Below are 61,482 nucleotides of genomic sequence, written 5' to 3' on the forward strand. Positions count from 1 at the left end.
CCTCAATTTTGCTGTGATCCTAAATCTGCTCTAAAAGGTAAAGTCTAATGTTTTGTTTTTTTTAAAGACAGCATATGGATTGGGAAGGAAAACAGATCTCTAAATACTACTGAACCACCATGAGTTCTCCATTTTTATTTCCTTTGATATTACCTGGCCTGGACTCAAAGTCAGCCTGAAACCCAGATGTATGCACTGGATGTGAATAGAAAGAGCTCTAAGAGAAACCCTTGATTCAAAGAGAGGGAAAGGGGGCTCCTACATGTAATAGAGAGTGGAGGAAATCTATTTTTTTTTTCTGTCTCTCCCACCCAACCTCCAGGCAATACTCACAGAGGGAGAGCAGCAGTGGCGTCTGGGAAATTACCTAAAACTCTGAGGTAGGAAAACCCTTTTTGACCAAAGGAACTGTGGTCCCAAGAGAGTAAGGGGAATACCCCTGGCTTTTGTTCTCTCTATCCTCTCACTGTTTGGTCCCAGAGGCAGACACAGTTGCAGGAAGTATGAGACAAAGCAGGAAAACTTAAGTGCCAATATTCTAGTTAGAAACCCAGGTAGTGTGTCTGGGGGTGGGGGAACTGGAAGCAGGAAAGTGTTGGAAAGATTACTTAGAGATAGGAGCTCAAAAAAATCCATCTGATTCCATAAAATTGTATATGAACTCCCAGATGCACCTCCAAGCTATTGCATGCATGTGCTGGTGTAAATCTGACCCTAAGCAGCAAATCTATGGCTTTGAGATCTGAACTGCAAGGTAGATCACCATTCAGGTCCCAGATTAGCCACTGGGTGGTACATACATAGGACAGATATAAATATGCTGCAAAGGCTTTGAAAACTGAACTGAGATCAGAACCACAGCTCTCAGAAGGAAGGTTGCCTGCAAAAACCTATGGACAAAAAAAATCAACATTCTCTACAGGATTTAAACAAGACTTAGTTCTCCTTCCATCACCATATATTTGATCCCTTTTACCCTCATCTACACCCCACCCCTTGGAGAACTGACTCTAGGTGGTGAACACACAATGTGATATATAGATGATGTATTACAGAACTGTACACCTGAAACCTATGTAACTGTACTAATAGTTGTCACCCCAATAAACTTTAATTTAAAAGACAAACAAGACTCAGAGTCCCATAATGTAATATTCAAAATGCCCAGGAGACAAAACAAAATTGCTTGGCATACAAAGTACTAGAAAAATACTGACATCAACTACAAGGAAAAAGACAATTACTAGATGCCAACCCAGAGGTGACACAGATGCTATTCTAAGAAGACTGTAAAGCAACTATTACGTATATTCCATGCTCTAGGAAATAAGGGCAAACAACTTTTGAAATGGATGGAAAGATAGAAAGTCTCAGTGGTTAAATAGAAGATACTGAAAAAATACTAAGTGGAAATTTTAGATATGGAAAATACAATAACCAAAATAAAGAAATTTTCTGACTGAAAAAGGAGTCTCTGAATGTAATGATGGATTAATAGAATTTATCCAAAACGAAGAACAGAGAGAAAAAAATGTAGAATAAAAATGAACAGAGCTTCTGGAACTTGTGGGGCAATACCAAAAGGTCTAATAGTCGTGTTATCAGAGTCCTAAAAGGAGAGGAGAAAGAATATAAACAATTTTGAAAAATAATGGCTGAAAACTCAAGTTTGGCAAAAACAAATAAACAAGCAAACAAACAACCCAAATTTAAACTTCAAGAAGCTAAACGAATTCCAAACACAATAAACTCAAAGACATCCACACCCAGACACATCATAATCACACTGGTGAAAACTAAAGATAAAGAAATATGTCTTAAAGACAGCCAGATAAAAATGACATACTGTATGTAGGGAAATAGCAATTCAAACGACTGCAGAGATTACATCAGAAACCATGGAACCCAGAAGATCAGGGAAGAATATTTTTAAACTGTTGAAAGAACTGTCAACACAGAATTTCAGATCCAGCAAAAATGTTCTTTAGGAATAAGTTGAAATACAGACATTCTTAGAGGAAGGAAAACTAAGATAATTTGTTGCCAGCACTAAAATAATTGCTAGAGGAATTTCTTCAGACAGAGGGAAACAATATGAAAGGGAAGCTTGGAAAATCAGGAATAAAGGAAGAGCAACAGAAATTGTAAATATCTGGGTAAATATAAAAAGCTATTCTCCTCTTAGTTTTTTTAAAACATGTTTGATGTTAAAGTAAAAACTATAGCAGTGTCTGATGGGGTTTCTAACATATGTATATGTAATACATAAGACAACTACAATGTAAAGAGAGAGGGTATGGTAAAGGTTTCTATATTTTACTTGAAGTTAAAATATTGATTCTGAGTAGACTGTGAAAAACTAATTATGCATATTATAATTCCTACAGTGACCACCAAAAATCTATACAAAGACATATACATAGATTAAATAAATAAATTGAAACGGAATAGTAAAAAAAATTTCACGTAGTCCAAAAGATGGCATCTTTGGGCCAACATCACATTATCGTAGCTCTAGCACAAATCCTGAAATCAGGTAGGGTTAGCCTTTCAACTTTCTTCTTTTCCAAAATTGTTTTGACTATTGTAGGTGCTTTGCATTTCCCTATGAATTTTAGAGTCTGCTTGTCAATTTCCACAAAAATATCTCCTAGAATTGTGACTGAAATTGCACTGAATCTTCAGACCAACATTAGAACTGACATGTTAACAATATGGAGTTTTCTAACCCATGAACAAAGTATAGCTCTCCATTAGCTTCATTTAGTTATTCTTTAATTTCTCAGGAATGTTTTGTAGTGTCAGTATATGGGCTTTTTACATCTTTTTCAGATGTCATGTTTTAATGCTATTTTAAATGCTATTTGTTCTTAATTTCAATATCTGCTTTTTGATCCTAATATCATATGTATCAATATAATTGATGTTTGTGTGTTGACTTTAAATTCTTCAACCTTGTGAAACTCAAAAGTTCTAGTAGCTGTTTTATAGATTTCATCAAGTTTTCTCCATAGGGCCTCATGTCATCTGTGAATAAAATCAGCTTTCTTCTCCTTTCTCAGTTGGGATGCTTTTATTTCATTCCACTAGAACCTCCAGTACAATCTGGAAGGGAAGCAAGCGTGAACATCCTTGTCACGTTCCTGACAGGGGGTGGGGGGCCATGTCCAATCGTTCACTGTTAGCATGGTATTAGCTGGAGGTCTTCCATCATACTTTTTGTGGGGTTGAGGAAATTCCCTTCTATTCCTAGATTGCTGAGATAGTTCTTATTGGGAATGAATGTTGGATTTTGTCAAATACTTTTTCTCCATTTATTGAGATGATCATATGGGTTTTGTTTCGTTTTTCAGTTTCTTAATATGGTGCACTTTTTCCCTAGGGTTTCTGTAACAAATTACCACAAACTTGGTGGCTTAAAAACACAGAAATGTATTCTCTCACAGTTATGGAGTTTAGAAGTCTGAAATCAGGGTATCGGCAGGGCCATGTTCCCTCTGAGGGCTCTAGGGAAGAATGCTACCTTGCTCTTCCAGCTTCTGGTGGACCCAGGCATTCCCTGAGTAGTTGCTACATCTCTCCAATCTCTGCCTACTCCATCTTCACATAGCCTCATCTCCACCTGTGTCCCTGGGAATCTCTCCTCTCCTCTCCTTATGAGGACACCAGTCATTGGATTTATGGCTTACCCTGAAAGCAGGATGACTTTATCCACCTCTCACCCCCAACCTGCCGCTGCCCAAGCTCTCTGGGTGGCTGCCCACACACATCCCGAGAGGCCTCACTCAGGTCCAGAGCCCTTGCTGCCCTCTGGCCTGCAGTGCTAGACCGGGCCTTGGAGGACTCCCAGGGCCCAGGCTCACCTGGGAAGCAAGGCCAGGTGCCCTCTGTTCTGTGTCCTTTGAGCCCCTCTGGCTCTCTCAGCATCATGCCAAACAAGGGTTCACACTCTCTGCTTTGAAAGGCAACATATTTTGTATCCAAAGGCCTTGCTCTAAGAGCCATGGATGATCCAAGCCATGGATTTTAAAAGTCCCCTAGCAAACACCTGGCTGAGCCCTGTGCCTTCCTCTGGGCATTTCCCCAAGAGCTGTGCTCCTCAGAGGGCCCTGAGGGTAGACAGCTGCCAACACTGTCTGAACAAGAAATAGGCTGGGAGCAGGAAATACAGAGAAAATCATCCCCATTATTCTGCCAAAGTGACTGGAGATAATCAGTCAGAGATGGGTTTGCAAAATACCTTACCTACTTCCTGACCATGAGATCCCAGCAATTTCCTAACCCTGAGCCACAGTTCTCCCAGCCGTGGACCGAGAATATAGGCTGCTGAGAGGAGTCAGGGATAATGTGAGTGACACACTAGCACAGGAGTGACACAGCAGGGGTGTAGTCACAGTGGCAATCATGGTGGCCTCTCAAAGGGGGGGCACACAGCAGGGGTCTCAGACAGTCAGCAAACACCAGGGAAGTGGGGCCCATCACCAGTTCCCACCCGAGCAGCGAGCCTGAGCCCAGTCTTGAGTGGGCCTGCTTCCTGTTCTAACCCAGGAGCAGACAGAGTGGCCGGAATCTAGCTGCCACCACCACCACTGGTGGAGAGCATGGCTTTTCCCTCTGCAGCTGGCAGAGGTGGTCAGAGCTGGACACTGCGAGGGCACCTGCACCTGCATCATCTTGCCACTTCTCCTGTCTTGTGACCTTAGAAAGCCAGCATATTAACAACTGAATACCATCAGAGCCAGTCTGTAGTGAAAAGCCATGCCTTGCGACCATGTGGCATCCAGGTCACAGCAGAGAAAGACTGCCCAGGTCTACACACCATGGAGTCAGTCTCTGCCGTAAAGCCACATGACTTTGGAAAAGGCCCCATTCCTGGTGTGAGCCGCAATTTCCTAATATGTAATTCAGGATAACACTACACAGCTCCCAGGGTCACTGGACAGATCAAAACAGATGAGCTGAGCAGAGCACACCTGGCAGCATCCTCAGCATCCTCACCCCTGCCCTGGTGATGTGACATCGATGACAATGACTATCATGATGATGCTGACGACGATGATGATGGTGATGATGACATGATGATGACGATGATGACAGTGATGACGCCATGATGACTATAACGATGAAGATGACGATGATGATGGTGATGATGACATGATGATGATGACGACAGTGATGACGACATGATGACGATGATGATGATGATGACGATGATGACAGTGATGACGCCATGATGACTATAACGATGAAGATGACGATGATGATGGTGATGATGACATGATGATGATGACGACAGTGATGACGACATGATGACGATGATGATGATGATGACGATGACGATGATGATGGTGATGATGACAGCAATAATGACAACGGTGGCAAGGACGACAATGATGATGACATGATCACAATGGTGAAGGCAATGCAATGATCATGAAGATGTGAGGATGACACCAGTGACTATGGTGAAGATGATGACAATGATGATGGGATGATGACGATGGTGAAGATGACAATTTTGATGATGCTGCTGCTGCTGACCACGACGACAATGGTGAAGGTGACAGTGATGGTGACGATCACCAAAAGGGTCTGATGGGCCAGGGTGGGGGCAGCTGAAACCTACGATGCTGAGAAGAGGAGCCTAGCCTGTCCTGAGGGAGCCCCCGAGCACAGCCTTGGGGGTCTCTGGGGAAAGGATGTAAATGGTCCCCATTGCTTCTCGGAACTGAGATGTGTGACTGGCTATGGTCCCACGACCAGGGTGCCCTGGGCTCCCCACTTGGGTCTGTCTGGAATGTGATCAGTGCTGCGTCTGCCCAGTGGGCACAGCCTGGCTGAGCCCTGCTGTAGGGAGGAGGACCCAGGCAGGTCACAGGGGCCAATGGGAGGACTTCTAACTCTGGACTGGGCAGTCTGGATCACACCCCCAATGTGCCAGGGAACTACTGCAAGTACTTTTGTATGATGTGTTTTTTATGCATTATAGAAAGAGTTCTATACAGTAGTTCTAACTACCCACTTGTAGGTATAAGCAGATAGAATGGACACACGTGTGTCCTGGATCTGTCTGGATACCTCCTCCCTCACCTGCACAGCCCAGGAGGGAACCTGAAGCAGCTCCTCACCTTAACCCACGGGGCCCTTAGCACAGGACAGGACCCCCTGCACAGTTCTGGGGACTTGCTGAGCTATCGGCATCCCGCTAAAGCCTTGCTCTGGATGCCCTTTCTTCCCTCTCCTGCCTCCCTCCACCACCAGATTCCGTTTCTAACCACATGATGTATATACAATCTTCCATGCCTTTCTCTCCACATTCATATATCGGACACACACCCAGGGGGTTTTGTGGTTTATTTTTGTTTCGTTCACTTTACAAAAATGGGATGCTGCATTCAGTTCTCTGCATCCTGCTTTTCTCACTGAACAGTTGAGTGTAGAAATCCCTCCAAGTGAATTTAATTTAATTAATTTTTCTAGGCTGCTTAAACTTCCACGAAATAGTTATGCCACAAATTATCTATTCCCTATTGACAGGCAGTCTCTTCTTGAGAGCTTCTTTGGAGGTTCCAGCAGGGGAGCGCAGCTACTCGTATACCCTTGACCGAAGAACAGCCCTCCTCTCTCAGGGAAGGTCTTCCTCCTCAACCCAGCAGACCCAGCACGCAGCTTGGGGAGGGACACACATGGAACAATGATGGAGAAAGGGGACACCCGCCTTGCCAGCCAGTTCAGCCGAATCAATGCTGGCAATCAATGGGGTGACAGATGTCACAGCCAGATCACCCTCACATCCAAGACAGTCTCTTCATCCACTGTTTGTGTTGCACTAATTGGCGGATGATGGGAGGGCCCCCCATGATGGTGAAGGTGCTAGAGACAGAAGGTAGAGTCGGTGGAGACGAAGCAGTTGATGGTGACCATGTTTCCGTGTGCCAAGCACTGGTCAGTGGTACATCTGGTGAGTCATCTAGGATGAGCCCAAACTCGGATATTGCTGCCAGCCAAATTGCTGGCCAATGGCTTCGTGTACTTACTTGCATGGGTTGCTGTCTTATTTGCCTTTTTTATACTTGCTAGGGTTGCAGAGGCTTGGAGCAAGAGCAGGTAGAGATGAAGGCAGTGGCGGATGCAGGGTGTCCCACTGAGGATTGGTTTCTGCGTCCCTATGGGGAGAGGCAGAGGCCGAGTCTTCAAGAGGCATTTTGTGAAAACTAAAGTGCATGCTTTTCAGGCTACAGGTGCCCCATCAGGCAGGACAGGAATTGAAATAGGGGGTCACAAACACAGCAGTGACAGAAGACAGAGTCCCAAAGCACCAGTGGGGACTGCTAGCCAGAGCTTGAGAGGGAGTCACTCAGAAGGCACAGTCCAGCTCAGGCATGGAAGATGCTCCATCAGACGCCTCAGGGTTGACTCCGTACATGGAGCCTGGCTCGTTTGGAGAGGGGATGGGAAGGCTAAGGGGCAGCCTGTAGAGTTGTTGGCGGACCAAACATTTAGTGTTTTGTGTAAGGTGTCTAATTACCAGCAGCCTCTCTATTTGTCTATTGTATAAGAATATTTTCACAAGCAATTTTTACTTCTAAAAATAGAAGAATAAAGCTATTTGCAAAATTTCTGAAAAGTCAATGATAAGAATCAAATCCTAGTAGCACTGTAGTGAAATCAGAACATTTATTTATTGATAGTGAGAGTATACGCTCACTGGGAACATAATTTGGCGATTAGCAGCAAGAACCACAATATGTTCTTATTCTCTAGCCCAAGAAACTCACTGCTGGGAATTTACTCGGATGAAATAATCCAAAATGTGGCGGGGGACCTCCGGCTGCAAGGGCGCGGCTCTTTTACTTACATACTTTGGCGCTGGGAAGCAAAATGCTGAGAGCTGTGTCGCAACTTGGAGGCCTGAGCAGCACACTGGGAAGTGCAGTGATCACAGCGATGGGAAGGCATGTGCGCCTGGGCCTGGGCCTGGGCCAGCAGGGGGCCTATAGAGGTGAGCAGCCACAAGCTGGTACCTTGCTGTCTTGGCTGTAAGTACAACTTCCTTGGAAATGAATTGTGAGCCTGGAGTGGCCTGTGATCACTCACTTGGTGAGAACCCACCACACTGGCTTCCCACAGGTCAAAGCTGGGCTTTCAGGGGTCCTGGGAAGGCTCTAACCTCACCCTGTTTCTCCCATATGAATGAAAAAGGGGCTACATAGCAAACCTGACAAGCTCAAGGGGCTACAAGGCATGTCTGACAAGATCAGTAACCAAAAGTAACCACATGGGGTTATCGGTAGGGGAGTCACACCACTATAGTCTCACTGGAGGCTGGATTCACACGACGTGCGACCTGCTGTCCGCTTTTCTGCCAACCGACCAACTCCCCATTTGCTAGCTGCAATCCGCCGTTTGCAATCCGCAATCCACACTCCGCCGCTTGCTAGCTCAGCCACCATCTTCTTGCTAGCCCCCATTTTCTGCTATCATAGTCACAGCAGTTATATTAGTGGCCAATGGCTCACTGGTTACAGCTGACGGCCAACTAGCCACAGCTGATGGCCATCCAATCGCAGTTGATGGCCATTTACTACCTGAGCCAGCACCTTTCCTCGTGAGGCCGAGAGCCTGGAAACTGCTCCCTGGAGCTCTGTCCCCACAGTTAACTATCCTATAACAACGTTGGTGCTGTACCAACGTAAAAAAAAATATGTACCTCTCCATTTTACTTTTTATCCAATTCTAGAGATTTACCTGCTTTGCTTTCTCTTACCTCCTTAATATACCAGCAATGGATTTTATGTAACCTTCCTTATATTCTATCCTTTGATTCCAAATGCTTAAAAAGAACTGCAAAACTACAATTCTCTGGAGCATTTTCCCAATTTGTTGAGATCTTGTTTCCGGGCATGTCCTCAGATTTGGCTTAAATAAACTCATATAAAAATTTTCTATGGTTACAGGAAGCGGAGTACAGCATTAGGAATAGAGACAGTGGAAATGTAATGGCTGTGTGCGATGTCAGAGGGGTAGTGGGTGGGGGAGGGGTGTTCACACAGTGTGAGGGATATAAATGATAAACATCTAAGTATTGCTTTGTCTTGTGCACCTGAAACTAATAAAATTATTTAAAAAAAATTTTTTTTCTGTAGCTCTGGATGTTCCTTCATCAACACCCAGGAGCCCCTCTCAGCCAGCTTTGAGACTCTGTTCACACACAGATAGGCTTTTGACATACGGGTGGGATTGTCAGACCCTTTCCTAAAATCTTGGGGGGAGAAGGGGTGACATCCTGAAGGCAGAGTGTCCAGGAAGGAGCGTGGGCCTGTGGAGGGGAGAGGGAACAGAGGGAAGACAACTTGCCTGTGCCAGGTCCATCGCACACATTATCTCGCTGCCTCAAGACCTTTTTAGAATGAAGCACAGTATAAGTACCTCTTCCTGGTTTCTTTACCATAGTCCGTGGAAGATATTTTTAGCCCCATTTCACAGGTGAGGAATCTGAGGCGATGGGACTGGTGATTTCAATAAGGTTACTGGCTTCAGGTGTAAAGCAGAGATACTAACCCGGACCTGTGTCTCTGGGGTCCGGCTCTCAGGAGCAGGCACTGAAGATAAACAGGTATGGAGATCCAGCCCTCGCCATGTTGTCTCTCTCTACATGTCCCCTGTGACTTCTCTGGCAGGAGATCAAGGAGGCCAAGCATGGTCACAGGATCTGATTTCAAACCCTGTCCCTTGGGGGCTGCACCCTCATGGCTGACAGCCTGCCATTCCCACCGGACCCCTCTGAGGGCCTCAGAGAGGAGACTCAGAGAAAGGAAGTGGTAGGTTCTCCCACCAGAAAGTGGAGGAACCAGGATTTGAAGCCAGGTTGTTGAGCATGGAATGCCTACATCAAACAGCAGATATTTCACTTTTTTGTGTGTGATGAAATACACATAAAATTTACCATTTAAGCAATTTTAAAGCCTACAAGTCAGTGACAGTAAGTACATTTACAATGTTGTTTTCCCATCACCACTATCTAGTTCCAGAACTTTTTCATCATCTTAATGGGAACCCCATACCCATCAGCTGTCCCTCCCCATTTCTCCTTGTCCCCAGCCCCTGGCAACCACTAATCTCTGCCAATTTTTGCCAAATTGTTTTCAGTGTTTTGAGGGAGGAATGGGCCCAAGAGTTCCCTACTCCATTATTTTCAGTGACATCACCCATATTTTACTTTTTAAGAAACCACTATTGTTTTGCAAAATTATTGTACCATTTTACATTCCTACCAACAATGTTAGGAGTTCCAGTGTCTCCATATCTTCACCAACACTTGGTATAGTCAGTCTTTTTAATTCTAGCCATTTGTTCTGATTACCTTCTATTCACTCTATTGGTGAGGGAGGGATCCCCATGTTAAATAGTATGAGATGTCTGAACACATGACTCCTGACACTGGACAAGTGAGATAGACAGCAGTGTATTAGTCACATGCACTCACAGTCCAGGGGAAGGGGACACCATATGCCCAACGTGGGGGTTGTACTAAGGAGCAGAGTGAACCAGCAGGCACTTTGGGAGGCAGGCTTTGTAGTGACAAGAGGATGGACTGACCCTTGGTTCCTGTGGGAGGATGTGATTGGCTTGTTTGAATAATTCTGTGGGCTATCAGGGAGATGAAACCCATTAGATTGAGGACTGGGTGGGCTGTACCTGGCCCAGTGGATAGGGGAGCTCGCTGGGTGGTGGCCTTTCCCTCTGGATGGGGGCACATTTGGCAAGAGCAGGGGAACAGATGGCTAGGTCTTTGGGGCCCTGTGAGGGCAGAACATGGAATCATACTCCTTACAATACACCATTCTAATATGTGAGTAGTGCCATCTCATCATGCTTATAATTTGCGTTTCCCTAATAACTAACGATGTTGAGTTCATGTGCTTATTTCACACATTTATTTTCTTTGGTTTAATGACTGATTGAATAGATGAAGTTGGGGAAAATTGACACCTTAACAATACAGAATCTTCCTGCCTGTGAACAATGTGTATCCGGTAGGAAGTGAGAGAAAGCTGTTTTGTGTCCATTTGTGTGATGGTCACTCAGGTGGGTGCAGCCACTGAGGAGACACCAGAGGGACTCAGGAAAATAAAGTGTATTATTCTCACATGTCCTAGAGACAGGAGGCAAGGCCACACGGGAAAGACACCAAAGTGGTCAGGAGGCAGAAGACAGGGCAGGAGGAAAGTCAGCTCAAGAGCGAGAGTCCTGAGACAAGGCAGGAGAGCCTGGAGCGCCAGGGGGGCAGACCATGAAGGGGCTGGAGGGCAGGTGGGACCAAACGTACACGCATGGTGTTGCTCCCAGCCTCTGTCCTATTGATTCCTGGCAGGGAGGTGGCTCTCATCCCTGCTGCTCCCATGCAGCTCCCTTCCAAACAGACCCACCCCTGGAAGGCTAGATCCTTGGGGCCAGAGACTCATCTCTTCTGGAATGGGATGGGCCCTTCATCCATATTTGTGGGCCCAGGGGGAGTGTTTGCCACTCGCTAAGCAACCAACATAAAGGGAGAGCTGAGTCTCCTTTGGGGTGGCCCCAAGGTCATAATGTGGCCACGTTTCGTCTCTACAGGAGGCCATGTAGAAGCAGCAGGCTGTCAGGGAGTGGAAAGAGACTCCTCTCCCCATGCTGACCCTGAGGGCAGGCTCGGTTCCCACTGGGCTCCAGACTCACTGCCACCCAGAGATGGGTTGGGCCTGAGTGTTTGGAACGAGCAGTCCTCAGACCTAAGAAAGCTGGTGTATTCAGGAGCACACCAGGGCCATATCCCAGTCTCATTCCGCAGTCTGCCTCCGCTCCTGCAGCCCCTTCTGCCACCTCTGACCACAGATCTGGGCACTAGCATGTGGTGGAGACCCCAGAGCTCTGACTCGGTGAGGACTACCTGCCCCCAAACATCCTCCTTAGTGTTCCTGGTCCCATCAGCAACTCTCCTTATTTCTTGGCTCTGGCCCTCGGAGTCCCTGCCCTCCACATTGTCAACACCCCACCCCCACCCCTGCACACACACTCTGAGGCCACCTTTCTGCCACCAGACCTCACCTGGAACCTCTCCTGGGGGTCCCCACAGCCACGCTCCATGTACTTGTCAGGGCGTCCAAGCTCTGGCCTCAGCCCTCTGGGCTCAGAGCCTCACTGGGCTCCTCTAGGTAGGGGTGAAAATCCAGTGCAGACTGGATCTAAGGACAGGCTTGGCTTGAGTTAGCTGAAACCCCGTGGGTAGAATGCAGGCATCGAGGGCCAGGGGCTGGCCCCATGCCCAGGCCCATGCATCTCCCCACCATCCACCTTCTGCTGGTTTCACTCTCAAGCAGGCCCCAGCAAATCAGACTTCATGTGCCCAGCTTTACAAACCCACAAGAAACAGTCCCTACGGAAGTCCCCGAATGGTGTCCTCTCATCCTGGGTTGAACTCCTGCATTCCCCAGAAGCAATGACTTTGGCAGGGGATGGAATTCCCTGAGTCAGCCTGTGGGCCTTGGTCCCATGCCCGCAGTGAAGGTGCTATGACAGGTGATCTCGCTGGAGCCCCATCTCCTGAGAGTGTGGCAGGGGCATCCTCCAAGGGAAACCTGCTAAGAGAGTGGATGCTGGGTGGGCAGAAAGGGCAGATGCTTCACCAAAAGATGCCACATCTGCTGTGTGCTCTTGTGGCAGCCCTGCCAGACACTCCCCATGTCACCACTGCCAACAAGATGCCCAGACCTGGGGATGGAATTGTGCCCATCCACTGGGTGCCATTTGGGCTGCAGGGCCTCACTGTGCCTGCCAGCGCCCGCTCCAGCCCCAGCCCTTTGTAAAAGCCAGACTGAGCCACTCAAGTCCTGCCACAGGACCATCCTCACCATCCCCAGATGAAAGACATTGAGAGGCAGCAGGACGGGGAGATATGTCTGCCATTTAACACCCTAGAGAATTGTCTCCCACTCTCTGATCTCAAAACAGGGAGGTAGTAATTTCTGCTTACCTGCTTGAGCAAGGTGAGGATAGCTTTGCAAGCTAAAGGCACTGTCAGATGTGAGCTGGCCATCAGGTCTCCCGGGAAGTCCCCTAAACTGGCACTGAGTGTAGAGAATATGCCTTGGACCAAGCTGTGGTCCCCAGATCAGCAGCTCCAAACTGCATTGGTCCACGCAAACCAGATACATGTCGGTCCACTAAAGGTCACTGTGGGGACAGAGCCCTGGAGAGTAGTTTACAGACTCTCGGCCTCACGTGGAAGGGTGCTGGCTCGGGTAGTAGATGGCCGTTGGCTGTGGCTGATTGGCCGTCGGCTGTGGCCGGTTAGCCGATTGGCCGCTGGTATAACTGCTGCGGCTACGGAGGAGAGCCGAGGACTGCCGAGGATTGCCGAGGAGCCGAGCAGAGCCGAGCAAAGCCGAGGAGAGCCGAGGAGAGCCGAGGAGAGCCGAGGAGAGTGGAAGAGAGTGGAAGAGAGGAGAGGAACAGAGCCGAGGAGTGTGGAGGAGGAGTTGTCGTCGGTCGGTCGGTCGGCGGAAAGGTGGACGGCAGGTGGCGCGTCCGGTGGGCCTAGCCTCCAGTGAGACCATAGTGGTATGACTCCCCTACCTATGGCTCCGTGGGTGTTCCTTTTTGGCCTTACCATATCCTGCGTTGTTGTGTGGGGAGCGGGAGCAGAGACCCCGCAGGCCGTTCCGCACGACAAATGGCGCAGCGAGCAGGGTCTCCCGCACGTCACTGGCAGAGGGCTCACTGGAGCCTTGCCTCTTGCCCCTGGCAGAGCTGGGAGGGACAGTGTTTGCTTTGGGTGCCTAAGCTGACTAACACTAATGTTCAAGCTTCAACATTATAAATTTCAGGCCTAGTCCCTTCCCAGGAGAACAGGACTGGAGGGTCGAGAGTTCCCCAATGGTCCCCTCAGCCACATAGGCCAACCTGTGCTCCTGCCTGTCACTGATTCTATCCCAATAGCAGAAGGGCCTGGAGCCCACTCACAGCACAAGGCCTCATGGAGGGTGCGGGGGAAGACGCGCTCTTGGTAGCCCCCAAGCACTGAGCACTTGGCCAGGCACCAAAGGGAGACCCTGTACCCCACAGAGCATAAGGCCCGATGTTTTCCACGCCAAGTGCTGTCTTAAGTGGCACAGGTAACTGGAGCGCAGTCCTCAGAGGGGGAGGGGGCGCTGGTGCTTGGAGTCATCAGGGAGGCTCTCCCCAACCCCCCAGGAGGAAGCTGGGCCTGGGCAGAGGGGATGGGGAGCAGCAGAGGGTGCTTGTGGGTAAGGCTTCGGCAAGACTGGGGAGGCAGGGCGTGGTGGCTCTGGCTGGGGCCAGTGATGATCTTGGAATTCCCCCAGGTTTCCCAGAAGCCAGAGAGCCAGGGTGGAGTGGGTTGTTCCTCCTGTCTTGTCCTTCCTCCATTGGCCACAGCTGGGAAGCCCTGGGCGGTGCCCACGGGCAGCTGATAAGCTACACTTTTGGCAGAGGTTGGAGGTAGGCTGGAAGGACTAACGGGAGGGAGGAGAGGCCCTGTCCTGCACTCAAGATAAGAAGGGGAAAGCTAAGGGGAGAGGTGACGAGGCCCCTACCCAGTCCAGCCATGCATGAGAAGAAAAGTGAATTTCAGGGCCAGTGGGGCCTATTTTCTGGTCCTGGGACAGCCGCAGCAGGTTTCCAACACACTGGCCCAGAAGATCTGAAGTGGGGAAGGCAGAGGGAGCATTTCACACTCACTGACAGAAAGGAGATGTCCTTATCCCAGTTTACAAACAAGAAAACTGGGGCTCAGTGAGAGGACAGCACACACGCAGGGCCGGGCAGGCGGGAGCAGCCTGGGAAGGGCCCAAGGTTGCTGACTGCTGACTTCAACTGGGCAGAGAAGGGTTCAGTGGGCCTGTGGTAGGAAAGGGCAAACCTGGGGCAGGTGTCATCACTGACCTGGAGAATGAAAGGTCTGAGAGTCAGGAAGGCAGGCAGGAGTCAGGGCAGAGAAGCTGAGGAGGTGAGGTCAGGTGTGAGGGGTGTGCAGGCAGGCAGGCAGGCAGAGCCAGGCTGCGGTCTGGCCCAGAGGGCAGGGTCAGGTTGGGAGGCGGGGCATTAGGGCTGGAGCAGGGTGGACCAGGAGTACTGCCTGGCCTGGACCCCAGCCCCTGCCCTCACCCCCCAGGTCTCTGGAGCTTCCTACGCCTGGCCTAGTTGCCCTGGTGTTTGAAGCCCTCTGTGTTGAGATTCCTGAGCCCCGTCCCATACTGTCATGCGGGAGACCCTGCTCGCTGCGCCATTTGTCGTGCCGGGCGACCTGCAGGGTCTCTGGTCCCGCTCCCCACATAACGCAGGATATGGTGAGGCCAAAAAGGAACACCCACGGAGCCATAGGTAGGGGAGTCATACACTATATTTTCTCTGGCGGCACTATACTCTCACTGGAGGCTGGATCCACACTGTCCGCAAACCGCCATCCACGCTTGCCAGCCCAGCCGCCATCTTCTTGCTAGCCCCCATTCTTCCTCTTCTCTCTCTCTGCTAGTGTAGCCACAGCAGTTATATTGTGGCCAATGGCTCACTGGTTACAGCTGACGGCCAACTAGCCACAGCTGATGGCCATGCAATCACAGTTGGCCATTTACTACCTGAGCCAGCACCTGTCTATGTGAGGCCGAGAGCCTGGAAACTGCTTTCTGGGGCTCTGCCCCCACACATACCCACTGTTCCCGTTAGACTGGCCAGTGTCTTCCCTGTCCATAAACACATTTTAGTCTCATTTCCCAGCTGACCCTGCCTGAGTTGACATTTATAAACTAGAGCTTACAGAAACCCTGAGCTCCTGTCCCTCCCTCCAGCTCCACCTCAGGAAGGCCCTCCAGGATGCACTTCCGGGGCCCTCCAGCCACAGGGACCTGGAATTTCTGTAGATCCTGGGACATGTTGGCCAGTCACTCGACCCGGCAGAAATACACGTGTCTGGGCACCCACAGTCCTTGCCTCGCAGAGCTGACAGTCGTGGGGGAGACAGACGAACCCCAGGGGCAGGTGCAAACACAGTGCGGTGACCTGGGCATCTGTCATGAAGTGGGTGCTGAGTGTACTGACGATGCAGACGAAGTCCAGGCCTCAGCGGGAGGCGGGAAGGAGCCACTAGGAGACCTGTGGGCATCCCCAAGCAGGTCGGGAGGCAGAGGAAGGGGGAGGCTGGCGCAGGGATGCTCAGGCGCTGAGGCCCTGCTGGCAGGCTTGGGAAGCCACTGGAAACACTTAGGTGGAAGTGTGTAGCAACCCGTTTGTGTCTGGGAAGCTTCCTCTGCTGCTGTGGGCAGAGTGGGTTGTGGAGGCCAAGCCTGGATCCTGGGCCACCACTCTGAGGCCATGGCAGTCGTCCAGTTTAAAGTGATGGACCAGGGTGACGGTGGTGGGAATGAGAAGTGGATGGACTTGGGGAGCAGAATCAACAAGACTTGGGTGGTGAGGAAGGGGAAGAAGGCCCACATGTAGCCTGCACCCACTGAGGGGAAGCTCAGGCAGCAGCAGACTCGGGGGCAGTGGGGAGCATGCCGCCAGCTCTGTCGGGGACCGCAGGTGTGACATGCCAGTCAAGAAATGGGTGGAGATGGCACGTGTGCAGTTATCACAAGGGTCTGCAACTCCGAGGAGGGCTTCCAGGCAGATGACACAAACCTGAGAATCCTTATGGCACTGAGAGTTCTTGTCGGAACCACAGGCACATCCTGGCGCTCATCACAGAATCAGAATAGCTGAATTAAAGTCCACTCCACCACACAGCAGCTGGGGGCCACCAGGATACATTCACTGCCACCCACCCACACAGAGGGATTTTATCTGCACTCAAGACTTCAGCCACCATAGGTGTGCTCCCAGCCCCCACCCCTGCACCTCCCGCCAGCCAGCCAGACCCCGCCCGCCATGCTCCCCGCCCCCCCAGCTCCAGGCAAACGCCTAGCTCCTTCTAGACACTGCACCTGGGTGTGCTCAGGATTCCCCAAGTCCTGTCCACCTAAATGGAACTCACATATTCTCCCCCATTCCTTCCTTGCTCGCTCCTGCTCCTCCTCCTGTGCCCTTTATCAGGGGTGACGTCACAACAGAAAGCTAGTTGCCACAACGAAACCTAGTTGGCATGTAGAACAGGGCTTTTCAGACTTGAAGGCACACAAAAATCACCTCGGGTCTTGCTAAAACATAGGTTCTGATCCAGCAGTCTGGGAGGCCCAGACTCTGCCTGTCCAACAAGCCGCCAGGTGCTGTGCTGGTCCTTGGAGCACAGCTGGAGGAGCATGGCTTTTCTAGACCCTTCCCTCTCTGTCACCTCCCCCTCCACAGCCTGAACACTTCCTGAATCTGCCCTACTACCCTCCTCCCTCCAGGTTCCAATGTCTCTAACCTGAATTGTTGCAGCCACCTCCTCACCCATCTTCCCCTAGTTCATGTTGCAGAGTGGTATTCCCGCGAGAAGTGGAATGATTCGTGATAGGTATTACTTACTTCTCCAGTCAGCTTCCAACATGGGAAGGGGGGTCCAGGCTTCCACCCTAGGGCCAAGGGCAGGTCTCAGGGTCCAAGATGCTCCTCAGCACAGACTCTGTACATGGGACTGTGGGGTGGGGTGGGGGGCAGGCACAGAGCCTCCCCCTGGACGGAGTATGAAGATCAAAGTTGGGAAATGGGGTCATCCCATCAACCCAAGAGGCTTGTCCCACAGTGGGCTTACAGGTCCTGGACCAAAGCAATGGAGAGCCAAGGCTCGTGACGCCCCATTCCCGAAATGAGGGAGAGTTTAGACCCTGCACTGGGTGCTGTAAACCAGTGGGTCTCAAATTGTCATAGTGTGGACTAAAATCACTTGTTAAAATACAGACTCCCTAGCCCCAACCCCAGGGACTCTGATTCTGTCTCCCTGGGAAGCCATTGGTTTAAAACAAAAACCTTCTCCGGAGATGCAGATGCCCACGTAGAGTGAGGCGGCTCGTGGTCACGCCAATGGCTCCATCTAGCGGCCTTCCGGAGAGTTACATGCACGCCCTTCCTTGACACGGGACAGGCTCTCTCAGCACAGTATCTAATTTTCCCAGCAAGCCCTTTCAGGCGACATCCTCATCCTCATTTCACTGATGAGGAAACTGCGGCTCAGAGACTGGAGGTGTGTCTCCAAAATCACATACCCGGGAGTCGGAGGCGTCAGGAGTAGGCTCCTGATGCATCTGAATCCCAGCCCTGCCATCAGTGCTGATGGTTTGTAAATATGTCTGGTAATCAGTCACCCAGGGAGCCTCTTCAACCTAGAGATGAGGCTTCAGGATCTGCTGCACTTGCCCTCCCAAGTAAGAATGACACTCAGGATACTCAAAGGCAGGAAGACCGTGGCCACCCAGGTCAGAGGCTGGCCTGGAGCTGGGGGCGTCTGGAAGCTCCTCTCTGCTAAGCCACCTCTTACCCCATGAGTTGCTGAATTGGGGGGACCTGGAGGTCTCAGGGAAGGACACTTGGGGACTCAGGGTAGTGTAGTGTCTATTTACCAACCAAAGCAGAAATATTTCAGCATTTTAACAACTAATATATACAAAAGCAATACAATTTTGGAAGCTGGAAAGCAGACCCTTGAGTGGCTACTGACCTAGCCGCGTGCAATGGCTCGGTGTTTTCCCAAGACCCTGTTAAAATGAGAGCAAAGGAATAAAAGCCCTATGAGCCCCTTACACAAAGAAAAGGGGATATCCATCAATAGATAAATGGATAAAGAAAATGTAATACACACACACACACACACACACACACACAGAAGGTGCCAAAAACATGTATACACATTTAAAGAAAGGAAAAAATGTATTAAAATTGTAATACTTATTATATACCGATAACAAAAGATGAATACAAGTCATGTGTATACATTATTTTGGTACCCCTGGATATATATATATATATATATATATATATATATATATATATGCATGCATGCGTGTGTATGTATGTATATATATAGATATATACACACACACACACACATATATATAATTCAGCCACAAAAAAAGGAAATCTTGCCACTTACAACAATATGGATGGACACTGAAGGTATTCTAAGTGAAATAAGTCGGACAGAGAAAAATACTGTATAATCTCACGTATATGTGGAATCTAAAAAACAAACAAACAAACTTGAACTCATAGATACAGAAGACAGATTAGTGGTTGCCAGAGGACTGGATGGAAGTAGGCAAAATGGGTGAAGGGAGGTCAAAAGGTACAAACTTCTAGTTATAAAATAAATAAGTCCAAGGGGTGTAATGTACAAAATGATGACTATAGTTAGTAATACTGTATTGCATATTTGAAAGTTGCTAAGAGAATAGGTCTTAAAAGTCCTCATCAGAAGAAAAAAAATGTGACTGTGTATGGTGACAGATGTTAACTAGACATACTGTGGTGATCATTTCGTAATATATACAAATATCAAATCATGTTGTATACCTGAAACCAATGTCAATTACACCTCAATAAAAAGGGGGTGTTGACAGTTAAAGGTTTCCACAGAGGAATACAGAGGGTATGAATTGCGCTGGGGTGGCACCTCAAGGCCACTCAGCCCAGTGAATTTTGGATGCTCTTCCCAGCTGTCTGGTGGGGCCTGATGGTGCCAGGCTGGCCAAGGCCAGGTACATCTGCCTTCTGCAACCCTGGTCTTGAGGGATAAAGTCAGGCCTGTGGTGATGGCTTCCAGCCAGCAAGCCCTGTCCTCAGCATCCCAGTCGTTTCTTCCCTATACATGTGAACAGAAGATCAAGAGCCACCAGACACTTAGGAAAGCCAGCTTCCTGAGGTACCTGAACCAGGACTCCCACAGACACAGGGACAATTCTAGGAATGGAAAGGAATCTCAAAGGAACACTCTAATTAGACTCCTCAGAGTGGTTACAGACAATATTGCATATTTTATCCTCACCTGAAAGATGTCCGCAGCTTGCTCTTTTCTCTGTGTTGCTTACTGAGATTTATTCATCATAAATAAATCAAGAGGTAAATTTTTTTCAAAATTCCTTTCTATGCATTTCTTTCTTTTTGCAATCACAAATAACATGCTGTGACTTTGGGAAGTTACTTTGAACTTCTCTGGGCTTCTGTTTACAGACACTTATTTGATTTACAAATACTTATCTGTAAAATGGGGTAACAGTAGACCCTACCACAAAGGTTTGTTATGAAGATTAAACAAAATCATAAATGTACAACAGCAGTGGGTCTCAATCAAGGGCAATTTTGTACCCAGAGGACATTTTGCAATATCTGAAGACATTTTGGGTTGTCACAACTTGGGGAAGGAGGTCGCAGCTGTTATTGGGATCTAGTGGGCAGAGGTCCAGGAATGCTGCTCAACATTCTACAATGCTCAGGACAGCGCCCCCCCCGCCCCCCCCCCACAAACAAGGAATTACCCCATCCAAAATGCCAGTAGTGCCAAAGTTGAGAAACCCTAGAATAGTGCATAGCACAAAATAATCACTCATTAAATATTAGTTATTTTTAAGAGCTGCAATGAAAACTATTTTTCTTGTCTTCTATATATAACCATGAGACTCTCTCACGGAAATTATCACTGCCTTCAAATACTCATGGAACATTCACCAAAATTGTTTTACTCAGCCACAAAGGATATCTCAGTAAATTCTAAAATGCAGAAATTGTACAGAGTATTTTCTTACCATGAAGCAATAATTGAGAAATTACTATTAACCAATGGTCATTGGCGTCAATTCAATAGGAAACCCCAATCTGGGGTGTGGTGAAAAAGGAAACTTTATTCAGTGCAAACAGCTCAATTGTGATACAGCAGTTGTGAGAGCAGCACAGCTGTGAGAACAGCTCAATAGTGTTACAGCTCAATTAAGAGATAGCACAGGAAGAGGTCCAAAATGGAGGATTAGGTAAATGCTATGCCTACTGCATCCCAGGATCACACCAAAATTACAGATAAATTGTAGATCAACCTCAGGAGTCATCTTGAAACTGGAGGCCAGCCGAATCCAGCAACAGACCGACACAGGAGTTGAGTCACAGAATATGCATTTATTGTCAGTGGTCTGAGAAGACAGCGGGTTAACACCTCCAAAACCTGCCTTAACATTCTCAGACTGGCTTAGGGTATTTAAGGGAAAATCTGGGCATTCCTCCAGAGGCTACGTGATGGTTCCAGGGGTCTGCATGGAGCCTTCCCTCTGGCAACGCGGTTCTCTGGTGGAGTCTGCAACCCAGGAACAATGATGGGAGTAGCCTTGAAAGAATGCCAGACCATAGAGATTGTGATCAATAAGCCTAAGGGTATTAATCATAAATTTCAGGGTAATTTTCTGAACAGGGAACTAGGTGGGACAGGGGACACTTCAAGCTCAAGCTGCAAGGGAATGATCTATTGTTAAGCTATAGGTCAAGGAAAGGTGAGGCTGGAGCTGTTGCAAGGCCTCCATTATGGGGGTCCCAACTGCGCCCTGCTTTAATTTGAACACTAGCTGAACAGAACCCCTATGACTGAGGATATAAAAAGACCACATGGAGACTGGTAGGAGGAGCAGAGACATGAAATGGGCTGACCCCAAACCCACAGATAGAGGTTGAATGCCAAAAGGGACACCTCAGGGGCAGAAGTCTCCCCCTGAAGAGGGAACGGACCTCATCCCCATGCCAGGCTCCCCAGCCCAGGGGTCCTGTGCCGGGTAAAGGAGTTCCCACAGCATCTGGCAGTGAAAATCAGCGAGGACTCTGTCTGCCCCTCCCGGTGGGGCAGAAGGTGGCTGGAAACCCAGACGCCCTCTTGTGGAGCCGGCAGATGGACTGACTCATTGGCGGGCACTCACCTAGTGTCTGGCGGAGGGGTGGCAGCTTGGGAGTCCCAGAGATGTGGAGGGACAGACTGAATTGAGTGTCTTCAGTGAGGGAGCTGAAGGGACAGGAGCCTTGTTGTCCCTGTGTGGAGCCGGCACACGTGTAGCTTACAGGAGGCGCCATCTTTTCAGTGTTAAGCCCTCCGCCAAAGGGCCAGTCTGGGCCTGCACTGGCCTGGTGGAAGCCGCACATGAGCACTGACTTGGTGACGTCCTGGGTTCCTGCCCTCAGCACAGCTGGTGCTTCGTAGCTTGGGCAACTCTTGACTACAGGACTGCTGGCCCTGTCCCACAGGCTACGGAAGCCTCTTTAAAGTGGGTGGAGGGCGTGTGGTGGTCAGGAAAACGTTTGCTGGAGGTCATTAAGCCAAGATCTGCTCTGAAGCATAGCCGGGAAGTGGCTTGGTGGGCCTGAGATGGGTGGTGGCTGGCCATAGTGCTCCCAGGGCGTTTTGGTGGGGTGGTCTTGGGTCCAGCACCGGTGTAGGAGCCAAGACTGCATTGACTTTGTAGAAACCACTGACCATACCCTTAGATATTTGGAGCCCCACCCCACCCACCTAGAGTTGCATTGCCAGGGGCATTCTGGGCGTCTGGAGGTCAGCCCTGCCCCCACTAGCTGCAGAGGTCTTTCACATCAGCAGACAATCTGCAATGGCCCAGGGGGGATTTTTGTGGTAAACAGTGACTCAAAAACTGTGCCACAGCCACTCAGCCACTTGGGGGCAGCTCTAAGGAATTTGTGAGCCAAGGTGGTGGCTGGCAGCAGTGTTCTCAGGGCACTGTGCAAGGTGGTCACAGGTCAGGCACTGGCATAAGAACTGAATCTGCATTAACATTGTAAAAACCACCAGTCACATCCCATGACTCCCTTGAACTCCACCCCATCCAGCTAGTGCTGCATCACCAAGGGCACGCTCAACACTGGGTCAACCAGCCTAGCAAGTGCCTCTTTCAATGACTTGGTCTGACAGGCAGCTGGAAGGTGGCAACAGGCCTAGGGGACCCTGGCCCTTTTGCTAAGCTGCCTCAGGCCCACTACTGGTGGCAGCAGGCCTCAGTTCACAGAGAGGCTACCCTCACATACCTCCAGTTCCAGCACAGGGACCAGTCAACCACATATAGCTTTGAGGCATCTACCAGGTAGCTGTGGACCTGTAACAGGCAAGGACAAAAAGCCCTGCATGGGAGCCCCACCCAAGAGACACCAGAAAATACATATCCAGAGGCCAGCTTCAGACCACACCAGAGCATTACCTGGTTAGCTCCACAAGTGGCACACCCAAAGGAGGGGGTCTCAATAGGCACAAGATCCCGCAGTGGTGAAGCCTCCTCTAAGGGGTCAGCCCCCACACACAGCAGCTCATACACTGTGGGTGTAGCCAAGCCCTCATAACCAGTCAGCCTGGCAGTCAATCCCCACTGATGTGCCAAAAGTAATCAGAGCTCAACTACAACAGGAGAACACACACAGCACCCAAGGGACACTCCTGGAAAACACACACTGGAGATTAGGGAGACTGTGTAATTGGACTACATAGGACACATCCTACATAAGACCACCCAGCAAAGACTGAGGACATAGGAGATCTACCTAATACCTAGAAGCAAACACAGAGCAGCAGCCAGAATAAGGAAACAAAGAAACATGTCCCAAATAAAAGAACAGAAGAAGCCTCCAGAAATGGAACTAAATGAAATGGAGGCAATCATCCTACCAGAGACAGAGTTTAAAACACTGATTACAAGAATCCTTAAGGAATTTAGCGAGAATTTCAACAGAGAGATAGCAAGCATAAAGAAGGATATAGAAACCTTTAAAAACAACCAGTCAGAAATAAACAATACAATAACTGAAATGACGAATACACTAGAAGAAATCACCAGCAGTTTAGATGAAGCAGAGGATCGAATCAGCAATTTAGAAGACAAGGTAGCAGAATACATCTAATCGAAACAACAAGAAGAAAAAAGAATTAAAAACAATGAAGATAGTTAAGGGACCTGTGGGACAACATCAAGTGTAACAACATTCGCATCATAGGAGTACCAGAAGGAGAAAAGAGGGAGCAATGGATTGAGAAATTATTTGAAGAAATAATGACCGAAAACCTCCCCAACCTAGTGAAGGAAATTGACATACAAGCCCAGGGAGCGCTGAGAGTCCCAGATAAGATAAACCCAAACAGGTCCACACCAAAACACATCATAATTAAAATGCCAAAGGTTAAAGACAAAGAGAGAATCCTAAAAGCAGCAAGTGAAAGACAACTAGTTACTCACAAGGGAGCTCCTATAAAATATCAGCTGACTTTTCTACAGAAACATTGCAGGCCAGAAGGGAGTGGCAGGAAACATTCAGTGATGAAAAGCAAGGATCTACAACCAAGATTGCTCTACCCAGCAAAGCTATCACTTAAAATTGAAGGACAGATAATGAGTTTCCCAGATAAGAAAAAGCTAAAGGAATTCATTACCACCAAGCCTGTATTGCAAGAAATGTTAAGAGGACTTTAAGCAGAAGAAAGGAGAAAACAAACTAACTAATGTAGATCAAAAATATGAATAATAAAATGGCAATAACTATGTACCTATCAATAATCATTTTAAATGTAAATGGATTAAATGCTCCAATCAAAAGACATAGGGTGGCTGAGTGGCTAAGAAAACAAGATCCATATATATGCTGTCTACAAGAGACCCACTTCAGATCGAAAGACACACACAGACTGGAAGTAAAGGGATGGAAAAAGATTTCACACAAATGGAAACAAGAAAAAAGGTGGGTAGCAGTACTTATATGGAACAAAGTAGACTTTAAAACAAAGACTGTAATAAAATACAAAGAAGGACATTACATAATAATAAAGGGGTCAATCCAACAAGAGGACATAACCCTAGTAAATCTATGCACCCAACATAGGAGCACCTAAATATATAAAACAGATATTGATTGACATAAAGACAGAGGTCAATAGTAACCAATCATAGTAGGGGACTTCAACTCCCCAGTGACACCAATGGGCAGATCCTCCAGACAGAAAACAGTGGCCTTAAATGACACACTAGACCAGGTAAATTTAATTGATATTTTTAGAGAATTTCACCCCAAAGTTGCAGAATATGCATTCTATCAACTGCACATGGAGCATTTTCCAAGATAGATCACATGTTAGGCCACAAAATAAGTCTCAATACATTTAAGAAGATTGAAATCATATCAAGCATCTTTTCTGACTACAGTGCTATGAAACTAGAAATCAATTACAAGAAAAAAACTGGAAAACACACAAACACATGGTGACTAAATAACATGCTACTAAATAATGAATGGTTCAACAATGAGATCAAGGAAGAAATCAAAAGGTACCTTGAGACAAACAAAAATGAAAGCACAATGACCCCAAATCTATGGGACACAGCAAAAACAGTCCTAAGAGGGAAATTCATAGCAATACAGGCCTACCTAAAGAAACAAGAAAAATCGCAAATCAACAGTCTATCTTTACACCTAAGGGAACTGGAAAACGAACAGCAAAATAAGCCCAAAAGGAGTACAAGGAAGGAAATAATAAAGATCAGAGCAGAAGTAAACAAAATAGAGACCAAAAAAAAAAAAAATCAATGAAACAAAGAGCTGATTTTTTTAAAAGATAAATAAAATTGATAGACCTTTAACTAGACTCATCAAGAAAAAAGAGAGGACTCAAATAAATAAAATCAGAAATAAAAGAGGAGAAGTGACAACCAACATGGCAGAAATAAAAAAAAAAATTAAGAAAATACTACAAGCAACTGTACACCAAAAAATTTGACAATCTGGAAGAAATGGATAAATTCCTAGAAGCATACAATAGTCCAAGGCTGAATCAAAAAGAAAAAGAAAATCTGAATAGACCAATCACTACAAACGAAATTGAATCAGTAATCAACAAGCTCCCAACAAACAAAAATCCTGGACCAGATGGCTTCACAGGTGAATTTTACCATTCAAAAAAGAATTGACACCTATTCTCAAACTATTCCAAAAATCCAGGAGGAGGACAGGATACCAAGCTCATTTAATGAGGCCACCATTACCCTAATCCCATACCAGACAATGACATTACAAAAAAAGAAAACTACAGGTCAATATTCCTAATAAACATAGGGGCAAATATCCTCAACAAAATGTTAGCAAACCCAATTCGGCAATACAGTAAAAAGATCATACACCACAATCAAGTGGGATTCATTCCTGGTATATAAGGTTGGTTCAATATCTGCAAATCAGTTAACATGATACACCACATACACAAAGTGAAAAATAAAAATCATATGGTCATATGAATAGATGCAGAAAAAGCATTTGACAAAATCCAGTATCCATTTACGATAAAAACTCTCAGCAAAGTTGGAATAGAGGGAACATATCTCAACAAAATAAAGCCCATATATGACAAACCCACAGCTAACATCACACTCAATAGGAAAAGCTAAAAGCATTCCCCTTAAGGAACACAACAAGGATGCCCACTTTCACCTCTTTTATTCAACATAGTACTGGAAGTTCTAGCCACAGTAATCAGATAAGAAACAGAAGTAAAAGGCATCCAAATTTGAAAGCTGGATGTAAAATTGTCATTATTTGCAGATGACATGATATTATATATAGAGAACCCCAAAGATGTCACCAAAAAACTATTAGAACTGATAAATGAGTTTAGTGAAGTAGCAGGATACAAAATTAATATTCAGAAATCAGTTGCATTTGTATACACCAATAACAAACTATCAGAAGGAGAAATTAAGAAAACAATCCCATTTACAATTGCTTCAAAAACAATAAAATACTTAGGAATAAATTTAACTAAGGAAATAAAAGACTTGTACTCAGAAAATTATAAGACATTGAAGAGAGAAACTAAGGAAGATACAAATAAATGGAAACATATACCATGCTCATGGATAGAAAAAATTAAAATAGTTAAAATGTCCATACTACCCAAAGCAATATATAGATTCAATGCAATCCCTACCAAAATACCAATGACATTTTTCACAGAACTAGAACAAATAATCCTAAAATTTATATAGAACCATAAAAGACCCTGAAAAGCCATGGCAATCCTGAGAAATAAGAACAAAGTGGGAGGTATCATGCTACGTGATATCAAATTATACTACAAGGCTATAGTAATCAAAACAGGATGGTATCAGCATAAAAACAGACACATAGATCAATGGAACAGAATAGACACCCCAGAAATAAGTCCATGCCTATATGGTCATTTAATCTATGATAAACGAAGCAAGAATTTACAATGGAGTAAAGAAAGTGTATTTAATAAATGGTGCTGGGAAAACTGGACAGATACATGCAAAAAAAAAAAAAAAAAAGAGAATGGATTACCTTCTAATGCAGTATACATGAATAAACTCAAAAAGGATCAAAGACTTCAATGTAAGACCTGAAACCATAAAATTCCTAGAAGAAAATATAGGAAGTAAACTCTCAGACATTACCCTCAGTATAATAATATTTTTTCTGATATATCTCCTCGGGCAAGGAAAACAAAATAAAAAATAAACAAATGGGACTACATCATACTAAAAAGTTTTTTTCATAGCAAAGGAAACCATCAACAACACAAAAAGACATCCTACTGAATGGGAGAAAATAATTGCCAATGATACATCTGATAAGGGGTTAATATCCAAAATTTATTTTTCAAAAAACTCATACAACTCAATACCAAAATACAAACAATCCAATTAAAAAATGGGCACAGGACATGAAGAGACATTTCTCCAAAGAGGCCATGTGGATGGCCAATAGACATACGAAAAGATGCTCAATGTCACTAATCATCAAAGAAAAGCAAATAAAAACTACAATGAGATACTACCTCACTCCTATCAGAATAGCTATCAACTATAAACCAACAAACGACAAGTGTTGGTGAGGATGTGGAGAAAAGGGAACCCTTGTGCATTGTTGGAGTGCAAATTGGTGCAGCCACTATGGAAAACAGTATGGAGGTTCCTCAAAATATTAAAACTAGAACTACTTTATGACCCAGCAATTCCACTCCTGGGTATTTATCCAAAGAAATCCAAAACATTAATTATAAAAAAATATATGCACCCCTATGTTTACTGCAGTTCTATTCACAATAGCGAAGATATGGAAACAACAGAAATGCCCATCAGTAGATGATTGAATAAAGGAACTGTGGTACATTTATACAATGGAGTGTTACTCTGCCATAAAGATGATGAAATCTTATTATTTGGAACAACATGGGTGGACCTAGAGAATATTATGCTAAGTGAAAGCAGACTGAGAAAGACAATGCCATATGATCTGACTTACAAGTGGAATCTAAAAAACAGAATAAACTAGCAAACAAAACAGAAATAGACTGATACAGAGAAAAAAACTGATGGTGGCTAGATGGGAGGGGGGTTGGGGATGGGGAGAATGTGAAGGGATTAGGAAGTACAAATTGTCACAAAATAGTCATGGGGATGTGAAATATATAATCAGTAATGTTGTAAAGACTATGTAGGGTGTCAGATGGGTACTGGACTTATGGGGGGGGGTCACTTCATAGATTATATAAATGCCTTACTGCACTTTATACCTGAAACTAATATAATATTGAATGTCTAGTTATATGTATGTGTGTGTGTGTGTGTGTGTATATATGTATATATATATACATATATATACATATACATATACATATATATATACATATATATATATAATCTCCACAGGATTTGAAGTACAGCATAGGGAATATAGTCAATGGTAATAGCTATATACGATGTCAGAGGGGTAGTAGACTTGGGGGGGATTATCACTTTGTGAGGGGTGTAAATGTCTAATCATTATGTTATTTTGTACATCTGAAACTAATAAAAAAATTATTCAGGAAAAACTTGAATTTTAAATAAAAGTAACATAATTTCACTTACCAAAAACCAAAAAAGAGAGCGAAAGACAGCACAGTTGTGGGACAGACAGCTGTGAGATGGCCCTGAGGTGAAGGTACTCTCCAGCTAGACAGCTCTGCTCTGACTGCTCTGTGTCACTCCAGTCTGCTTCACTTCGCCCTGCTCTGCTCCGCCTGCTCTGCTCCGCTCTGGTCCAGCAAGATATCTTCACTGTTTTGTCTTCAGTGTTTCAACTCCAACTATGAAACTCAGTCTTCATTCTTTGGTGGAAAGGGAAAGTGCACTCTCCAAGCCAAAGTGGAGCTGACTTATATAGACAGATGTCCTCATCCCTAGTCCCTGATTGGTCCATCCTCGTGCCAATGAAGACTCCAAATCCTTGAAGTTTGATTGGTCCAAAAAGCACTGTCCTGATTTGCCAAAATGGAGCTGCTCTGATTGGTCAATGAAGATGCTGATAGGGACACAGCTGTGCAGCTTGGACTGGACAGGGAAAGCCTCAGTCCTGTTCGTTGAAATACAATTCCAGGAACTGCTTTAGAAGGGCTGGCTCAGATGGCAGGCACACAGCGCAGGCAGTTCAGTGCAGGCTTCTCTCTGAAGTGCAGCTTGCATGAGAGACCCCTGTGCAGAAATGGCTGCTAGGCTCTGTGTTGTTGTTGTTGTTTTAATTTGATGCCAGTTAGCCACTAGTCCATTTCATTGACATTTGAAAAACAGTTATTTATTAGGGTCACTTTTGTTTCTTATTTCATTGACTTATTTTTTTTATTTTTATAAATTTCCTCCTACTACTCTCTTGGTATTTAGAGTCTTCTCTATAGTTATCTTCTTTCTCAGGGTCCACACTACAAAAGGAGAGCTTCTTCTTGCCCCACATGTACCCTCCTACACCTACCAGGATTCTAGAGCCATCCAGAATTTTTTAAATTTCACAAATAACTATTTTTTAAGAAGAAACATAAAGTAAAATATTAATTTATAAAGTAATATCAGTGATAATATGATATATTAAAAGCCACTGAATGTAGCCAAAGGAGAACTCAGGAAAAAAACCAGTCTTGTGAAAGTTTAGAAAATAAAGAAAATTTTTTAAAAATGAGCTAAGCATTCACTTCTAGAAAGAACATGAATAATAAAATAAATACCAAGAGCCTAGGAGGAAGAAATTTATAAAAATAAAAAAAATAAGTCAATGAAATAAGAAACAAAAGTAACCCTAATAAATAACTTTTGCAAATGTCAATGAAATGGACTCTGACAAGGATGTCTTTTGGTGGAGGAAGCCGGAAACAGAAATAAGCTATATTACAAACGAGGATCAAAATATAGGAAATTAAAATGGTAAGAATTCTGTTTAAGGTAGAGTACTGACTACACCCATCTGATTTCATTCTCATGAAACCCCATGAGAACTACAATAAAGGGATGAGGAGAGGTAAATAAGCCCACAAAACAAAAATGGGGAGAACAGAGAAGGTGGGGAGCAATAAAGTTTGGAAACTGGAAAGCAGGTGTTTGAGTCATAACTGACTTAAACTCCAGAGAACAGAAACTGAATCAGGAGCGGGGAAAGCTGATAAACTGGATAAAAGCCTCAAAATCTAGCCCCTATACCACAACATGGGCCATATGATCCACCAGCAGTAGAGCAGCAAAGTCCTGAAACACCCCAGCTCCCAATGCACAACCCAGGCACTACTGATGACACTATTTGCCCGCAGCAGCAGCAGTGAAGTATTGGGGTGTCCTGGACCCCACTCTCAAACCAGGCAAAGGACTAGCAAAACAGCAATGTCTTTATGACCTCCGTCCAGTGGCATAAGGAGACTCAAGTCCAGTGGCTTCTCTTCACCCACACCCCTGCAAACAGGTCACCCCAAAAGAGCAGTGAAACCCAGGAAATGTCTCCTGTCCCCAAAGATGGTACCATGTAGCCCTGAGCAGGAGTCCTGCAGCACCAGGAGAACAAAGCTGACCAGAAGAGGACAGCAAGGACTCAGAAAACTCAACTGTGGTCAGGACTAAAGTCCACAAAAGCAGACAGAACCTACATGCTAACTGAGTGACTGCCTGACATAGATGATTTAAGTGGGATTAAGAGTCCCTTCACATAATAACCAAAATGGAAGGGTGCTATAGTAAATCACTTGTAGTACCAAGAACCAGGGAAACCACAATCTGAATGAGAGAAGACAGTCAATTGAGATGAATCATATGTCGGAATTGTTGGAATTATCTGACAAGGATTTTAAACCAGCTGTATAAAAATGCTTCAACAATCAATTACAAATTCTCTACAAACAAATAATAGAAAATCTCAGCCAAGAAAAAGAAGTTATAAAAAAGAATCAAATGAAAATTATAGCACTGAAAAATACAACATCCAAAATTTAACAACTCACTGGATAGACTCAACAGCAGACTGGACATGACAGAGGATAAAATGAGTGAACTTGAAGACAGACGAATAGACTTTACTCAATCTGAACATTAGAGAAAAAATAGATTGAAAAAAGAGTGAATGGAGACTCAGGGACCTGTGGGTCTATCATAAAGGATTTGTATCACTGGAGTCCCAGGGGGAGGGAAAGGAGAAAGAGTGTGGAAATGAAAAATGTATTCACAGAAATAATGGCTGAAAATTTCGTAAATTTGATGAAAGACATAAACCTACATATTCACAAATTGGAGAGAAACCCAAAGAAATCCACACCAAGATATATCATAACTAAACTTTTGAAAACTTAAAACAAAGAAAACAATCTTAAAAACAGCTAAAGAGAAAAAAATGCACTTTCTACAAATGAACAAGTCAGATTACAGTGGATATGTCACTTGAAACCCATTGGGGGGGGTGGCGCAGATAGAAGTGGCACAACATTTTTCCAAGTGCTAAAAGAAAAACTATCAACTCTAAAGCCTAAATCTGGTGAAATTGCCCTTTAGAAATGAAGAGGAAATAAAGACATTCTCAGATGAGGAATAACTAAAACAGTGTTTTGCTAGCAGACCGACCCCTAAAGAATAGCTAAAGGAAGCTCTCCAGGAGGAAAGAAAATGATAACAGAAGGAGACTGGGGCCCTCAGAAATGAAGGAAGAACAATGGAATGGGTAAACAGAAGTAAACACAATAGATTATCCTTTACCTCATGAGTTTCCTTCATCATATTTTAAGGTTGAAGCAAAAGTTATAGCACCATCTGATGTGGTGCTCAAACCATGTAGAACAAATACTTAAGAAAAGTATATTTTTAAAGGGTGAGGGTAAAAGAACCTAAATGTAGTGTAGGTAAGTTTTCTATACTTTATTCAAAATAGTGAAACAGCCACACCAGTAGGCTATGACTAAGTTACTTACACAGATGATAATACCTAGAACAAAGAAATAAGAATACTATTAAAAGTGATACATTCTAAAACTTTATCAATGAAAATGAAACTCAAAAAAAATGTTCACGTAAATGGCAGAAAGGCAAGAAATAAGAGAGGAAACAAGTAGAAAACAAATAATAAAGTGACAGACTTAGCCCCAATATGTCAATAATTGCTTTAAATACAAATAGTCTATACACACCAACTAAAAAACAGATTTGGAAGAGTGGATTAAAAAATAATAACCCAACTATATATTGTCTACAAGAAATTCACTTCAAACATAATGACATCAGTAGATTCAAAGTAAAAGAATGGAAAAAATAGTATCTCCAAGCCCAGACAATTTCACTGGAGTATTTTACCCAACATTCAAAGAATTAACACCAATTTTACACAGTCTACTTCAGAAAATAGGAGAGGAGGGAGACATCCCAACTCACGTCATTTGCCAGTGTCACTCTGATATTGAAACCAGACAGACAGCACAATGAAGAAATCTACAGACCAATATTCCTCACGAAGTTCTATGCAAAAATCCTCAAGAAAATGTTAGCAAATCAAATCCAAGAATGCATAAAAAGAATAATAAATCACGACCACATGGGATTGATTCCAGGTATGTAAAGTTGGTTCAATATTTTAAAAGCAAGAAAGGTTATATGATTATATCAATTTATGGAGGAAAAGTATTTGACTAAATTTAACAACCAAACCATTCATGATAAAAATTCTTAGTACACCTGGAATAAAGAGGAACTTCCTTGCCCTCATAAAATCATCCACAAAGCCTACAGCTAACATATTTAATGGTGAAGACTGGATGTTTTCCTTCTAAGACTGAGAACAAGGCAAGGATGTCTGTTCTCACCACTCTTACTCAACATATGACTGGAAATTCTAACCACTGTGAAAAAGCAAAAAAAAAAAAAAAGAGCATGTAGATTGGAAAGGAAGAAATAAATCTACTTGCAGATGACATGATTGTCTACATAAAAAATCATCTAGAACTAATAAGTGAATTCAGGAAGGTGGCAGGATACACAATTACCATGCAAAACTTAATTGTATTTCTATATACAAGTGGAAATCAAAATCAAATGTGCCATTTAAAATTGCTTCAAAGAAATGAAATACTTAGGTAAAAATCTAAAAAAACATGCATAAAATTTATATGATGACGTTTATAAAATGGTGATGAAAGGAATCAGTAAAGGCCTAAATAATTGGAGAGATATACCATGTTCAAGATTTAAAAGACAGCATAGTAAAGATGTTAATTCTCCCCAAACAGATCTACAAGTGTAACAGGATTCCTATAAAAATCTCAGCAAGGTTTATTTTATAGATATAGGAAAGCTCATTCAAAAATATAGATGGAAAAAGAAAGACCCTACAATAGCCAACACAATTTTTAAAAGAAAAAAAAGGAAGGTGTAATCACTCTTCCACATGTTAAGGCATTACTATTAGCTACAGGAATCAAGAGTGTGATATCAGCAGAGGAATAGTCACATAGATCAATGAAACAGATAGAGAATGAAGAAACTATTTCTGAACAAATATGCTCAATTAATTTTTGACAAAGGAACGAAGCAATTCAATGAGGGAGGGGTAGCCTTTTCATTAAATGATGCTGGAATAATTAGGTACCTATAGCAAAAACAAAAACCAAAAAAACTGTGAAGTAAACCTCCAATTTCTACAAATTTTAACTCAAAGTGGACCATGAACATAAATGTAAACCTATAAAACTTCTAGAGGAAGGTAGGAGAGAATCTTCAGAACCTCAGATTAGGCAAAGAGTTCTCAAAAAAACCAAAAGCACAATTCATAAAAGAAAATATCAATTAATTGGACTTCATCAAATTTAAAAATGTTTACTCAACAATAGATCCTGTTAAGAATATAAAAACACAAATTACAAACTGGCAGAGAATACCTGAAAAATCACACATCTAACAAAGGACCCGTACCTGCAAAACCCAACACTGAAAAAGAAAACAAACAATCCAATTAGAAAATGGGCAAAACATGCACAAACATTTCATCAAAGATATACAAATTGCAAATAAACACATGAAAAGATGTTCAACATCATTAGCCTTTAGAAAAATGCCAATTAAAACCACAAAGAGACATCACTACATGCCTATCAGAATGACCAAAATAAAAACTAGTGATAACACAAATGCTGGTGAGGATGTGGAGAAACTGGATCATTCATACATCACTGGTGGGGAATGTAAAAAAATACCATAAAATTTTTTTAATGCTGTCTTGACCCAGTTTTGAAGCTCTGCTTAGAAGCTGGTCAGTTCCCCTTCTTGAGCAGCCAATTAAGCCCACACCCCCAACCACCTTTCTTATTGGGCTCTCACACTCCTGCCTACTGTACACCTGCACTCATCACCCCAAGGTCAAGTACCACAAACAAAGATAGTCCCTATATGCCAGAGTCCACTGAAATTATTCAAACCAGCCATTCCTACACTGCTAACCCTGCCTTGCCTTCCTTCCTGTGAAAACTACAATAACGATGCTTGCCCCCAGTTCCACCTCCCTCTGACTCCTGACCAACCCTGGTGCTTCCCTGTGTCGCCCTGTGGGGAGTGCTGTGTTCTCCACCTGAACTTTGAGTAACAAAACTATAAAACTCTTTCCAGTTTTTCTCTCTTGACCTGCGTCTGGACTCACCACACCTCACACAAGGTACGTATGGTTAAAACACACAGTCACTGTGGAAAATAGTTTGGCAGCCCCTTTTAAAACTAAAAATGGAGTTACCATATGAACCAGCAAATACAGTCTTGGGCCTTTGTCACAGAGAAAACTTATTTTCACACCCAAACTTGTACATGAATGTTCCAGCAGCTTTATTCATAGTAACTCCAAACTAGAAATGACCCAGACTGATGAAGGATTAAATAAATTGCGTTTTGTCCATACCATGGAATACTACTCAGCAATAAAAAGGATGGAACTAAAAAGGATGATACATGCAACAGCTCAGATGAACCCAAGGAAATTAGGCCGAACCAATTTCAAAAAGATACATACTGCATAATTCCATTTATATAACATTTGTAAGAGAACATAATTATAGAGGTGAAATTAGTAGTTAACCAGGGGAGGGTCTGGCTGTAAAGGGGAGCACAAGGGGGTCTTGAGGTGGCGGTACAGTTAAGTGTCTTGATTGTGGTGGTGGTTCAATGAAGCTATACGTGACAAAACTACAGAGCTACACACACACACACACACACACACACACAGAGTGCACGTATGACTGATGAAATCTGAATAAGCTCAATGTTTTGTACCTAATGTCAAGTTTCTGGTTCTGATATTGTACCGTGCTTATGCAGGATGTTAATATCGGGGGTGGTGGGGTGAAGGGTCCCAGCACATTTCTTTGCAACTTCTTGTGACTATAATTATTTCAAAATGAAAAAGGGTTTTTTCTTTTTTTTAAAGGGGAAAGGGACTCCTGAGAAGGAAAACAAACGAAACAAAACAAAATCCTCAAAAGTCTCAAAAATCGGCATCAGCTACATCTGCAACTGAAAGTGACACTTTTTTTTTTGAAAGCATGGGGAGGCTAAAACCAAGGACAGAACACACTCTGAGAAGAAATGAGACCCCAGCTCCCCTGCCCCACCCAGCTCAGCCAGATGTCTACCCCTCCTCCACCCTGGGGGTTTGTTCTCTGTTGAGAGTACAGCAGAGAGTTTCTAGATATTTCTTCCTACTCAGCTGTAAGGATGTTGGCAAATAAAGGGAAGCTGGGAAATTACATCTTTATTCTGGAAGAAGAGTTGTCCTGCCATCCTGGTACAATTTCCTCCTTCGGCCTCCTATATGAAAAGTCGGACAATTAAATTCACAAACTTTCCACCATGCACTTACACAGTGGAAAGTTTGCAATTTAATTGTCTGGCCTTCAGATCCATGTGCAGCCCTCTTGCTACAGAGAGAGAGCAGTCCCATCCTTCCCCACGGGGCCCTCGCAGCTCAGAGTAGCCAGCAGCTACCAGTATGGCTTCTTGGGGCCCAGTAACCTAGGAACTAAAAGGAACTGCCTCCAACACACAGAATATATAAATTCGCAGTAGGAATAGGACAATTGCAGCAAACCAACCAACAATCTAATTCAGAAAGTGGGGGAGGTAGATATACCCGTCTTGGGTTGTTGCCTATTTGGTTTTCCAGGAACACAACAGTCTCCCTTCTCTGGAGGCAGAGTAAGTTACTGATCAGCCCACCTGAGAGTCCTCTGTCCATTGGCCTCTATGGCTTTGTCCCTGCCTTCTGGAAGGCATCGTCCCTTTCACGGTCACAGACTTGGGAATTAGATCTTCCTGCTGGTACAGGTTTGGGAGATTGGGTGTTGCTTTAGGGATTAAATATTCACGAAATTGTAGGCCACACTGGTGGTTTCTTTGACATTTCCCTCCAAAAACTAGTAAGCTTCCAGACTTTTCTCATCCTACTTAGTTCCAGGTGGATACTAAGATCTTGCCTGGACAGTTTTTAAATTTTAATACTTGGGTCATTTGCCTTGTGGTCGGCTCACCACCCAATTTCACAACTTAATGAATCTGAGGCTATTTTTGAAACAATCAACTTAGTTTGGAAGGCAACACCCCCAATCTACTTCCTGCCAGCAAGCTTTTCGTTTCTGCATGGTAGAGCATCAATCTTATGTCCTGCCAAATATATACCTTGATTCTGGAGGTGTGTCTCTGCTCCACGAAATGCTCAGAAACCAGGTTTCATCCAGCTCTTTCTTATTCTGATATTGTGGGCCTTGTTCGCATGGTCAAAAATGGCAGCAGGGTGGAGGAAGGGCCAGGGGAAAGAGGCAGAGAAGGGTGGGGGGCCAGGAAGAGCAGCTGTCACTTATTGGACCAAGTGTTCATGAGAATATTGGGTAGTTGGGGAGGTGGACCGTGGCAGAGATGGTTATCTGTTCAACAAAATTCCTGCTGTCCCTCCACTGGATAGATTTGCTGCTGAGCAGCAGCTGCTCAGACAGAATTGAGGAAGTTATTTCCAAGCTTGTGGAACTCTTTCCCAAGTCTTCTTTGCAATCGGAAGGGATAGGTGACTAGTTCTCACCAAAGGAGTGTGAGAAGAAGCGAGAAGGGTGACTTCAGGCTGAGCTGGCTAAGATGCACTTGTGCTTTCCGCTCCATCTCCACCCTCTTCACCAGTGGGTACAGAGGGCTCCAAAGCCTAGCGCAGGGCTTCTTGACACTTTTTACTCCATGAGCCCTCTTGGCAGTCTGGTAAAGCTTATAGAGCCCTGCTCAGAGTAACGTTGTTTAAAAGCATAACATACAAATACATAGGGTTACAAAGGAAACTAGCTATATTGAAATCCAGTTACCCAAATATTTAAGTGTTACAACATAACAGTATTTATACACTTAAATACCTTATCAAATAACAAGATCTACTGGTGGGTCTAATGTCTATATGTTTTCAAAGGAGTAAATGAGTGAACGTGATATTTCAAGATATCCCCAACATTTTCTGTTAGGCTGATGAAAATGCCACGGAGGCAAAGGAGTTGCCCAGGGGGCCATCAGTCTAGGGGCAGTGTCCATGTCGCTGTCCTCGCAATGAACACTGTTCCTCAGTTTGCTGACTGTGGTTTCCCACGGGCCTGGAAGACCCACAGACAACATCCATTTTGGAAACTGTACAGGCCTCACTCATGTTACCTGTGTCAAACAAGGGTCAACTTTCCCTAAACTTTTTTTAGGCCAATCTATTTAAGAAACATCTTTCAGATTCCCCTCCTAGTTCAGCCTTCTGCCATCATTCCAACACCCCATAACCTATAAAAGTAGCAAGGTAATAAAATGGTTTTCACCAGGGCAGTAGCAGTGATGAATCTGCAGGTAGGGCTTAAATCAAACACCCCTAATGGCTGCCCTACATGTGGACTTTCAGGCATCGGAGTCCTAAGTAGCCTTATCCACTACGCATGTTTGAGGGCGTATGGTTTATTTTTGTTATTTAAAGCCAAAGCATCATAATCAATTCAAATCTTTGGTGACTGTGGCTGGGGTGGGGCCAGGGATGACGTAGCCACTTTCTTCTTCATGCCTTTCTGCTGCTTAGTCTTAATTTGTTTTTAAACCATGACCACAAATTATTTTTTTAACACTGAAAAAGATGGTTTAATCTAAGAGAAAAAATGACATATGCTTAAAAACAGAAATGGATTTGCTGCCTTTTCCCATTCCTGTTAACTTCTCTAAGGTGTCTTTGGGGAGAGCGTCTGAGCTGAAAGGGGAATACCTCCTCTGTCTCCCATGTGCTGAGGCATCGAGGCACCTTCTCCCGACAGCACACTTTGGCAGTGAAGCCACGACCAGACAGGTGCCTGGAGAAGCAGCTGGCAGGGGCTGTGTGTGTATGCCGGTGGGGGCTTAACAGAGAGTGGCCCTTGGACCTTTGCTTTTCTCTGCTCTATTTTTCTTTCTTCCAGCAACAATATCCCCAGTTCTTCTCTGGACCACCCTCCCCCGCCCCGCCAGCTCTTTCCATATGTGCTTTGAGTGAAGTTAAAGATGATCCAGCTCCAGGAGAGGGCACATGACTTCCTCATGGCCAGGGCAGGATATCACCCTAAACGTGGTGTTTGGTTCAGGGATGGAAATGAGTCAGTCCCAGGACATTTGCTCAGCTGCTGAGGGAAGCTCTCTCTTTCCTTCTGGGCTTGAATCTTGTAGGAACTGGCATCCATTCTGCTTCCATACTGCCCCTGATGATAAAGTCAACATGGAGAGGAGCAGAGTGCATTAGCCCCTAGATTAAGCTACACCTGAAGCTGATAGACTCTTTCTGGCCTTTTACAGTGATTAGACCCAGTTAACTCCTTTCTTTTCTTAAAGCTGTTTGAGATGGTTTTTCAATCAATTGCAGGCTAATATAGTGGACCCAGAGACAAAGGACACACTGGGGAGATCTGACTGGGACCTGCAACTTCATCTATTAGACTGGGGTCCTCTCTGAAGAAAACCGGAGGCCTCACCAGTGCTGGCCCCTGGTCAGCAAGTCTCAACCCTGAAAGGAAGCGTCAGACTATCAGAGCTGAGTGGCTCCACAGGGTCCACAGTTCAGGCTCACCAAGCAACCTCTGGCATGACGGCGTTTGCCATGTGCTTTCCTACTGGGAGACGTGGATCTTCCACTGTAAGCATTCGGGTCACACAGTGGTTGGGTTTGTCTTGCAAATAAACCTTGGAACCTGCTTCAGTTCGCCATCTCCTGTGTATTTTAGTTATTGCAGCCACTCTGAGCAACGCTCTCCATCTCCGGGGACCTTGGCAAGTCCAGTTGCTGGACCCACAAAGTTATGGTCCACATCCTACATCGACCTTGAGTTTGAATTCCAGTGCTCCAGACACGCCTGCAAAATAGACACCACAGCCACATCAACAGGCATGGCCACCTTTTAGTTGTCCATCTTCGTTATTTATCCACCTATCCACTATCCAATACACTTACTAAGCATCAAATGAGAAGTATTTTGATTGCAAGTGACAGAAGCCCAACTTTAACTTAAGCAAAAAATGAACTTATTGGTTCATGTACCTGGACTAGATCATAGGATAAAAGGGAAAACTATCAAAATCAGGATTTTGGCACCTGGTACCAAGGCTCTGTCACCAAGAAGATCTCTCTTCATCTCTCTCTCATCTCTCCATGTGGTGGGAAGATGCACTGGCTGCCACCAACTCGTACTGTCCCAGTTTAGGACCCCAATGGTATGAGAACTCTTCCCACATCCACATAGCAAATCCCAAGTTGGTCACATGCCCACCCCTGGGCCTGAGGGTCAATGTGTTCAGAACAGAGGAAGGAGCTGCGAAAGCCTGTGAGTGGAAAAGACTCAAAAGCAACCCCAGTTGGCGGCATGGAGGCAACATGATTTAGATTCGAGCAGCTCACAGCCTGGCTGGGAGAATGGTAACGGCTATCTTTGCTATGTGCCTTGATGGCAGGAAAGGGGTCCAGAGCCTGAGGAGACAGGAACCAACTCTGCTGGGAAGCTTTCCCAGAGATGGCCTGAGGTGGAATCTGCTCCCCTCCTTCCGTCTACCCCCAATTCCCCAAGGGATGGCCCTTCCTTGCTCTCAATACATCTGCTTCATGCAGGGCTGACCTCACACCTGGCTGCAGGGTATAAGAGCAGAGCTCTGGTCAGGCCAGTGAGAGCTGCCCTGGGTTCCTGCTAGAACGATGAGGAAAGAAATTCTCTCTACTCAAGAGGAGAAGCTGGTAGAATCTATGCCTGCCTGTAGTAGTGGCCATCTCTCCTGCCTGGCTACACAGCCTGTGTGCAGAAGCCAGTGGGGAGGAGAGCAGTGGGAAAGGTGGAGGGGTGAGATTGTTCTGGATGGCATCTTATTATGCCTGAACTTTTCAGCTATGCGACACCTGAATATGTAAATGACCTCTTTCTGCAAAACGTCTACTTGAGTTGGGGTTTTATAGCAATGCAATGGGAAGTCTTGGCTCACATGAAAGACACGATTTGGATCTGCAAAGGTGAGAGGCTTTGCTAGGGTTTTCTTCAGATATTCAGAAAGAACAGGATGTGCACAGGCAGGGCCACCACTGGTACTCTCCCTGTGGGTACCCCCAATCTATCAGATGGCCCCCCAAAACGTTGTCCCTCCCTGTACGTACATGCAGCTCCTGTGTTGCTTATATCCTCTCCTCTTGAATCTGGACTGGGCTTTGATGCTATGACTAACAGACTCCTGAAGTGACATTCTTCAGAAGGCCTGGCAGCTTCCACTTGCTCCCTCGTGGAGCCCTGGGTTGCCATTCAAGATGTCCAAGATCTCCTGCTGGAGAGAGAAACCACAAAGAAAAGCTGAGGATGAGACACGACACAGAAAAAGACCTCACTGGGGGCACCAAGGTGCCAGACATCCAACCCCAAGCCACCATCTCACTAGAGGCATGAGAGCCCAAGTGAGACCAGCAGAATGGTCCAGCTGGGCACAGCTATAATGTCTATCGTGAGCTATAATAAACTTGTTTTACGCCACTGAGTTTTTTGTTATGCAGCTGGACTTCCCCTCCACCATATATATTGTGCCAACCACAAAAAGCAGCTCCCTCTGGGCAGCTGAATTACAAAAAAGGGACCCCTCTGTCCAGGCTGGAGCACAGGTTGCCAGGGCACAGCACTCACATGGGGGCAGAGGGCCAGCTGGATGTACAGCAGGTTGCCTAACCCCAGACTCAGTCGCCTGGGTTTGGAGGATATGGAGGGATGCCCACAGGCCGCCGGTCAGTCTGCACTTGCTCTTTTCAACCCCTAACCCCTGCTGCCCTGTTTTTGTCCAGTGTCCTATGGCACTAGAGGACTGGGCTGTCATGTTGATTTCTTGGAAAACAGCAGGCAGGGACCACCCTAAGGCCATGCTGGGGAGAGACAAGCACAGAACCTCGGCAGCCTCTTGTCCCTCAATCTTTTCCTTGCTCTTCCAGCTCTACCTTTGCCCCAACAGCAGCCACCCATTTTCACATACTCTAGCCCAAGACAGCCGTTGGTGGGGGTGTCTTACTTTACCACTATTGCTACTTACCAGAATCCATTTCACTTTTATTTCTTCAGGGTTGATGTCTCAGGGAGGAGCCCATCCTAGTTTGCCATGTAGGTGAGTGGATGGCTACTCCTTTTCCCTCACACCATGTCTGTCTGCCTCTCTACTGGATTTTAAGTCTGTTGGGTGTTTCTCTTGCCTCCAGACTGTGAGCTTGCTCAGGGCAGAGTGGGGCCTGATTCATCTCGCTGTCCTGGCCCCAGCACAAGGCCTGACCATGTCAGTTAAGGTGTCCATCCCATCATCAGCCAATCCAGTCTTTACTCTGCTCGCCTTCAGTCCCCACCTGAATAGAACGCCTCCATGTCTGAACGCAGATGCTGACGATTACTCCAGCTAGACTCCCACCACAAGAACCGTCCCTCAATTTACTGGACTGAATGACCATTAATGGAGCGAAACGGGCCATTAGTAATTTTTTTCAGCATATTTGAGGGAAGAAAACTCATATGAGTGTTCACGATTGAGTGTCTCATCTTTAGGCAAATCAAGATACTGGCTAAGGTCAAAAGTCTGAGAGCTAGTCCATGTTTCCATGTGATTGACAGGCAAAACGGAGGGGAGGAAGATCAAAGAAAAAGAGGGAAGAGAGGAGACAAAAGTGAACAGCCCGAGACAAATAAAAGAGAGCTGGATGAAAAACAGAGCAGCCGTTAAAAAGAGGAAAAAAGAGAAGTGACGGGCAGGACAGGAATGAGGAGAGCGGGAAGAGGAGCGGGAGGGAGGGCTGGGAGCGCGCCGGGCCGGACCACCGTCCCCAAGGGCGGGGGTGGAGGGGCGGGGCCTGGGGCAGCGCGTGCAGGGAGCTACTCCCCCCGGCGCCGAATGGTTGCGCCTGGTGGCGGCGGCCAATGGGCGGCCGGGATGTTGGAGAGGCGGCGGCGGTCGGGGCGCTCGCTGGCTGGGGGACGGCGGCCGCCGCCATGATGCTTGTTTGCTTTCAATGAAAGCGAGGGGGGCGCGGAGGAGGAGGCGGCGGCGTCGGTGGCGGCGGCGTCGGCGGCGCGGAGGCGAAGGCGGCGGCGGGCACAGCGAGGAGGGCGAGGCCGGGGCCCGAGAGGGCGGGAGGGCATAGTGGCGGCCGGTCGGGGCAGCTGAGACGGGCGGCTGAGGCGGTGGCGCTCGGAGGGGGAACAAAGAGCGGCGGCCGAGGCGGCGGCGGCGCTGCGGCAGCGGGCGGGACTGGTATGGTGGTTCCACAGGTCAGACCCCGCTGCACTCACAGGGAGGAGGCGGCAGCGGCGGCGGAGGTCGGCGCACCCCGAGAGGTGAGCGAGATGGCCCGAGCCCGCCGGGCAGCTCCCGCGCTGGCTGTTCACGGGTCCCGCTCGGTCGTGCCCCTGGGGCACGCGGGGAGCGGGTAACTTGAGCTTGGCGAGCGGCGGGCCCGCAGCTGGGCTGAATTGGCGGCTGTTGAGGCCCCCAAGATACGTTGCGATCACGCCGCGCCGGGAGTCGCTCCCCCACGCCCAAGCCGGGGGTGGGGGGCGTTGATTGACGGCGGGCGCGGCGGCGCGCAGGGGCGGGGCGGGGGCGTGCTGGCCCTCGGACCCCGGCTCGTATTCCCGGGAGGTGGCGAGTCGGTGTCCGAGACTCCCGGCCGGGATGGGTGGCAACTTTGGAAGAGTGGCTGTGGGATTGCGCGCTGCGGAGTGTGGAACCTCGCAAAGCGGGAAACCGACTGTTTACCCCCTCCCCCCAAAGTGTTTGCAATTCAGTTTAACGCAGATTTTGGGGGAGTGGGTGGGAATGACATGGTTAAAGAATCACTTAGCACCGAATGAAAAGATTTATGGTATTGCTAAGGTAAGGACTCGGAGTAGTTCTAGAGACTTGAAGCAGTTTTCTCCAGTAACCGGAATTCGTTCTCTCTGTCTCTTTCCCTCTCTCCCTCTCTCCTCACAATACGAAAACTTTTTTCTTTAACTGTTTTCCTCCACCTTCCCCAAAGAGCCTGCTAACTAATGCTGCTAACCTTTTTATTTAACTGTTACTGCAAATGACAACATTGTGAATGGTCATCTTGCTGGACCGTCCTGGATTTGTTATTGTGTTAAGCTGACATTGTTTCAATAATCTGCTTGAATTTGAGTTCCCATATTTACCTGTTTTCCAGGTGGATTGTCCTATTAGTGCTACTGCGGAATCTTCTTGCTTCCTTGTTTCTGGGAATTTAATTTTGGAGAGAAGAGAATTTTGGAGAGGAAGTGAAAAATAAAATGGCATGTAATAACACTTTGTGTTTTTCACGATATACTGACTGGGATTTACCATTTCCAAACCAGTTTTGTAGGCTGTAGGAGCTGATACAGCTGTTGGTCAAGGTTTTGAAGACTTTTTTTTTTGGTAATTGCTGTCAGCAGTTGTCATTGTCTTTAGAATGTTATGACTTTTAGAATAAAAATTGCTTAATATTTTTAGACCAGTGATCTAGTCCAGTCGACTTGCTTTAAACAAAATATTTGAGTAGGTGCTGATGAGGAAAGACCTAGGAGGTTAAAGTGACTGGACTAAACACACTACAATTAAGAGGGACCAGGTTGTGTATGAATGTGAGAGCAAATGAGAATGTGATGTAATTGCTGGAGAGTATAGTTCTTTGGGGAGGGCAGAGGGTGTTTTAATGGATTGAAGTTATTTGAGGTAGTTGAGTCTGGTCAGTTCTCAGTAGGTGAACATGACAGTGAAATGGTCAAAAACGATGTGACAAAAGTGTCTTGATCAGTGGTGTGGTGTAAATGAAGAAGCCCTTTTAAATGTCTGTTTGATTTTGTAGGTATCTTCAGGTTTCTTAAATCTTGGGGGCAGAGTAATGTTATTGGGAAATTTCAGACTAGTTTCTTTTAAAGAGATGAGGGTGGTTATAGAACTCGATCCTGACAACAAATAAAGGTGTTGTAGAAATCTGCCTCCTCTACCTGTAGTTTATAAATATGCGCTTTGGTTAATACTTAGGCATCGTGCTATACCCATATTAGCCTTATTATATTCTTTAAAGCACACACCTTTTTCATATAATGCAACAGGAAGGGTTAAGACATGTAACGCAAACTGAAATAAAGCCCAAGGACTGCTCACAGCTGAGCGTGAGGGCGCCGACATCTTCAGCACACTTGTACTTTTTCCATGTGCAAGGCACACTGGGGAAAGCTCTGCTTTTAAAGTGTTTATCACTTTGGAAAAGTCTAAATAGGCTCAGCTAAGAACATACTCTAATGGAGAAAAGAAAGACTTGGATTTGTGGGTATGTAATGCTATTAATTACACTTTGGTTGTGGTTGGAACTTAATGTTATCATCTTGGGAAAGTTCCAATTTTAATTTTCAAATCCTTAGCTTCCACAAAATCTTTTATCCATGTACTTTTTTCTTTCATCTTAACTGCTGCTCATTTTAGGAAGGTAGCCATTTTACGACAGTGTGATTAACAAAACACTATGTATGTGAAATTAAGAAATGCTGAATAAATTAAACTAAAACTTACTGTGTGCATAGCCTGTGTGTATTAGAGTACAAAGAAATGCACTATATTTTGGTATTTGAAGTAGTGATTAAGGAGAAGGTCGTTTGCATCTAAGACAGAGACTCATTTAGGCTGCCTTAATCTTACTCCCTCATCTCTTTATATTTTCTTGATAACTTAAGTTACATATCGAGGAATAGTTATGCTGGACCCTGAGAATTCAAAAATGAATAATACTCAAGTTTCTCCCTTGGTGTAGTTTATAGGCTTAGTAGGTGTACCAAGTTCTGTGGGAGACTAGAAGAGAAAATGGTTGAATTTGTGGAAGGTGTGGAAGCAGTTTACAGAAAGTAACAGAGAAAAGGTGTTTGTCCAACTGGAGAGAGGGGGTCATTTCAAACAGAAGGAACCATGGGTGCACTGAGGTGCCAAGTGTTGGGGTGAGGTCAATGGTGAGATGTTACTGGAATGGGGAGACTGACTAGAGATGAACCTGCAAAAAAGTATGTCTGGCCTAGATTTTGAAAGACTCTGCTTGTTAAGCTAAAAGTGAGGTTTATATCTTTATCTTATAGAGGAGGGAGCCAAAATATTTTTAGTGGGGGCATAAGGTGATTTAAAGATCACTGTCATCAGTGTGGAGGATTGAGCAGAGGCCCTACGTATAAAAGTCACATTTGAGATAGTGTGGAGTGAGTGGTTCTGAATCTATTTTTAACTTGGATATATCGTGTCTTGTGTCTGATCCCTTTTATATTGGGCTTGAGTGCTCTGCCCAATTGCTTTGTAATACGGAGTAATTTAAAATAGAAATGCCAGGATGTTTTGGAAGAAGTTAAAGGAGTCAAAACAATGAAACCCATGAAATCGTACATGTGAAAGTTTCTTTGTGTTAAGCTTAGGCAGACTGTGGAACTTAAAGTGGAAAAATCAACCCTCTGCTCACCAGAAGCAAGAGCCACCAAGCTGAAAGGTTATGATGACCCTGATGGTCTGTTGAGATACGGGTTATAAACATTTCATGAACTTTGGGGGGAAGGCAGTTTTCTCTCCAGTAGCGTACTGGTTACAATACTGAAATTTTCTTAAAGGCTAAGCACTCGGTAGTCAGTTCTGCTGTAAGGCAGCATGTGGGTTCCTAAAAATCATGGTCTGTAAAATTGCAGTAAAAAGTCAGTGACTTATTTGTAAAAAAGGAACCTGACAAAAATGGCAGCACAGTTTTACACGTTAAATGGTTAAACAATATGTAAATGCTACAATGTGTAGAATTTTCCTTGAAAAAGACCTGGTTTGCTTGTGGAAATGGGCATAAGAAGGGTTGCTCCTTGTGAGTTAAATTGTGAAGTGGTGGAAGATTTACCTGAACTCAGAGGGAATGTTATAATAACACCAGATGTGGGTGAATGTGTCTCATAACATGCAGAACTGATGTAGCCTGCTAGGTGTTTGAGGGGAGTGTGTGTGTGTGTGTGTGTGTGTGTGGTATGTTTCCACACAGCTCCATTCATTGGGGTACAGTGTTTTACCTTCATCCAGTGTTTTTCACAGATAATTACACATAAGCAATTGGGAATTTTGAGTTATGCTCAAATCCCCAAATTTGTCAATCACATTGGAACAAATCCACATTTTCAGCACAACTGATAAAGCAGACCTGATTGTACTTGAATACAGCACTTTGAAATAGTGCTGTAAACCTCACTTCCAAAAGTCCTCGCACACCCATGTGTCAGGCACCATGTATAGATTTGCTGTCCTTATGGGGCTCGTGGTCTTTGTCCCATGTGGGTTTAGAGTGGTGTAGAGCAAGTCCAATGAAGCAGTAAAGCCCTCGTCAGGTTATGTAGTGATGAGGAATATATGGAGCATTTGGGGCATGCTAAGGAAAGGGCAGCTAACTGCTTGGGAAACGAGGGAGTCGTCTCAGAGGTCCTTGAGCTGACTTTTGAAGGGTGAGCAGGTTGTCAGGCTGAGTAGGGCATTACGAGGAGAAGGAACAGCATGTGCAAAGTCATGTTACGTACAACTTGGGGTATAAAACAGGACGCAAGGATGTGAGGAACAGAGGGGTGGCCAGAAACAGTTTGTGAATAGTCTTAGGCTTGCTCTTAAAATGTTGGGACTTCCATCTACATATAATGGGGATCCGTTGAGTGTTTAGGAGACACGCAGGGGTCAGGAAACGGGTCAGAATTCACTCGAGTCCTTGTGAGAGGTCAAGGACATCAGCATAAGCGCTGGAAAAGCATAGGATAAATATGAAAGATACCACCAGCTCTAAAAATAAGAAGGAGCTGAGTATGATTCAGAAGTTCTTTAGCTTGGGGAACTATTGGTATGATTTAACCTGGATAAAAGAGGATCAAGAGCAGATTTGGACAAGGAAAGTGGAAAACTGATTTTGATTCTAAGTTTGACATATCTGTCGGATATTTTGGTGGGTGTGTCTGATGAGTGTCGACCAGAGAGTGGTTGGGGGAGTTATACATTTGGTCATTACGTAGTTGGCTTTGGATTTAGGAGATCACTCGGGAAGAGTGTGAACAAATGCTTTTTTACCATTTTGGGGGAGATGGATCCCCACTTGAGAATCACTTGAGAATTCTGGATCCAGTTGAAGAGAAGTATGCACACAAGTGTGAAACTTACTCATGGACCACAGGTTAATTTAAGAAGCAGAGAGGACTGAGGGGGCACCCGTAGGAACAGCCAGCCTTTAGTTTCAGACAGGATGGCAGTAAAGAGGTGGGAGAAAGGGAGAGAGCAACGTGGCGAAGGTGCTAAGGGAGGGAGGTAAGAGCGCTCAGAAGGAGGGAGTTTTCAGTGGTGACAGAGTTTTCAGGTGCTCAGGTTTAGGGGAGGATGAGCTGGGAGAATGGATTGAGAGGGCAGTTAGGTGAATATGAGCATAGCACATTTTTCTGGGACGAGAGAAGTAGACGTCAGGTTGTAGTTTGGGCTGGGAGCAATGGGGAGGTTAAAATGAAAAAGGTGGTAGACTGCTGTTTGGAAATGTTTAAAGGGGAAGAGAAGGAAAAGGGGTAATAGTTTAAAGAGGAGACAACAGGGTCCAGAGAAGGTAGGCACCTACTATGTTAGTTTTCAGCCCTTCTGTTTGCTGTAAGTCCAAAACTTAGGAATAAATTCCTAATATATATTATATGTATACTTTATACTTTTCCCTGATATGTTGGTTGAAATTATTCACTTTTTATTTGGTCACGTAAAATTATTTGTGGAATTTCATGTGACTTCAAAAACAGTAAATTCTTCATTGCTGGAGGTAGAGATTATCTCATGTAAAATCACCTTGTTAGAACTTTGCCTTTAGTTACTAGAAGACTAAAATCTACTTTTTCATGTTCCCTGTGCTAGGTTTTACTTGCATTGTTCTCAACAGCCCAAAGTTCAGTTAAATATTTGATACAGTTTAAATGTAGAACACAGCAGCAAAGACAGAATGTCAGGCATAGTAATTTCCAGAGTATTTGCTACAAATATATATGCAAAAAGTAAACATGTGGTGATGTAACAAAACAAAAATTAAGCAATGGTCTTTGTATCCAGAAAAAGTATTACTGGTGAATCTCTAGATACATCGAGAGGCTACATATAGATTATTTTACACTAGGCAGATTTTGTGTGAGGGGTGTGGGGAGATAGACTAAAGAAGATAGTAGGAGTCCCTGCTAATTAAAGACGAAACAGAAATGAATGATTTATTAAAATTAAGTCAGAATACTTGCACTCAGCTCTTTGGAGAACAAAATCTTTTCTTCCCTAAGGATTGTGTGTAGTTGTATGTAAACATTGCAGGATCATAAGCAGTATCTGATGAAGCTCACTGCCATGTTTTAGATTAATAGCTTCCTTTACACATTTGCACCTAAAATTGTTGAAAGTAAAATTATAGTTTTTTGGGGACATCTAAAGAATTGTCATTTGGTTTCTAATTTTAGGGAAACTTACAGAAACTCAGACTTAGTCACAGATAGTCACAGAAAAAAAAATAACTTTGTAGAATGCTAATGATGTGATAGGCACTACATTACATCATTATTTCATTTAATCCTGACCCCAAAATTGTAAGGTAAATATCATTTTATAACTGAGGAAACTTTAGCCTTTTTTTGACTCTGGTTTGTGTTCTTAATGACACTGTACTCCCTCCTCTTCCCTCCCGACACACACACATCGTGCTGTGACTTGGAATGGACCTCGATAGAGATTTGATGATACAGGGAGACCCAGTTGTTGCCACACATTTATAACCACTTGCAATAGTCTCTGACCATGTCGACATAATAGAGGTAGAATCTTAATACTTCTGATTCTCTTTTTGGTTATGGATCAAAAGCCATAAGTCCATGTAGGAATACTGCTCTTGCTGGTCCAAAATCCAGTGTTAAAGCATCTCACTACTTTAGGAAAAGGCAGTCACTTGCACACCTGCCGTCAGAAAGCCTTGCAAAGCAAAGCTCTTGAATACATTTGCTGTCGATGTCTTTCCAAATCTGAAACCTCACTCAGTAGCTTTCAAGCAGTATTCTAGTGTTTTTAAAGGCTTCTCGGTCATTTGTAAGCTCAGCATTTCATGAATTTCTTGGTTTTAGGGGGAAAAGGGACTAATGCATCAAAACTAGTATGTACCAATCTCCCAAGTGATTGCACACATGAATTAGCAACGAGAATAAATGTTGAATCCCTCAAAAGGCCAAAATTCCCACTAGATAGTGGTAGCAAGAATATGATTCATTGTGAGATGGAGGAGCAAATAGATTATGGAAAATCTGGCCAAACAAAAAGAAATGAAAAGCTTTCTGTTGGCCGTCATTTGGTGTTGAAGCTGCAAATAATGTGGTTGTTGCTTGTGTCCTGCGAAGGAGCAGGTTTAGGACCCATGGCCTCCCTGACCGTTCTGATCTTGGGAGGTTTCACCACACAAATCACGGTTTTGACTTCATACCCTGCATGTTAGTGGGCGCTCAGCTTTGCTGATTCGATCACAAATCTTGTTTGTGTGTGTGTGTGTGTGTGTGTGTGGTTTTCTCTCTGCTTTATATTTGACCTAAAATATAGAAATTAAAATTTCTAAGCTAATATTCGTATTTACTTTGAGGTGGAATTTGTGGATGACCTATACTTGGTGTACCTTTATGGTTGTCTTGAGTTACTGGGTTGAATGAAATTTGAGCATTTTGGAACTTCAGAATTGTGGTTGTTGCAGTATACCATGTGCTTTCTTCCGACTGTTTTATATTCATTCATGTCATTGGGTGCAGACACATGGTAGGGACTGCACTGAATAGCAGTCTAATAATAAACAGTTAGGGGTTGTCCGTTATGGGCTGGGCATGGTGGGTGCAGATGGGTGTGCCAGTCTTTCCTTTTTAGCACTTGTGTTGACTGCTACATCTGCTATTCAGCTTTGTTTGGAGGAATATTTTACTATAATCTAAAAATCTGTTTTTGCAGTGGTCTTATTGATTGGAAATTTTAGTTAAACCAATTTGGACTGAAACTTATTTTTGTACTACTTGAAAAAAGGATTTAAGGAAATTGTGTATGAGATTTTTTGGGGGAGGGGCAAGTGGCTACCTTAAGAAACCTTAAGTTGTTAGAAATATTACTAAGATGTTATTTGCCTTTTTCATTCTTATTCTCTTATTAGTGTATAGTAGTTTTCCAGAGGCTAACAATGTGTAATATCTGATCAGAATGAATTCAGAGCAGATATGCAAATACAGTTGTCTTCTAGTCTGTCAGACATTAAAGAGATTTGCAAAAATGTAAGACTATGTCACTGCGCTCATGAAATTTTACTTTGTTTTTCAAAATAGTTACTTTTCATAAAAATGTTTAACATGCGATAGATTTATTTAATGGGTTAACAAATATTTTTAAATTTCTTATTTCTAATTTCTACTATGATATCGATAGACATACCCCCAGAAGTGAAAGCTCTTTGAGGTGCTCGTTAATTTTTGAGTGTATAAGGGCCCTGAGATGATAGTTTGAAGTCTGGCTGTCTTAGAATGTTAGGCAGAGTTGGGGAGAGTACAGGTGGAGAATAGCTTGGAAAAGATGATACATCTCAGGAGGAGACGAGGGCTCGTGGCCTCAGCCGCTTAATTTTGGGAGAATGAACATGAAATCTTGGTTTTATCAATAACAGGATCCTAGAGGGTTGTGTAGTAGACTACAGCTTTGCAGCGAGATTGTCCCACATTCAAATCCCAGCTCTACTACTTCCTAGGTCTCAGTTTCCCCACCTGAAATAAAATGAGGATAGCATCTACCTCATGGCTTGCTATGAGAATTAAATTGAGCTAATCAGGTAAATTATTACGTAGTGGTTGAAAGCACAGACTTTTGGATCAGACTTGGATTCAAATCACAGTTCTGGCGCTAGTATCTCTGTGACCTCGGGCAAGTTACTCATTACTCAATCTCTGGACCTCTCTTTCTTTCTATAAGGCGAATAATAGCATTTACTTGCGGGAGTCCTGTGGGTTCAAATGAGGTTAAGGCCTGTAAAGGGCCCCATAGGCCTGCCAGGTGGTGGGTGCTCCCCTGTCACAGGCTAGGCAGGGAGGGACACAGGCTAGCGGTTCCCTTATGTCTTTGAGGGTTGTCACTACGATGGTGTTTATACAGTTTAACCTTTAAGTTTGTCCCTTGTTTTGTATCCCAGGCTATCCTGGGACCCGTATTCTCAGTCTTTCGTCACTAAGGTCCTTTCTGTCTGGTTTCTCTAGATCAGGGGTGTCCAAACTTTTTTCAACGTTTTTCACCAAGGGCCATATGCAGTAAAATACACAAACAGCTGGGCCACTCACTCCAGGTGAAGTACGTATCGCCTCACCTGGTTTATTTAAGTAAATAAATATATTTTTGGAATTTGCTGCAGGCCAATTAAAAATGGATTGCGGGCCGCAGTTGGCCTGCGGGCAGCAGTTTGGACACCCCTGCTCTAGATTTTGCCTTCAAGATTAGACGCCTAGTTATTAGTTTTTATTTCTGGTACGACCAGCACTGCTTTTGTTAGTACCGTGTTTCTCTGAGAATAAGACTGGGTCTTATATTAATTTTTGCTCCAAAAGACGCATTAGGGCATATTTTCATGGGATGTCTTATGTTTTCATGTACAACAATCTACATTTATTCAAATACAGTCATGTCATCTTCTGGAACATCGTCATCACGTACTAAATGCGTCCGTCTGGCTGATGATCTTAACTGGGGCTGATTTTCAGGGTAGGTCCTATTTTGGGGGGAAACATGGTACACTTGTTTCTTACAAAATGTTTACTTTTTTTTACTATCACAGCTTCTCCCCTTGAGTTGTTATAACTATTCACTGAATACCAAGCTCTGAAGATGTAAAAATATGTAAAATAAAAGTGCAAGGCGCCTATGTTAGAGTAGGTGAGATATGTATAAAAAATTAAGGTGGGGTTAAAGAATGTAACAGAGGAAATTATCTTCAAGGTTCAGAATAACTCAAAGCAGGGAAAGATAAACTCTGTTGGGTGGGATAGGGAAGCAAAGACCTTTTTGATTAAGTTGGATATTTGAGTTGGCATTTGAAGGATGACCAGAGTCTCTAAGGTTTGGGGGGAGGGCAAAGTCAGACATTTCAGGCAGAAGCCGTGGCTGAGGGTGAGTGGGAACCTAGGGAGCAGATGTGGGGACTGGAGAGGCACCAAGGGCAGGTTATAAATACACCTTATTTGTTTTGTAAAAGAGCCCAGGTTTCCTCTGTTCAGTTAGTTCCCATATCTGAGCTGCTTTTGTGTCAGCTGCAGTGTTAGATTTCAGGGGTACACAGGTGAAGGGGATGTGGGATTTTTAGTTCCATGAGGTAAGGAGCTGTGTTTTTAGGAGATCACTGTGGACAGAATCTGGGATGCTTCAGAGTGGGGAAGAGTAGAAAAGAGAACATGGGTCTGAGGCTGTGGGCGTGGGTCAGGTGAGAGCTCAGGGAACGAAGGCAGAGTCGGGGAGAGAGATCTGGAAGGTAAAGTGGCAGAGTCTGCCCTGGGAAGTGGAGTGGAGATCATAGGAGAGGCAGGTTTGAAGACCAAGATGAGTTTCACTGTTTAGTAAGATGTTTCTAATACCTTGTTTCTTTTACTTTACTAGCTTTTTATTCTATCCCTCCTGAGCAGTTCAAATACCTTGCTTTGAGAGATTGTAATGAGTTGTAGGATATCTGCCATTGTATCATTATCTATTGTAATAGGAGCCTTGAAATCCCCAAATCCACAGTTAGGATTCAAGTTTGCAGAGGTTTTTATTCTTGTTTGTTTTGCCACAAGGGCACTAGTGATAGACATTTTGCCACTAAGGACAGCTCCTAAGTGACGTTTATCATCCATATAAACTTTTTAACTGGCCAATTGTGGGGATAGAGAGAAGAAAACAAATGTGATGATATTGAGAGTCAGGATGATTTGAGTTTTAAGTGAGATGTAGAAGTATCTTAACTGCATTGAGGCTATAAAAAATACTTAGGGACTGTAGTGCAAGCGAGCCAAGGAAGCATGTTTCAGATGTATTGAATTGCTTTAGGATTTTTCTTGCTTTTTCTTCTATGAAAACCTGGTTCTGGGTCATGAAGGAAAAGAGTGTTTAGACCCGTTCATTACTGTAATGTGCAAGGACTGGCACAAGACACTGGGAGATACAGACTTGGGGGGTGGAGGGGTGGATAGGTGCTGTAGTAAGTGTCTGATGTGCAGGGGGCCGGGGGTGTGAGCTTGGGGCTTTGGAGGGCTGTAGAGGCTCTTGGGGGACGTGAGTTAACTTGAAGGGCCAGGAGGAATTTAGGGTGCAGGTTGTCTTTGGTGAAGGCATTAGCACATATTGAAAGACTATGTCTTAGAAGTAGGTTTGCACTAATTAATTTAGGACTTTATAGGGTGGCTGGAGCCATCTTAGGTTTTTAAGCAGGAGAGTGACACGAGCAGGCATTGATCAGGAAGATAGATGTAGAGGAAATCGTTTAATAGTTAAACCTGGAAATGAGGAGGGTCTACATTAATTTAAGTCACTTTGAAAATGGCGAAGACGGGTTAGAAATCCTGAAGATGTAAAAAATCAGTCAGATTTAGTGAAAAATTGGATAACACCTAGTGAAAAATTGGATTTGGGAGAAGTAAATTGGCACCAAGGTTAGTGTCACTGCGTTTTCATATATGCCCTGACTTGCCAGTCTGAGAGGAGCCTGGCCAGTCCAATGAAAGCGTCTTTCTTTTTTTTTTTTTTTTTAAGATTTTATTGGGGAAGGGGAACAGGACTTTATTGGGGAACAGTGTGTACTTCCAGGACTTCTTTTTTCCAAGTCAAGTTGTTGTCCTTTCAATCTTAGTTGTGGAGGGCGCAGCTCAGCTCCAGGTCCAGTTGCCCTTGCTAGTTTCAGGGGGCACAGCCCACCATCCCTTGCGGGAGTCAAACCGGCAACCTTGTGGTTGAGAGGACGCACTCCAACCAACTGAGCCATCTGGGAGCTCAGCGGCAGCTCAGCTCAAGGTGCTGTGTTCAACCTTAGTTGCAGGGGGTGGAGCCCACCATCCCTTGCGGGACTCGAGGAGTTGAACTGGCAACCTTGTGGTTGAGAGCCCACTGGCCCATGTGAGAATTGAACTGGCAGCCTTCGGAGTTAGGAGCATGGAGCTCTAACCGCCTGAGCCACCGGGCCAGCCCGAAAGTGTCTTTCTGCACACAGCTTTTGCGTCCCTCCCTCCCGCCATCCTTCCTTCCCTCTGCCCCACTTCTTTTTGTCTCTTTAATGTTTTTGAAAGAAGTAAAGCACAAAGAATGGAGGAGAAAATGTGAAAAGCATGTCAAGGAAGAGAGATGTTTAATTTAGCATTTTATCTTGTCAGTTGAGATTGGCTGTGACTCATCCTTATTTCCCTTGAAAAAAATCTGGCCGATAGAATTAAATTATTTAGCTTCAGAGTGCCTTTTAACAAGAAACATTTTTGTACATGACCAAAATAGCATGATTGCATAATTTTTCATTAATATTGTAAATATGAGCTAAATATGAAATGTTTCTCAAGCTGTCCACAAAATGTCCTTTATTGCTGATTTTTGGATCCTATGTAGGGACCGTTCGTTGCATCTGATTCTATCCCTTAGTTCTCTTCCATGTAGACTAGTCCTGACACCAGCTGGTTGAAGGCAGACCAGTTCCCTGCAGAGCCCCGCGCTTTCCTTCTGTCTGCTTGCTTCTTTGTTGTCATCAGGCCCGTTCCTCTAGTTCTTATTTCAAGTTACGTGTTTATGGGTACTTCATACTCCCGCGCATCAGGAGACCCTCTGCCTGGACCTGCCCCAGGTAGCAGTTGGAAAGATGGATGAAGAAGGGAACAATTTATTTCTCCCTTAAACACTTTCCACCTTATGGTCAGAAACCCATCTGGGTGGTGGTGGTACCTTAGCATTAGCCAGTGCCAGTGATTCATCTAATGGTTGGAACCCAGTTTGTAACCTTTACTTAAAAGGGAATCAGTGGGAATTACAAAATGCTGTTACTTTTGTTGTTTTTAATTCTATCATTCTTCATTTGTTAGCTGTCACTCTTTTGTAAGGCAGCACTTTTCCTTCACCTGGGGCTGTTTGATTGCTCTGAAATATAGTGCCTGCTGAAAGGATAAATCCTTAAAGTTTTCTCTATAGTTACCAGTTTCCTTAGTTTAATAGCTGCCACAATTGTGGCTGATTTGTGCCCATGGCCTTCCCTTCCCCGCCCCTCTCTTTTCCTCCCTCCCCCTCAGCTCTCCCTTTCCCCACTCTGGCTTTCTTCTTCCCTTGATTATTGTGATCTTTTCCTCGGCTGCCAATCCATCTTTTTAGATCACTGCCAGCTCTGTTTTCTGCAGCACTAGATAATGGTCATGTTATCCATAAATTTTTACTGATTCATTGTATTTCATTTCCATTATAATTGATGCTTTTTGTTGAAATTGTCACAACTTTGGCCAGTGAGGACCCCTTCTAGTTGGCTCCTGTATCGTGTCACATCATGATGACCCCATTAGACTTAGCTTTTTGTCATTAAAGGATGTCCTAGGCTCATTTTATACAATTCCTGCCCCAGGCTTGTAATTGGCCGTTTTGCAAAGAACTTTATCCAAGTCAAGGATTAGGAGGTATTATTCCAGAGGTAACATTGCTTCTAGAACACTTCAGTGACTACTTAGAAACAAAAGTCTTGAGTTTATATTAATATTCTCAAGTCAGTTCTAGTGTTGGTGTTTTCATTTAATTTCCTTGATTTAGAAATGTTTTCTTACCCTGAAAATCTTAGTTCCTAACATCAACATAAGTATTTATTTGCTTAATTCCACAATGTGAATTAACTCAATATAGTACCAAGTAATTTATTTAACATTCTTTTCACAAGTGCATGATTTTCCATAGTATGGCTGTACAGTAACTGATGTAACGCTATGTTCCTATTGATGGTTGTTTAGTTGTTTGTATTTTTGGTCATAAATAATGCTAAATGAGTAATTATATAGAAAAAGTACATGGGTCGTATGTTTCCTTAGTAATTGCTTGTCTGAAAATGCCCTTTTGTTAGTCTTCACACTTGACCAGTTGTGTGAGTATAGAATATTTTTTAGTTGAGGTAAAATTTACATAAAATAGAATGTATAGACCTTAAATGTACAGTTTGAGTTTTGATGACTATATATCACTATAAACCACATCCCATTTAAGATATCAGATATGTTCATCACTCCCCATAAGGTGAATTACCACTACAGATCATATAAATGGAATCTCTTTGGGATCTTTTTCATTCAGGATAATTTGAGATAATGTGTATATGTGTACGTATATCAATAGTTCATTCATATTGCTAAGCAGTAGTCAGTTATGTGGTTATATCATAGCTTGATTATCCTTTCACTGTTGATGGACATTTGTTTTATATAAATGCCTTGTTGTGGACATACATTGTTATTTCTCTTGGGTAAATACCGAATGGTAGATTTGCTGAGATACAGGTTAGGTAATTACTGGCTGAGATATTATGCTAGTTATTTCTTTTCTTTTCTTTTTTCTTTCCTTAAAAACATGTTTGTTTAATTTTGCCTGTTTTTGTCTTTTGTGTTAGTAGGAATTACGTGTATACGTTCTTCTGTGACTTGCCTTTTTTGCCTCAACCTTGTTTTAGAGATTCTAATTTCAAATAATCATTTTCTTCCTATTAGGTCTACAGTCTACCTTTTTATCTCAGTTTGTCTTGTCCCATACTTCTTTATTTGTAGTTTTTATGAGTTTCATTTTAACTTCTTTAAGCATGAGAAGCCTTTTTGTGTAATTTTTTTCTTTTTTGTATAGTCGTGCTGTGTGTGTTGTGTTCAACATTGGGTGCTCTTTGTTGACTTGCTTTTTGTTCAGTTATGGTTTGGATGAGTTCTTAGGCAGCTCTGGGTTTCCTCAGAGACATTTTAAAGGTTAAGTACAGGTGGGCTGGGGAAGAAGCAGGCATACCTGTTGGCTGTGGCAATTATGGTTGGTAATTTCAGCACTGGTGTTTGAGATTACATATCCTTTTCCCATGGAGTGGATTCAGATATTTTTCCCCAATTTTGATTGAGCATAAATTTTATTTCCTGACAGAAAAAATAGACCAGAGGCTGTCATCCCCTTTCCTTATGCTCCTGTCTCCAGCTGCTCTTTTTTTCTACTTGTAGCCAGAGGATGGTTAAAATACATTTAATTTAAGGTCTGTAACTAGGGAACTATTACTCTATTTGGGGTTATGGGAGCGGGCGGTGTAACTTTTTTCACTGGGCCTTTGTGGATGTGTTCATTCCAGTCTGCTTCCTTAGTTCTCGTCTTACTTCTTTTCTCTTTACTGTAGATTCTGATAAATCCCTGTGAATCCTGTCACTGTCCTTTCACTGTGTTATATCCGTGTGTGTACACACACACACACACACACACACAGCGGTTCTGAAATTGTGGGATACAGACTATTGATTCCTACAGTTTTTCCCTGATCTAGACAGCAGTTTTTCGAAGTGTATGGTATGTAGTTAGGTCACCCTTAGTTTAAATGTTCCAGGATAGTCTTTTTATTCCTTGTGTTATGGTTTGTAATTCTGCTTTGCAACACTAACTTTCCCAGGATAATCATAGTTCCGTATTTTTAAGCCATTTCATAAAATGTTTAATTATAAAAGCATATCTCAATGCTGGTAAGTAATGTCCTATGTTTCTTTGAGGTAAGTAATTACTCTAAAGTAATGAAAACGGTTTCTCTGACATGTACATAGAACAAGGATGGAGTTTATGCTGCCAGCACCAGTAGTGATGTGTGGCACTGGAGTGAAGGAGCAGGAGATGGACTAGAGAGATACCTGCTGACTCTGGCCTAGCTATTTTAAAAAAGTTTCTTGTAATTCTCCTTGACAGTTTTCAAGTCTGTTTTGGAAACCCTTTATTCCTTTTTTGATAATCTGCAGTAACAAACTGTATTTTTTTAGAGAGCAAGATCTGCTTTGTTGATTTCAAAGCTTTGGGGGAAATCCTAAATCGAATGTATTCTTACATCCTTTTCTCTGTCTAGTCTCCAATGCTGTTTTGTCGGACATCCGGAAAAATGGGTGGGGTTGTGCTTCTCTTGCTGTTCCTCGAAAGAGCTTGACTGTCCAATTTGTTACCATTTCTTTTATTCTGTCATCCCCCACCCTCCCACACTGCCTCATCCTCGGGGATTTGGGAAATAGAGAAGATCTCACTGCTTTCGAGGTTAGAGCAGTGACCTATCTCTTAAATTTTAAGACAGCCCATCTCATGTTCTGAAAAACAAAGAAAGGGAGTGGTTGGCTTCCAGGACAGAAATCCTGACCCTTGGATGGGATGAACCCAGGTCCAGGATCTGGTTTTCAGATTTCTTAGTTCCGTAACACCATTCTCTGAGGTGTGATCAAACTCTGGATATTGATTCAGCCTAACTAAGCTCACGTGAGATTGGTAAATCAGACTTCTGAACTTTCACTAAGAAGTCAAACTGATTAATAATTAATAGGACTGGAATACTAATCTCTGCTGGACAGAGCGATTTCTTACCATTATTAAATCCTGTTTGGAAAAGCCAGTGAAGATCTGGTAGTTTTCTAAATAGAACCTGGTCAGAATCATGGCATTTGGGTGATCTTAAGGGATGTTATTGAAGTCTGGTAGCCTTATGCAGCATTTTATATTCTCTCGGTTGTTACTGGTGTGTTTATATCGTTCCGAATGGGCACGTGCTTCACCGATTGTCTTCTAGACAGAACAGGAACAGTGCTTGACTGTCTAGCTCTCTGTGTTAGGGATTTTGTATCTGTCTATAAACTTCAGTCGTATTTCTGTTCTGAAGAAATTGGCATAAGAGTTTTTTAATCAATATTTAACAAAACAAGAAATAGATGTGCTATTTCTTGTGCAGATGATTCTCACCATTTGTATTCAAGCAGCTTTTTAGGATGACTTACCTCCTGTGTTTTGACTGCATGGTCAAAGCCCATTTCTGTGTTTGAAAAATAACGTGACTTCCATCAGTTGGGAGGCAGCATAGCATAAAGAAAGTAACTTTAATATTTTGCCAGTTTTTTTGTTGTTGTGGGAAAGATATACATAACATAAAACTTACCATCTTAACCATCTTTAAGTGTAGTGCTCCGTGTTACTAAGTCCATTCACAGTGTTGTGCAGTCAACACCACCATTCACCGCTGTAACTTTCCTTGTAGAACCAAAACTAACCCAGGGGTGTCCAAACTGCGGCCTGCAGGCCAACTGCGGCCCAGAATCCATTGTTAATTGGCCCGCAGCAAATTCCAAAAATATGTTTAGTTTATTTAAATAAACCAGGTGAGGCAATGTACTTCACCTTGAGTGAGTAGCCCGGCTGTTTGTGTATTTTACCACATATGGCCCTTGGTGAAAACCGTTGAAAAAAGTTTGGACACCCCTGCTCTAACTCATTCAACACTAACTCTCCATGTCCCTCTCCCGCCCCTGGCAACCTCCATGCTGCTTTCTGTCTCTCTGCTTTTCACTATTCCCAGTACCTCATATAAATGGAATGATACAGTTTTTATCTTTTCGTGATTGGCTTATTTCACTTAAAAAGTAGGTTTAACTTTTCATTAGACACATTCAAAGCCTGATTCTGCTACTCCCAGCTTTGTAACACTGGTTAAATCTTTTTGGGCTTCAGGTTTCTCTTAGTAAAATGGAGTGAATTCCAATTCTGCGCGAAGAACTAGCAAAAGACTAAATCTAGAGAGAGATTAAGAGGAAACCCAAGAGAAAAGGTGCCCTGGAAGCCAAGTGAAATAAGTGCAGTATGTCTAGCAGGGAGTGGTCATCTGCGTCAAATATTGACCATAGGACACGTAAAAGGATGTCTGAAAAGTGACCTCGGATATTACAACGTGAGGTCACTGGTTTTCTTCTTGACAGGTTTTGGTGGAATGTTAAAAACATATACTGATTTGAATGGGTTTAACTGGGAGAAGAGGACTAGGAGACGGTAGACAGGCTCTTCTGAGGATTTCTTGTTTGTAAAGAGAATGAGAGAAAATAGCGTGGTAGATGGAGGGGGAAATGGGATCGAGACTGTTTTTTAATAGAGGAAATAATGTATACTGAAGGTAAAGGTCCAGCGTGGAGGGAAATATTGATGTTTGAGAAATTTGCCTAGTAATGTCCTTGAATAGGCAACGTCACGGGGTTGAATTAAGTGCCGAGAGGGCAGGCATTTTGTCCCTAGTAAGAGTATAGATGGGCGTAGGTCGGAGTTCATAGAAAGGCCTCATGTGATTTCTGTTTTCACGAGAAAATAGAAGAGAGGGAAGATAGAGGAGCGGGTGTTCGAGATTTGAAGAGAGAAGTCATGTAGGAGAAGGGACTAGGAGAATTTCGAGTATAATTTCTGGTGAGCGAAAAGAGTCCATCTGAGGTAAGTGGTTGCTAATGGCCCACTTAAAATTCACATGGTGGTAGGTTTTTCTCCAGCTGTGTTTAATTCAGCTGTGTGGATATTCAGAGTAGGTGGAGAGTTGGTTAAAGTGGGTTATGGTTCGTGCAAACCAATAAGGTGAAGTGAGACCGGTGCAAGAAGTTTGGGGAAATATGCAAGATAGTGAAGTTTCATTCCGCCT

At 44.2% G+C, this 61,482-nt stretch overlaps 1 long non-coding RNA gene across 1 annotated transcript; it reads right to left on the reverse strand.

The window, feature by feature from the left end:
• Positions 1 to 36,155: 36,155 nt before the first annotated feature.
• Positions 36,156 to 44,810, reverse strand: LOC109437606 (uncharacterized). Its single transcript, XR_012489955.1, has 4 exons — positions 44,807 to 44,810; positions 41,820 to 43,482; positions 40,909 to 41,072; positions 36,156 to 39,625 (listed from the first exon to the last, which is right to left on the reverse strand). It is a non-coding gene; the product is annotated as an uncharacterized LOC109437606 (long non-coding RNA).
• Between the last annotated feature and the right edge of the window lie 16,672 nt (positions 44,811 to 61,482).

This window comes from Rhinolophus sinicus, linkage group LG10, assembly GCF_036562045.2.
Source record: "Rhinolophus sinicus isolate RSC01 linkage group LG10, ASM3656204v1, whole genome shotgun sequence".
In the NCBI taxonomy this organism is placed as follows: Eukaryota; Metazoa; Chordata; class Mammalia; order Chiroptera; family Rhinolophidae; genus Rhinolophus; species Rhinolophus sinicus.